The 72,089-nt window shown below is 41.1% G+C and overlaps 4 protein-coding genes across 5 annotated transcripts; 2 read left to right on the top strand and 2 right to left on the bottom strand.

Moving 5' to 3' along the window:
* Window positions 1–4,030: 4,030 nt before the first annotated feature.
* On the top strand, window positions 4,031–5,331 carry LOC149067849 (HAUS augmin-like complex subunit 4). The gene has a single exon (XM_089252250.1). The coding sequence runs from the start codon at window positions 4,158–4,160 to the stop codon at window positions 5,175–5,177; it is 1,020 nt and encodes a 339-aa protein (XP_089108376.1). The 5' UTR covers window positions 4,031–4,157; the 3' UTR covers window positions 5,178–5,331.
* Window positions 5,332–14,023: 8,692 nt separating this feature from the next.
* Window positions 14,024–24,843, top strand: LOC149067850 (uncharacterized). Of its 2 annotated transcripts, none has more exons than XM_089252187.1 (2): window positions 14,024–14,153; window positions 23,926–24,843. In XM_089252187.1, exon 2 carries the CDS (start codon window positions 24,015–24,017, stop codon window positions 24,699–24,701), a length of 687 nt encoding a protein of 228 aa, XP_089108313.1. In that variant the 5' UTR covers window positions 14,024–14,153; window positions 23,926–24,014; the 3' UTR covers window positions 24,702–24,843. The 2 variants fall into 2 exon arrangements, with proteins under 2 accessions (XP_089108313.1, XP_089108314.1); XM_089252188.1 differs by lacking the exon at window positions 14,024–14,153 and adding an exon at window positions 19,033–19,146.
* A 7,733-nt stretch (window positions 24,844–32,576) lies between these two features.
* LOC149067851 (uncharacterized) lies at window positions 32,577–33,446 on the bottom strand. Its single transcript, XM_089252383.1, has one exon. It carries the CDS (start codon window positions 33,444–33,446, stop codon window positions 32,577–32,579), a length of 870 nt encoding a protein of 289 aa, XP_089108509.1.
* A 232-nt stretch (window positions 33,447–33,678) lies between these two features.
* On the bottom strand, window positions 33,679–38,540 carry LOC149067852 (uncharacterized). The gene is made up of 5 exons (XM_089252384.1): window positions 38,424–38,540; window positions 36,111–36,409; window positions 35,682–35,806; window positions 34,734–35,357; window positions 33,679–34,496 (listed from the first exon to the last, which is right to left on the bottom strand). The coding sequence occupies exons 1-5, from the start codon at window positions 38,538–38,540 to the stop codon at window positions 33,679–33,681; spliced, it is 1,983 nt and encodes a 660-aa protein (XP_089108510.1).
* Between the last annotated feature and the right edge of the window lie 33,549 nt (window positions 38,541–72,089).

A 72,089-nucleotide genomic window follows, 5' to 3' on the forward strand; every position in this document is an offset into this window, starting at 1 on the left:
GGGGTTCGTGTCCCCGTGGCGGCAGTGATGAATTTTCTTCCTTGTAATCTTCATCTCCACAAATAACCAGTCTTTCGATGAACCTTGTATTTCTTGCCTTTCAACACAAAAACCAATTTTTGCAGTTCAAATGATTTTATAGCTTAACTGAAGGAATTATTTTGTTTGAAAATTCTTTATGTTATCAACCGTGTAATAAAGACATTTTTTCTCTGGTTACTTTTAATATGCTTAATTAGGAAACTATCTTTGCAAAAATTGTGATAAAAACTAAAATAAAATGTGCTTAATGAAGCATAATTAATGCAGGTCAATTAGTGATGATTTACAATATACAGAGTGATAACTAAAGTTTCAATTTTACTAAAATAAAAGCTGCTGGTCAGAATGACTTGAAAATTTGCACGGATATTCCTGAAGCTATAGAATTTATTATGGCAAAGGGAAAAAAATACTTAAAAATGTAAAATAGACGATGCTGTACTCACCCAACACGGAAATGTGCTCGCAGAATGGAAACGATAGCCAGTCAGGGCAAAAGGGTAATAATTAGCATTGCGCAATTTCATAATTCATGGAAACATCACAATAATGAAGTCATTAAACAACTAAAACTACAACTTACACGAGAAATGGTAAATTTGTTGTTCACTGTTGTGGCAGGTGGAAGAATAACTGAACGTAATGTGTCACTTTAATGCTGTGGACAATGCACTTTCCATTCTCCAAAGTTTACAATCTGACCACAGTACATGACATTTTGAGGTAACACCCCCCCCCCCCCAAAGCCAAAAGTTGCAAGGATTAAGATCAGGTCATTCTGTTATTGTCAAAATGGTTCTTCAGCAGAGTTGCTTTGCTAGTGTTGCAATGGACATCTTGATATAAGTTGTGCTATCCACACACTGATGATGTTAAAGTGTCAAAATGATGTGGTTTCACAAAGTAGTTTATTCCGCTGGCAAAGTACAGCATCATATTTACTTGTACATCTTCACTTTTTTTTTTTTCTTATGCCAAAGAAAATTCCATTGCTTCAGGAGTATTCATGCAAATTTCCAAGTCATTCTGACCAGTAATTCTCATTGTACAGTGTTTTGGAATCAGAACTTTAATCATAGTCACCCTGTATATAGCTGATTATTTTTCACAAATCATGTACTACCTTGATTAACTGAAAGTAATGGTAGAAGTACTAAAAACTATTAAATATTAAGCCTAGTTGTGATATACGAAATGAGATATGCAGCTTCTTTTGGGGGAAAAAAATGAAAATTGTCTGTGAGGTCGTGTAACTACTATTACACTGGTCTTTGTCCTTTAGTAGAGTCACTACTGTTGCTGTTTCTTTTATGAAGAAAAAATAAACAAAAGCCTGTGAGACAATATACAGCACTACACTTAGATGTTTAACGCAATTCTTATTCATGAATTTGTTAAAGATAGAGCATCAGAATGTAGCCAAAGGTTAGAAAATGTGGTAATAATAAACCAATATGGTATTTTTAAGGGGGGGGGGAGAATAATATTTAGGACACGTTTGTGATTTTTTGAGAAAAAAAAACATATGGTGGAAACCTAACAACCCTGGTGCATAATACACTGCGCATAAAAAGTTAGGGTTGTCTTATGTAACTATGGATAGCTTCTCTATTTATCCCATTATGTCTGCCATACCTTTTAAGCGCATCAATTATGTTAGAATTCATAACCCCCAGAGGTAAGCTATTCTACTTATTGACAAACCTATTAGAGGAAAAACTCCATGTGACACCACAACCTGGAATTGTCCCCTTGTTGAAGCAGTTGATTGGTAGCGTTTTGATAACTCATGATCCATCCTATTCATCTTGTTGAAAATTTCGAACACTTTGATCATATACTCTCGACATCAGTGTTCCTCAGATGTAAACATTTTCAAGAAATCAAGTCTCTCTTCATAGCTTGTGTGCCAACAAGAGCAACCGTAGCTCTTCTCTGCACCCCAAACCAAGTCTTCGTCTCTCTGTAGGTACGGTCTCCAAAACCTTAACTCCAGTGCAGGACGAACTAAGCCTCCGAAAGGCAGAAGAATGGCTTTAGGAGAACACGAAGAGATTTTTTAGAATAAAACCATGCATTCTGTTCGTTTTTTTCCTACCACTAGAACAATATTAAAAAAATCTAAGCTGCTCATCAATGAGAACTTCAATCGGTAGTCTTAGTTGCATCCAGAATGGTATCACCATTCAACTTGAATGGGAAACGTGTGTGTTGCTTGAACCAAAATGAGTGGCCATGCACTTATCAAAGCTGAAGTTCCATTCAATAGCCCATGCAGCAATCATATTCAAGTTCACCTGGATCCATAGATGTCGGAACCTTGGGGGCTGAGGTCATTTGAGCCCCCCCCCCAATGTTTCCTTAAAGATTATAATTACTTAAAGTGTTAATTTATTTAAACGGTTAATTGTTTAAGCAAAGATTATTATATTTATTCAAAAAGCTGATTATTTAACAGATATTAATTAAGGGTTGGCATTGGGTAATTGCAAAGATGTGCACAAGTGACACAGGTTTTGAAAGATTAGTATGAAAAGACGATGGTGCCACTGGAAGCCATGAGGTAAGAATGTAATACAAGAATAATGGCTGTAAATAGAGGTCAATAGATTCTGGAATTCCACCGAAAAGAAAACAACTTGAACAGAAAAATAGGGTATTGTCATGTATAGGTTTTCCACTGGCAAAATCGTATGTGTGATCCGTCATCTTTCAATGTATGTGACAGGCCCAGGCGCTTGGTGATAGGCAAGGCCATCTTAATAGCAGTATGGGCTCCCGGGCCAAGTAATTTTTCTCAGGCCCTACCAGGCAAATTTTTGAAAAATTTAGTAGCCTGGGCACCTCAAGATCTCTTGAGGCCCATGCGTTAAGACAGTACTGGTGACAGGATAAAGGTTTTCCTTAAATACGTGAATAGGAGCTGTCACTGGGAATGAGATTCGATTCTGGAGGGGTAGGTGTGGAGCGAGGATAATGAAATTTTAGGATTAAGGAAAAGTAAGGATGGGCTCGCTTAAGAAATGTGCATATTATAAGAAAGGTGATCTACATCGGCAGAGCAGATCTTAAATGCTCTACTGCTCATGCAATCAGCAGTTATTTTACGAGGGGGGAGGAGTGCCGAGTTATTGCGTAGTGTAATGGCTCGCACCAATCGAGGTCTATTGTAGAAAGATACATTATAAAGGAAGGAGGGAAAGAAAAAGCAATTTCAGTAAATAAGGGGCCGTTCAAGTATTACGTCGTCATCGATGGGGGGGGGGGTTGGATAATGCTTACGTCATCAACCACCCTTTATGAAAATATGAGTTAAAATTCAGAGGGGCAGAGTTGAAGTTTTGCTGACAAGGGGTGGGGGTCAAAAATAGCTAAAACTTTGCTTACATAATATTTTAACGACCCCTAATAGAGTTGCTATAGATGTTGAAGAGAAGGAAAATAAAACTTGTTTGGACGTAATATTACGGCCGCGATCGTAAAGAGGCTCATCCACTGCTATTTTCAGTAGTGCTCCATTTGCCGCCATTGGCAATTTTTCAGTGATTTCATCAAACTTTGCTTACCATCATTGCATTGTCATCATTTTTGGCGATAATCAGTGATGTCCCGTATTTAGTGTTTCAATTCTCGAGGGAAAATATGGTCAGTTTAATTTTCAGTCATCGTAATAACTAGGGCTCGAATTTTTATGGCCAAAGATGAAACGTCGTTACCGATAGGTTAAAGAAAACGAATTCCAGGTTTTTTAACCGATCAGCAACGACGTTTCATCTTTGGGTCATAAAAATCCGAGCCCTGGTAATAACGAATTTCATCCTCATTAGTTGGAATTTTTTCAGAGTTCATACTTTAATGAATTAAATTTCAAAATTTTACGGTGGAAATGTTCGGGTGTTTTTGTTTCGCTTAATCAGAGTATAACGAAGTTAGCAGTGCAGCCTCTAATGTATAATAAAATATTAATCCCAGACGAAGTAACAACAACTACTACTAATCATAGCTCCGATTCAAAACATTGCCAATGAGCGGGAATCGGGCCTCCTTGCAAGTATCAGCCGCACTCATGTATTTGTTTGTGGATGGAGGATAAACTTTATGATTAACGTCTGCTAATGATGGAGGACGCGCTCCTTGTTCGCAATGCTGCCGAGAGATGGCGTATCGTCTCGTTACCCGAAGATTATTCTATCCGGTGGCCAGTTTTCAGCAAAGTCCTGGAGGACATCGGTGACCGCAGCGACGCCAACAGCAAAGACGTAGAACTTGCAAAGGCTAAGCTCTCGGCGATGAGGACTCGTTACATGCACCTTAGCATCCTCCATTCGACACTGGTGACATCTTTGAACAAAGATGCCAATTGCAGGTTCAACAAGAGCGTCCCTTGCCCCTGTGACCAGAGCCACCTGTCGTTGAGGAAGTACCTCCTCGTTGGACTCGAACTGGACCCCAGTAGGGAATGGATGAAATCCTTTGGGATGACCAGAGAGTTCTTCGCCAGCCATTTCCAGCTGCCTGACAGGAAACCGGTGAGAAGCGCCATCGATGCGGAACTCTGTATCGGCATCAGTAAGCTCTGTAGGTCCGTGCTGAGCTTCTACGGGCAAGACTTCACAGATAAATTGCTGGTACCAAAGATATGTAAGTTGCCTGACATCTTGGGCGAAGACTATCGGGATCTCTTGGCCCAAGAATCTAGCATCGAAAAGGATAAGAAGACCTTCCTCCGACACGTCGATTACTATTTCGAGTCCATGATGAAAGGCATCACGCTCATGTGCGACAAGTACGATCTTCAAGAAAACAGCCAATCTTTCTTCTCGTCCATTGCCCATTTCTACGCCGTCAAAGCGGACGCTTTGTCGCTGAAAGTGAAGCTCCTCCAATTGCAGATACTTAGCGAAACATATGACAAGGAGACTGTTCTGGCCCTCAGATCCATCAAGAACCGTTTAAAAGTCGACCAAGATCGATTAGAAAGAGAGATGAATGAGAAATCGTCCCTGCTGGAAAGTTACGAGAGAGTCGGAGGAATCTTCCAGGACCTGGTCAAGGAATATGCAGCTCTCTGTATCGCCATCAAGAATGAGAAATGGGCATTTCAAGAACTGCAAAAGTCTGAAGAAAGGGAATGATCTTTGTTTTTGTTGTGTCGTTCAATGAGAATTTCATTATTGATTGTCCCGTTTTTTATTTTTAAGAGGCTAACAACTTTGATTTCAATTAGTTCAAAGTAATGTAACAGGAAGAACCGATGCGGAATCCAAAAATTAAAAAAGAAGTTTTGTATTTGTGTCTATGATGTTAAATTTCTTATGGTCGGGACCAATATTTATATCCATGACCTTTACTACCTAGGGAAGGGAGATGAGCAAACGTCTTTCTTTGACGTGAAAGGTTTGCTTAGCGACACTGTGATTGAGAATCGGTTTGTTTGCCCGACCAAGCATAGAGATGTTCATGACTATCTGATGTATGCCTGGCAGTTCCCAAGCATTAAAGGATGTTAACATAACTTGATGACCACGAATCACCATCCACAGTGTATGCTCGAAGCGCTTCAGCCTTTAAATTCGCAGCCCACGGGCCAGATATGACCTTAGGCAGTCATCTGATGTGGTCTATGACCTCAAACGTAATTTTGCAAAAATGAACTAAGTGACATCTTTCCAGATCACTGAAGTCGAGGGGGACAAAAACACCATTATAAAATCAAATTTTTTTCAGTGGTTGGAGGGTAGCAAAATAATCTGCCGACCCACAAAAATCATAGTTACGGCCTTTCTTATGTGACCAGCGTTGCAGTTTCACATAATTTAAGTGCCCATAGTACATTCTCAGATCGCTTAAGCGACCCAGATCCTAATTCCAGAATACTTAAGTGGCCCATTGCACATTTTTAAGATCACTTAAATAATCCACAGCATATTTGCAGATCACCACAGGATGGGACTAATTCCCGATATACGGTATACCTTTCGTCACCAAACACCATTCTTTTTCTCTCTGGCATATTTTTAACACCTAGAATGATACCTACATAAGCATCATTCTAGAATTAAATATTAAGCCAGGTTTTTGTAGGAGCAGGTTATCTGTGCAACGTGAGTCACAGTGTCTGCTCACCAATAAGAAAAACGATACAAATGTTTTCCTACAGAGTATAATGCATCTCAAGCCAGTGCTGTACATTAGGCGTGATTGATTTCTGGAGTAGTCAAATGCATCATACCATGGCCCCCACAAGGGGTGGGCTGACAAGGCTCCAGCCCGGGGGGCCCAGGACGACTTTCACCATTTTTTTGCTTTTTCACGATATAAATTCATCATAAACGGGCCCGTGAAAGTGTGGTCGGGGGGCCCCCGCAAAAGATCCCAGCCTAGGGCCCTGCGTCATACATTTCCCCAGATCTTCGTCTCCCTCTTTTATTGTGAAATTAAATGGGTGGATGTGCAGACAGAACAGATGATGCGCTACTCTAGAAAAACACAAACTTGTAGCATGATAGTTGCATGTTTCTGCCCACGTGCCACAGAAAAACCTGCTCCTAGGATGACCCAACTTCATGGCGTTCTTATTGTTCTACCAGTAATGCGGCACCAAATCCAGTCTGGCGATAAAAAAAATGTAGTCGCCAAGCAGTTCCATACCATAAAAGTTGGGCATTTATCCACTGCGGGCACAGTTCCAGAACACTTAAAAGACTCGCAGCATATTCTTAGACAACATGAAGGACCTGCAGCGTATTTACAGATCATTTAATTGACCTGCGACGCTGTTCTAGATCAATAGTGACTCTCCTAAAGGTTAGACACCCTTTGGCTAGAGGGTGGTACTTGTGTGTGTTTTGGACGACGATTATATCAGCAACTGCCCTAGAGAGTGGTTACCAACAATGACGTGGCTTCACATGATCATTGTTGTGACTGCCATAGGTCTGTAAAAACACATGCAGGATGACGTCACTCTCCGCTAGCATACAAATGTTTTTTAACAACTGGCTGTTGCGAAGATATATTTTGGAAAGAGAAAAGTATGGTAGCAAATAGTGACGTCATCCTTGTATAAGTCACCATCTGGTGGCAGCGTCAGCAGTTGTGAGCTTGGCCTGAGTCTGGTCCAGCCGTCCATGTACAGTTCCTTTCAGTGTACACGAGCTCCAAGGAAAGATTGAGAAATTCTGTGCCTCTGTAGTCTAGTGCATTCACCCGGAAAGTGAAAGGACGTGGGTCCGATTCCCCGCAGGGGCCGCTGAATTTTCTCTCTTTCCAAAATATATCTTAGCAACAGCCAGTTGTTAAAAAAAAAAAAACCTTCATAATAAGAATTTTCAACAAGTTGGTGCATGTTCAAGGTTTTCTAATGGGTTGTACACAAGACATCGGCCTGCCCTCTCATCGCCGCAAACTCTTCCTATATCTCTAAACGGTATAAAACCTAATATTGTAAGCATACATCTATTGTGCACAGCTTCCTACTTAAACCACAGCAGTTGCGAACAGGGAAGTGAACCCGCGCAATTCTAGCTGGTGGCAGTTATAGTGCACTGCTCGCGGGAGTGTCTGCCTGCGTGATCAGTTGGCATCATGCGAGAGTCTTATGTTGGCACCTTATATTTGTGATAAAATTAAATATAAAAGAATGACGAACATCCATGAAATGAATAGGACATGAATAGCATTCGAAAATGGGATACGATTTCAAGCATGGAATGTATAAATGACTGACCATATAAGTGGATAAATGATTGCGATTCAACGACCAAATGACAGTAATTAAAAATATTATATGCATTTAGAGAGAGATGGCTTTTTCTCGGCCCAAGATATCAAGGAAACAGTTATTTCCCGGGTATTATGCTGAGGTGAACTCGGAAAGAAAAGTCATCTTGTCTCGGCCAGGACTCAAACCCAGTCCCTCTTGCATATCGGGCAAGCATGCTACCATCTACACCACTGGAGACATGACACTGCCTTCCTTATTTCACGCACTGGTGTGAGGTGCTGAAGTAGACACTAGTGGCCTCTCTTAACTTCAGGAAACGGCTCCCGGGTGGGATGGTTTAAAGAGGGAGAGATGGCTTTTCTTTCCGAGTTCACCTCAGCATAATATCTGGAAAATAACTATTTCCTTGATTATATGCATTGTACCAATTTTTATATATTCACACAAATGGTGAAATATCTGGTGTTGAATGTGTCCAATTCATTTAGTCGCTCACTTGGTGACTCATATGGTCATCATTTTAAAATTACTTGTTTTATAAAAACAAGAATGGGCAACGTGCACAGCCGGAAGATGACAGCGAACTCGTAGGGCGTGTTGAGCGGTTCAAACAAGAAATAATTTATTCTGGTTAAAGCGGTTCAAACAAGAAATAATTTATTCTGGTTAAAGCGGTTCAAACAAGAAATAATTTATTCTGGTTAAAGCGGTTCAAACAAGAAATAATTTATTCTGGTTAAAGCGGTTCAAACAAGAAATAATTTACTCTGGTTAAAGCAGGTAAACACAGGCGCACTATGACCATCCAAATGTTCACATGGGAAATAGAAAAGGCAAGTTCAAAACCTTCAAGAATTTCCACCAATGGTTGCTCTCCATTTCTTTCTTTGCGAAGCTGTGGTGGTCGAGTGGTTATAGTGACGGACTCGCGGTGCGAGGATCCGGGTTCGAACCCCACAGTGGTGGTCGGCTGAAGTTGGTTTTCTGTGGTTCCCAACTTCAAGGCGCAAATGCGAGCCGATCTCCCCGTTAAAAAGTCTCGCCACAGAGAGCAACAGTCCTACAACGATAAACCATTCAATCATAACACTTCACTCATAGTTAGAAAAACTGGTGGCAGATGGCAGAACTACACATAACAAGCATTACAGAGAAACGAAAAAACTTCACGTCAGGTTTCACTACACGCACATTCCCGCATGTACCGATTCATTGGGGGTTCCGGGGGGGGGGTGTGGGCGGGGTGCATGTGTGGTGTAGCAGTAGTAGGTAGGGCTCTGGGATCCATGATGTTCTTGAGTCAGCCACCTCGTTGGGCAATTTGCCTGTTGTGGCGTTGTATTTGTATAATGAAAAAGTCAAGCGGGTGCTAGAACTCCCAATGCTGCCGCAATATTTGCACATGTGAACTGGGTTAATCAGTTTTCACCCGCTGCGATGAAGTGAGAAGCCATTCACTATGGACATGACTAGGGCCAGGCTTACACTATAAAAGTTTGATAGAAGATCGTTTACAAAACTTGTAAAAAAAACACAATCAATAAGCCTATCGGTTACATTCTCGTAACAGCTGCACTTGTTGATTGAATTTTTCGATTTTGTAAAGTATTGTTATCTCGCCTTAAGGAGTTATATTTTTAGAGATCCTCTGCAAACAAAAAACAGCGATATTTTAACTTCTCAAATAATGTTGGTGTAACAAGTTTCAAAGTCTGCAAAAATTATTTATTCAAATTCAACAAGTACATAGAAAAATTTTGATCTCTAAAGGCTTGTTCTGGTAAAGGAAGAATCATCTATCTTCAGAACGGCGAGGATTACACGCAACAAAAGTGTTAGTAATTGTGCATCTCTTGATATTTCAGGAATTCAAACTGAAGGGGGGAAGAGCAAAAAAAAAAAAAAAACAAAGTCAAGAGATCAAGCTAAGATTTTTGTAAGCGAGATTGCGGCAAATTAGCGATTTCAAATTTTGGCAAAATTAGAATGGATTCAAGATGGTTGTCAAACGTCATCGTAATTTCACAATGAACACGAAATACTGAATTGAAAAATTTGAAATAACCAAAGCACCAATGTAATCTATTGGCAATAAAAAATTGCCAACCTCACTTACAGAATCTTAGAGAAGCCCAATCTCAGGAGCATTGTTGGCAGCAAGTCGTTGCTTTACAGTGGGCGTGATCTTAACAGTAAACAGCGAACTCACTGAGTTTGGCAAATTGATTTCCCATCAATTTTCCTTTTATACTAGAATCGCAAGGGGCAAGTTCCCAATACACGGTATACCGTTTCGTCGCTAAATTTTTATATGCGCCAAAACAGTGATATGTCGCCAACATAAAACTTCCATGCCCTAAAATGTAGATGGCGCCACTGCTCCAGATTTTCTTTTCCAGCTTATTGTTGCCATTCCATTTTGCTCAAAGTTGGTTTTTTTTCATGCCCTTTTATCATGCTATTTCCTGTTTCTTTCCCCGATTTAAAGCTGATTGCGTAGATTTAATATATCTGCACTAGCTACAATTTGAAGGGCCGAGAAGGGTTATCGACTTCTTTATGATGATGGGCCTGTGATAATGAGCCTTTTCAATAATTTTTGGGTGTTCAAGCAGTAACCCTAGTATATTGTACCTTGCCATAGTCTTTCTGGTGGTCCGAGGTTAATATTTTCAGGTCTGGGAGCAAGGATCCTCTTTATCGGCATGAAGATTGAAGAACAGTTATTATTATATTTAATGTGTATAATTTCTTTTATTTTTATTTCCACATGTTTTTAATCATTTTTGGGTATTCGGGCAGTAACCCTAGCGCTAAATCGGGTTTGGCAATAAAAAAAGTTGCAAAATCGTGGTATACCTTATATTGTGACTTGCAGAGTGTTGTGGTCGCAAATACACTTACACAGTGTGCATTTTTTAGTGTTGCTACCAGTCAGTTTTCTGTCAAACTATTTTCAAAAATCTAAAGCAACGATGTGTCCCGGACGTAACACACTTGCAATATAGCACCAATTAGCTTATATTTCTGCAGCATTTTTTTCTCCTCAGGGAGTTTCTTCATCATGGGAGAATTCGCTAGGTGTATCGACATCACTCTGATCTAGTTCCTTGTGTGTACTTTTATGTAGCATCAAATCAGATTTTCTTGAAAACCTTTTCTTGCACTGGGAGGAATTGTGCGATTCCTTGTGGTCGCGTAAGGTACTAGAAGAATATAACTTTTTCCCGCACACATCACACTCAAGGCACTTTTTCTTAGAATGCATTTTCCTGAAATGACGAGACAAGTACTTTATATCGGCAAAAGACTTGTGACAGAAATCACACTTATGTACTTTCCCGTTGTGCAAGCCTTTGTGACGACCAAGATAGTGGGCATTTGCAAGCATTATGCCGCACACGTCACACTTGAAAGGTTTTTTGACATTGTGAATTTTGACGTGCTTGGCAAAATCCCCAAGAGTGAAATATTTCTCCTCGCAAAACTCGCATTCAAAAAGTTCAGTGGGTGTGTTGCTGCCATCAGGTCCTTCGTGTGTTCTTCTATGGTCTATCAAATCAGATTCTTTGTTGAACCTTCTGGCACAAATCTCACACTGATAGCGATTGCCAGCAGTGTGTGATTTCCTGTGAGCGGAAAGGGTACTACAATGACCATATGTTTTTCCGCATGTGTCACACTTGTACGGCTTCTCCCCAGTGTGGACCCTCTTGTGACTGATCAGGTACCTGACATCAGCGAAACCTCTACTGCAGATGTCGCAATTGTATGTCCTCCCTTTGTGCAACTCTTTGTGGCGCGATAGATCCCAGGCATACGTATACACTTTGCCACAGATGTCACACCTGTTTTCGGACTTCTCTTCGCCATGAACTTGTTTGACATGCTTGTCAAGATCGCCTGAGCGGGAATACTTCTTGCCGCACATCCTGCACCTTAACTTCTTTCCCGTGCCGGTGTGAACGTGCATGTGTCGCTTGAGGTAGTACAGCTGCGTGTAGGTCTTCAAGCACAGCTCGCACTTGTACTCCTTACTCTCCGCGTGCAGCAACTCGTGCCTCTTGAGAGATTTGCGGTGCTTGAAATCCAATTTACACAAGGGACACGAGATCTTCCCACCTTCAGGAGGGTTCTCCTTGGCTGCTTTCAAGCGCACAATGATCGCCTCGTTGGGGCCATTCTTCGTGGCTTCTTCTTCTTCAGACATGGTGTTGCCAAAACTTCATTAATTGAATGACAAGAGAGTTTAAGCCACCTATAAATTTGTAATGGCCAATTCACTTTTTTTCAACCCACCTCCGGATGGGATGCCAGGAAAGACGCCAAGGAGTGCACTGTTAAATGAGTAGGCTTTTTGATAACTGACAGGAAATAAAAATAATATTCGGTAAATTAGGACGCGAAAAATAACACCAAATTACGGTAAATCATTACATTCGCGTCCTTAACATGAGTAAAACAGACGCATTTATCTTTAGTCAGACACTCATAGGTTTGTCTGGCAAGACTAGGACGTTCAAAAGCTAAAGATAAGCAATAATTGCTATATTCCCACCATGTGACTAATGTCCGGACGGCTTTGACATGTGAGTGCAAGAAATTGTTGTCATGTTGCATTTCTTTTAATACAGTCGACTCCCGTTTTAACGAATACCGTTATAGCAAAAATTTCGTTTTAACGAACACTTTTCTAATCCCTCAAATAAGCTTATATCGGAACAAAGTAAGAACCTGGAATTCCTTTATAACGAAGTGATATCTCAGGTGTCTTGGAGTCCGTTAAAACGGGATTCGACTATACTTAAACTTGTCACATTTTTTCCGCCATCTTGGAAAAAGAAAAATAATCATGCCTTCCGGAATTCTCGGTGAGGCCCATTTCAATCAATAATAACTACAGTTGCAGGGTCTGGTGCCCTGGGCGCAGGACCAAAAGGGGCGCAAATTTCACTCTTTTAGTCCCCCCCCCCCTTCAACAACAAAGGGAACGCCAAAATGTGTGCGTATCCCAAATCTAGTCGCGCCCAGCAACCCCTCTAGTGAGGTGGTGTTTGAATTCCTTATCTAAACGAAATATGTTATGACCATTTCACGAGAATCAATAATCTGACTATAAGCATGCAGTAAAAGTGTCCCGGTTTTTCCCATATTTTACACGAATCCTACTTGAATGTTTATTCTTTATTGAAGTCAAAGATTAAAATTATTTTTCAACTCATAAATTATATTGTGATGATTACGACTATAAATGAGAACATAAATCTCCCGCATTTGTCTTTTAGAACGTTTTGTTTTTCGTAAAAATTAAAATTTTTATCCACTGCAATTTGCGGTAATGCTTCATTTTCTGGCATTGGGATTTTTCCGTAATTTCAACAATATTTGGCAACTTTGTTCGTATTTGGCGTCATTTTTGGCTATGATTAGCGATGTCCCATATTTTCCCGTATTTGGAATCACAATTTCCCGTATTTTTCTCGAGGAAATATGGTCACCCTAATCTGCTTGAGCCGTGAAAAATGGTGTGATCATTTTTTGTGATATAGGCAGGAACTGTGATTGAATCGAGTTGAATATCATTTTTTCACTCTGTCGAATCAACACTTACGATCACCGTCTTTGCTATTACAATTCTGAAAAAAATTGAAAAAAACAAAACTAACTTTATCATCACCATGTGTGAGCACATATTTATTTTTTATACTTAATGGCAGCACCATCAGTTAAATAAAAAAAATGGAATTTTCTCCTCACCTGTCGTCTGCTTCTGCCAAGGTCTTTTGTTTTTAGCATCTCCTCATGTACCTAAAAAATAACTGAACTGCGAATTGCAACATTCAGTTCAGTTCTTTGGCCCCGTCTATAAGGACCCAGACTGAATGAGGTTGTCTGCTTTTCTTTTAATGAGCTTTACCTTATAAATAGTTATTATTTATTGTGCAAGATGGCAGCAGCAGTAGTAGAATAAAAAAGAGTGTAAACTTACTTTTCACGTGTCGTCTGCTTCTACCAAAGGTATTTGTCTTGAGCGCCTCCTTATGCCCCAAAAAATAACTGAACCGTGTATTACAACATTCAGTTCAGTTCTTCGCTTTCTTTCACGAGGAACTGGACCGAATGAAGTATTTTGCTTTTTTTCAAAAAATAGGTTTCACCTGCTAAATAGTTATTTTTTCCATGATAAGATGGCAGCAGCAGTAGTACAATTAAAATTTTTTTTCTAAGAGCATGGTTTACAGTTGTTCAATTTAGGGAGAATATTGGTGGCAATGGTAATGTCATTGAGATAACAGTTGTTCCTTTGTAAAATTATGCTGATATTGCATTGTTTGTTCAGATTATTAGGATCAAGTTTGTGCCAGATTTTTGAATGACCTTAACGGTACGTATGAGTGAACATTTCTTCTGCAATGCTGTTGAGATATTTTACTGTATTTGTTAACCGATTTTACTGCTGTCTTTGTTCATTCGCCACTGAACTTGAAAATGACCCATTTCACCTCGAGCCCAGTATAAGCAAATTAAATTGTTACAACTTTTTAGTTACAAGCTGTACAGCTGTAAACAAACATGAGAGGACATTTATGACATGGTCAATTCTAACTTTCTTAACACGGGTTAACCCATGATGTTTGATGATCGGTATGGAAAATGAAAAATTCCGCCAGGGACGGCCATATCATCCACATATTGGGAGAAAAACAGTAAACAATGGTGAGAAGGGGGGGGTGTCGTTTAGGACCCTGTAGGTGCTCAGTTCGAGCTTTACGCTAGAGCCGCTGATCCAAACTGCAAAGAAACGGTGTTCCGTGGCCGAAACTGGAATTTTTTTTCGATTCTCATAGGCGGAGATAGACTTGGAAGTCTGGAGGGGGAAGGGGGCACGATGATGATGTCAATTCATATATATGACATGAATGTCGCTCTCCACTTGTTAATACAAGATATATCTTGTATTACCAAGTGGAGAGCGATATTCATGTCATATATATAGCCCTCTGGTGGCTCGTCGTCCATGAGCTATTAGCTGATCGGTTTCACCGTCCATTGCACGGTTCCGTTCGGCATATATACGCTCTAGCGAAGGAAAATCTCTATCTCCTCTGTAGCTTAGTGGTCAGAGCACTCGTCCGGCAATCGAGGGACCCTGGTTCGACTCCCGGTAGAGGCAGAGATGAGTTTTTTCCTTCCTTAAAAAATTAACATCTCAAATACTAAATATCTTCACAACATCCAGTCTTCTGTATATCTTGAATTCATATATACATTGGATCAGTCGACTCCACCTTTGACGCTGGAGGGGAAATGCCTCCGTATCTCCGCCCATGGTTTTTCCCTACTCTTATTCAGCGTTGTTTAACTGTGTATTCAATAACGGAAAAATATGTATGTTTACGAATATGAAATAGGCTTCAAAATTAGCTAAAAAGGATGTAACTCAGTAAGAAGATGTATACAATACACCATTCAATACAAAAACTTTTCTTTGGTAATTCGATAATATGACAGAAAAGATGTAAAACGAGCGTGTCAAATCAAGTCTATAATATGACCCTGTAAAAATAAATGGTTTAATCATTTATGATGAGGAGTTTGGAGCAAATTACTTTTATTATTATTCCTGCACATTCACTGCATGTTGAAGCTGCGCAACCCCTGCTAAAAATTAACAGATTTGTTTCCACATTTTGATGTTTCTTAAAAAAAGACTCGTTTCTTTTTTTTTCTTCTTTGTTTTGATGGTTAACGAAGTTACGAGATCAAAAGCGCACAAACGTGTATTCTTGCGTAAGGGTGACACGTATGATGAACGCATCTCTTCAGTAACATTTTAGGGGAACTGCTTTCGAAAAATAGTTTCGCCGTTCTGTACTGTTCTATACAAAATCCAGGAACTTATTGTAGTGAGAACCAGGATGTTGTAGAAAATGTGCACAGAAGCCACCTCCGTGAGACTACCTTCACAGATTTTTTCGGTCATTTTATCGGTACATCTACTGCAAATTTTGTTGAATTTTAGTATGAAATAGCTTCTGGGGAAGCTTTTTAGGGCTGATACTGTCGATATCGACTGTTAGATGAAGAGTGCTGACTGATAAAAAGTTTTTTTTTCCCTTGATAAATTTTCATTGACTACGTTGTATTCCAGTAGTGATGTTTCGTGCAACTGGAGTTTCATCATCTTTATTGTGTGAGGTACTTCTCTTCGATTTCGTCTCACCGTCCCTACGAAGCTCGTATTTTTTTGGTTTTTAGCATTTCAGCTAGCTTCAGTGTAGTGAAAAAAAAGTTGCCATCAGTGATATATTTCTGTCCTTGTTGTCAAATGGATTGATCAGTTGGTGGGTGACTACGTGCTCTGAAAGAGAGAGACTCATCATTGGACGCTGGTTCTTACTTAGATTTGGAAATCAATTCAAAATGTATTTGGTGTCCACCTGAACTGCAAGCCAGAATTCTATTGCCTTTCTGAATGATTTGAAATAGGAGCGACCCAGTCTTATTTCAATGAATTTTATGTTGTGAACCGGAATAAATATATTAACGGTAAAAAAAAACTATTATTTTTTTTTTTGCCCCAGTCTTTTACTTCATTTACACTCATGTCCATAAATTAAGGATAATTCAGAATCGCACGGAAATCGAAATCTAAAGTAAAAATTTCACCTGTAGAATTATCACACACATCTGCAAGAATGATATGCAAATTTCAGGAAGCCACCAGATGATGCCGATAGTACGTCACAATGACGAGAGTGTAAGATGGGGGTATATAAGAAAAGGTGGCAAAGATGTAAAATTGTTCACAAGAGTTCTGTAAGGCGCTCAGTGCCATAAGCGAATAGTTATGACACAGAGGACGCATGTGGATGATTTTTTACGTGGTAGAATTATCGGCCGCCTGGAATGTGGGCGTACTCAGATGGAAGTATCCGAGGAACTTGGCAATGCCCAAAGTAGGGCTTTGGCAACGATTCCAAGATAACGGAAATGTCAGTAGACGTTACAGTACAGGTCGCCCCCGAGTTACAATGCCAAATGAAGACCAGTATTTGGCAGTAACTGCCAAAAGAAGCAGACGGAGCAAAGCATCCGACCTGTCTCGTCAGCTATGGGCAGTCACGGGTACCACAGTTTCAAGGCAAACCGTGTACAGACGTTTGGGAGATATTGGTCTATATGCTCGCAGGCCTGTCAGATGTGTTCCGCTCACGGCAACTCCCTGTCGGCAGCGATTAGCGTGGAGTAGAGAACATGCAATGTGGACATCGTCACAGTGGGCTTGTGTGATGTTTTCCGACGAGTCCAGGTTTAGCTGGCAGTCTGATTCACGTCGGACTTTCATATGGAGAACGCCAGGTACCCGTTACCACCAAGACAACATCATTGAACAACACTGTTACGGTGGTGCAGCATTGCTCGTTTGGGGTGGAATTATACTGGGTTCCAGAACAGATCTGCATGTTCAAACCGGAACCATGAAAGCTCAAATTTATCGGGACATCATTCTGGAACAACATGTACGTTTGTTTAGGGGTGCCATGGGCGCCGAATTTGTGTTTATGGATGACAACGCTCGTCCTCACCGAGCAAACATTTGTAAACGAATGCCTTGAATCTGAGGATATAACCCGTATGGAATGGCCAGCATTCTCACCTGATTTGAATCCGATAGAGCATGTGTGGGACATGCTTGGCCGACGAGTTGCAGCTCGTCAACCACCTCCTACATGTGTACCGGAACTTCGGAGAGCATTGCCTGCTGAGTAGAGTGATCTTCCCCTATAATTTGATACTCAGCATGCCTAGGCGTTGTACGGACTGTATTTCATCGCATGGGAGACATAGAATGTATTAACCATCATACTAACCATGTAATAGTAAGTTTTTGTAAAGGAGATATTTTTTACAATTGCTCCAGGGAGCAAAAATCGTAGTTTTTATGAATGGTATTATACATACACCATCGTTTTTGTTCTTTATCTATTGTTTAATAAATGGGCTTTATGAATAAGTAACGTTTGTTTTGTTTCTGAACCTTTATTTGCTGGAGCTGGCATTATCCTTAATTTATGGACATGAGTGTATTTAGGAGAAATTTAAAATAAAAGTTGTTTTGGCAACTGCTGTACGTCTGGTCCAAAAATACGTTGGAAAAATTGTATTTTTTCTCTCGAAAAATTCCACAAAAAATAGTTTACATAATTTTTTTGCATATAAATTTCGAATGTAAGTGTATGAATTATGTTTATTGATATTTTGTATATTTTTGTGAATATTTTCATGAAAAATTCACTTGAATATATTGAAAATTGAAAAAGTTACGATTTATTTTCTCAAACAATGCCTCTTAAAAATCGAGCCTCGGAAATGTCATCTTCGTCATTTTTTGATAAATTCTAACGTTTTTTTTTCTCAAAAGGTTTTATACATATGCAAATAATATTAGTAAGGATGGTGAAAGCGACAAATATTTAAAAAAAAAAAATCAAAATCTGTGACCATGGGTGTCATTTTGACATTTTGCTAGGTGATTTTAAATGGAATGACCCTCTCGGATTGTCGAGAAGATCCAGCCATTCAGGATTGTATACCTTCTTCATCAGCACCATTATTTTCGTCATCACCCATACAGTAAGCTTGTTTTATTTTAGATTTATAGGAGATTATTTTCTTCATCAGATGCATTAGACTCCATATCAGAGGGAAGCTCCGAAATTAGTATGATATTGCTTCCTCTGCACTAAAGGAATTTTTTAGGCATTTCACCACCAATACAAATAATAAATACACAATATACGGGGGTGGGGGAGACCTTAAGGCAAAAGATAAATTCCAGAAAATAAAATTAAAACAGTAAATAGAACATATAGAAAGTAGTCGTCAGCAGTCACTATAAAACCACTAGAATGAAAGAATCTTCCATTCTAACCCCGAAACTCCTCTATATATATGCATCTGAGATGTTCCAACACCATTGCTGCTGTCACTCATTTTCCAGTAAACAATAGAAAAAGAGGAGGAAATGAAGAAAAACGAGGGCGATTCGTCTCAGAGTGGTGATTTCATACTGACGACACCAGGGGTATCTCATTGTTCTAGATGTAGGGTGTCCTCAGTATGGAACCACCTTTTTAAAACTTCCATAATTTGATTTTGAACTATTCTTAAGTTTATTGAATGGCTTGATTTCACCAAATAAGGCGAAAACTATAAAAAAAAAAAACATCTGCAGTTTTTGAAAAAAAATGTTTTTATTAGGAAATCAGGAAATAAATTTTGAAACAACTAAAGTTGAATCCCATTATAACGAACTCCGAGAGACCAAAGAAATCACTTCATTATAACAAAATTTTGTTATAAAGGAATTCCAGGTATTTGCATTTTGTTCTTACGTAAACTTATCTGGGGGGATTTGAAACGTGTTCGTTAAAATGAAATTTTTGCTATAATGGTATTCGTTAAAACGAGACTCTACTGTATCACACATAAAAACAGAGAAAATGGCGGATGTTTTTACCACTTGCTAAACAAAACCAGTATGATGCTGACATCTCTGATATAAAACTTGCTTAAGAAACGTGCTAATGTTGTTCTGATATTTAAAGAGGGTAGTAGAGAAACTGTTTCCAATTATCGTCCAGTGAGTTTGATGAATTCCATCTTGAAAATTTTGGAAATTATTGTCTAAAGGCAATTAGGGAAGTGGATAGACGAGAATAGTGTATTGTCAGATAATCAGCATGGGTCCAGGAAGAGAAAGTCATGTGTGACTGACCTCCTTTGCTTCCATGATCATGTGATGACAGCTTTGTGTAAGGGCAAAAATGTAGATGTTTACCTTGATTTCTAGATGGTATTTGATCGGTTCCAACATGGTAAACTCTTGAAGCGTTTACACAAGATTGGGATTGGGAGCAACTGGCTGAACTGGATAGAATCGTGGTCAAGAAATAGGTCACAACGAGTTATGGTGAAGAATTGAGAATTCTCTGGTTGGACAGGGGTCACAAGTGGAGTTCCTCAAGGAAGTGTCCTTGGCCCCATACTTTTTCACTTTTTATCGATAAACTCGATCAGGGTATTGATGGGATTGCTAGCAAATTTGCAGATGACATGAAGCTAAAGCTAATGGGGATAGTCAGGAATCAAAGCGATAGGCAGTTGCTCCATACCATAGTTTCCCAACCTTTTTTGTCCCATCGCTCTCTTCAGAATTTTTTTTCTCCCACCCATTGACCCCATGTATATAATATACATAATCTGTATTTTTATTTTGTAACATAAAGACTCACTGTAAAGGTGTTTTTCAAAATTCAACCCCTAAAAGGGGGGTTCAAAGATTATATGGAGCAATTGTCGCTGAGCCGAAATCGCTGAAGCTGTAAATATGAAATTTAGTCAGTTGTTTAATTTTATTATGTGAAGACTCACTAAGGAGGGACTTTTCAAATTTCAACCTGTAAGCGGGTCATAAGGCGGTTCAAAGGTGATATGGGGGCGATCATGACGCTGAGCTGAAACTGCTGAAGCTATAAATATGAAATTTGATTAAAATTATATTTCATAATGTAGACACAGACTTAGACAAGTTTCCAGAGTGGCCAAGGAGGAGTGACACATTCAGTGTCAAAAATTCATGAGTGTGCAATTTGGTGTCAAAAGTTAATTAAGAGTGTTTTTTGCTGTTATAAATGTAGCCTATAAAATAGTTATTTTGTGCCAAAAACAAGGGCACTGCCAGGCAAGAGGCCTATTTTTTACACATTCCCCTCCCAATTTGCTCCTGTAAAACAACGAATGATACACGAATGAAATTACATCATACAATCAGGGTTTAAGCTACGGTCGTATTTTTAGCAAAATGCGAAAGAAAAATCTTAGAATGCAAAAGAAGTAGTAGCCGCTTTCGCAAAAATGCGTTCAGGAGGTATGAAACGAGTAGACATCCAACCATCAATCATTAGCATTGCACCATTTTGCTAAAGCTCCCCTTCCCCATTTCTGCCTTTTTCGCTAAAGGTATTTTTTATCTAGCTTAAACCCTGCATACAATGTATAAATTTTCAAATGTTATCGAGAGAAAAAAAAAATCAAATGTGAACAAATTGTGGATTTAGCTGGCTTAAAGCCAGGTATTACTCTGAAGGGAGATACAAAAACATCAATAGCAACTCCGCACAATCTCTCCCCCCTCCCCTCCCCAATTTTAAATGCATAAACAGAGGCTGGCGCTTTTGAAAATTTTCTGTCTGAAAAGAAAATATACCGCAGTGTGTTGTGTAGAGGAAAATTATCTTCAATCGTCATTGCGATGATACAGCGGATCGAGTTACTCTGCAACTTTCTGAAGATAGCAGAAGCACATGTCACCTATATATGCATTATATGAATTGACATCATCATTCCGCTTCCCCCCCCCCCCCCAGCCTTTCAAGTTTATCTCCATATGTGATTTGCAGTCGTGCATTAGGAGTTGGCGGAAGATGGTCTTCTCTGGTTTCCAAACAAGTGTGGGTATGAATCGGTTTTCCCTTAAACGAAAAAAGTTATCACAGCAAGCAGCTGGGGGGTACAAGTGACAATGGTAAGATGCTTGTCTACCATCATCATCTATGTTGGTTTGATCTCGGGGAAGAACATAGATTATAAGTTTGTTCCCTACTGAACCTGAGGCAACCGTCGATAGGTGGTGCCTCAATATGCTTTCGTTGGAAGTCTCCCTCCCTCTATTCAACACGAGGACAGAAACATGACTTTCTCCAGAAGAGAAAAATCCCGACCCGACTCGATCGGAGGTAAATTGCTGTTGTTGTAAATATTACCAAACTTGGTGTGCGGTTTAGTAGTAGTAGTATCAAGCAGCTGGAACAATTAGGTTTCTAATGTGGATTGTCATAGCATTACATTTCGACGAAATGTTTTGTTTTAGTTTCACAAGCAAAATAGCTATTCGGTCAAATTACCAGTGTGAAATGGACAAAGTAACGGGTGTTAATATGTAATGAATTGGTATGTTGCAGGTACTCCGTCATAGTTGGCGATCGCTGATGCAAAGCGACGGCCAACTTTAAGTTGCAAGAGACAATCACATTTTTGGGAAATTTCTTATGATGGGCAAACAAGCTGACGGTTGTTCGTTACAGTGGTAATTCAATAATGCAGTGCCATCTGTTGGATAAATATTTATGAGTGTTCATGATGTGTGTCACACTGTACGTCAGGGCAGGTTATATATACACTGCTGGCCACCCAAATTGCAACACCAAGAAAGACAAGAGATATCGCAACAATATTTATTTTGTAGATAACATGTTGACCAAGCATCAAATGATTAAATTTATAGACTTCTGTGAAGTGTGGTTCCTGCCAAAATCAGTAGCCAGAGTAGCCGCCATTGTTGGAGATCACCGCTGCCACACGCCTCGGCATTGATTCAAAGAGACTTTGGATGTATTCTTGGGGTACAGCAGACCAAGCGGCTTCCACGCATTGCCAAAGTTGATCTGGTGTGGCAGCTGGGGATGCAATCTGGGTCAATCGTTGAGCAACCATGGACCACATGTTTTCTATCGGCGAAAGATCCGGAGAGCGAGCTGGCCAGGGAAGCAATTCAATCTGGCGATTGACGAAGAACCTTTGGATAATGCGTGCCACGTGTGGTCGCGCATTATCCTGTTGAAATATGGCTGTGGGCAAGCCCTGAAGGTTAGGAAGGACAACTGGCTCCAACACCTCGGAGATGTAGTGCTGGCTTTTTAAAGTGCCGGCAATGCGTACTAGAGGAGTGCGAGAGTGATATCCAATACCGCCCTATACCATAATACCCGGTGCAGGACCAGTGTGGCGGTGCATAACGCAGCTGTTCAGCATCCTCTCTCCACGGTGTCTCCAGACTCGAATCCGACCATTGTGGTGTTGCAGACAGAAGCGTGACTCGTCAGTAAAGACAATTTCATTCCATTGTGCCGCCCACATCCTTCTTTCATCGCACCATTGGTGGCGGAGACGTCTGTGGTTCTGTGTCAAGGGTAGCGAAGCAATGGACGTCTTGCGGACAGACCACTCTGCTGTAAATGGCGTCGAATGGTACGCGCAGACACTGGATGATGCAGTACAGACTGAATGTGCTGTGCTATGGTTCGTGATGTGGCTGAGCGATCCGTCACTGCCATACGCACAATACGCCTGTCATCACGTGAAGTGGTGCACTGAGATGCGTGCGATCGAACACGTCGGTCCGTCATACCCTCCTGCATCCAACGATCACATATCCGCATTACAGTTGTTTGGTTTCGTCCAACACGACTACCGATTTCCCTGAAAGATAATCCACAATCTTGGTAGGCCACTATCCTTCCTCTGTCGAACTCAGATACTTGATCAAAAGATGATCGCTGTTTTCTACGAGGCATAATTGATCGTTTTTTTGAAAAAAACACAATTGCCGTACTTCAAATCGTCGAAATCTCCAAGCCTTAAATAGCGCTTTGAAGTGGCGCCACAGGCGCGTGTGATGTGCGTCTGCGCTGAAATTCTAATCATTTGCATATCTTACCTCCGCTAATGCATGTTGTAAATTTCATATTATTTGCATGCTTTCTTCAGGGTGTTACATTTACGGTGGTCAGCAGTGTATGTCATTTTGGGTTTGGGACTGAACACCCTGGTCTTACCACAACCTTTCATTGGAGGGGGATCTTCAATGCACGGCCCACAGGACTAAAGGGTAACATGTGTTTGCAATATAGCTGAGTGCACCCCGGACAAATCAATTTTTCTGAAGCCATCTATCTGCTAAACATATTTGCTTACCAATTCAAATGCTTAATCTTGAAAATCGTAACCAGATCTAATTATCATGAGGCCCCTGGATGAGCGCATGTATTATGACGGTGCTGGTTTCAATAAAATGTAAAATTTTGCCCCACATATCATGTCGATGATTGAAGAAGTCTGTTGCAATCCTTATGTACAATCCATGGCTGAACTGCCGCAGACTCATTGTGTCTGCCTCAAAGCTAGTGGATAGTGAATGTTTCTATTTCCATACTCCTGATTTTCCTTTTCAGTGGAATTTCAGGCCAACCTGCACTCATATATAATTATTGTAATTAGTATTACATTGAATGGTTCCATTCTATTTTTCTCAGGTCTTGTAATGGAGTCGATATGACAGGAATCAGCAGTTAAGTATATCATCTCTGACAATCTTACGCCCTTCCTTGATTTTCTGCGAACAATGGCGTATTATTTCAGTGACATCATCGTTAAAGTTGAAGATGACGACGAAGAGGAACAACAGAATTCTTGTAGCCGTGCCGTCTTCAACCAAAAAATTCCCACTGTGCCTCCCAAGAAGAAATTCAAAAAGTTCATGTGTGAGGTATGCAATAAATCGTTCACGTACGGGACCGACCTGGAAAGACATTCCGTAGTCCACACGGGAGAGAAGCCGTATCAGTGTGACGTGTGCAATAAAAGGCTATCGACTTATTACTACATGCTCCAACACAAAAAAGCTCATTCGGGTGAGCGTCCCTACTCGTGCCCGGATTGTGACAAAACGTTCGCTCTGAGAGCTCTTTTGAGCTCTCACAAGAAAAGGTGCAAGAAAGGCGATGCAGAGCAGCAACCAGAAACTAAACTACCAAGGATAAAAATCCAGAAACAGGATACAGAATTCACCTGCAAGATCTGTGGGAAGACATACAAGCACCGGGGAAACCTTATATATCATACGAGGGCTGAACACACAGGAGAGAAGCGATACAGTTGCGAGTACTGCGGAAGATGTTTCACGGCGGGTCACACGCTTGCAGTCCATAGGAGGGTGCATACGGATGAAAGACCTTATCCTTGCAAACTCTGCGACAAAGAGTTTTCCAGCAACAGCGCATTGAATACTCACACAAAAAAGAAACATTGAGCGGATCGTTTCTTGGTCCTGGGAAATTTGGTGCCGGAGGCAGTTAGTATACTAATATGTTCCCCCATACATGATGATAAACTGTTATCTGTTATGTATGATGATAAACTGAAATTAAACCTTTGTAAATTTGGAACCGAAACCAATAGTCAACATTCTCTGACTTATGCCTACTGTGTGTTGTAAAACTATAAGGAATCTGATGATTCCTTCGTTATGAATTTAGATCATAATGTACTAATTGTAGTTAGTAATACCTAATTGGACCACACATCCCGTTTTTGGCCCAAAATGTTTTGCTTGACATAACTTTGCCTTGATTACAAAGTTGCGTGCTGATTTACTTGGCAATTCACTTCATTCTCCATGAAATATATTCAGCAATTTGTGTTCACACGTTAATTGTTCAGAATCTAAGTAACCTAACTAATGTATGTTCGGCCCAACAGTTGAATTTGATCACTCGTTTCGGCTTTAAAAGTTTCCAAAATATTTGCTCACTTCAACTGAATGAGGTGGAATTCTTTGGTTATGTCCACTTGCGAATATTCCAAGTTACGAGCTTCACACAAATGAGCTAGAAACTCGTTAAAAACACATGAAAGCTTGAAGGGGTTCAAATGGGTCAAAGCTGACCGCGATTGTTGGCATTCTTATTATTTTGGATCTATTGATATAGGCCTATCCTTACTAATGAGATTAGTGTAAGTAATTATAACCAGAATATTCAATTGAACAGTGACACATATTTTATAGAGATTTGAACACTTAAAGTGAGAGACAACATCTGTTGCTGTTCAGACTTGAGCAGCCATGTTTTTTGTACTGTTGCCAAACCCTGAAACTAAATACTTGACTAATAATGTGTTGCCAGATACCAAAAACAAATAAATAAATAAATAAATTGTTTGTTCATTAACATAATATTCTAACAGGCACTGCCAATGATGTTTTGGTGGCTGAGGCAGTGCCATCTTAACGCATGGGCCTGTCCGTGGCCGTGCCTGGCTGGGTCTCACAAAAATGAGAACTGGTTGAAATTTTTGAGAAGTTTCCAGGTGAGGCATCAGTCTTGTCTACCACCGTGAAGGTTGCCATCACAGTAACAGGTTCAAACCCGAGGGAGGATATAGGTAAGGTATTCTCCCCAATGAGCTTGAGGCTACCACCGATAGGCAGGGCCTTCACTTAGCACACAAAAAACCTGTAAATACAGGACACAATACGAGAATATCTGTCATCAAAAAAGATGCCAAAGGTGAGTGAAGCCGAGGCGTACACATAACACAAATTTATTAAACATTTTAACACAAATATAAGACACCTAAGAATCAGACAAACTGAACGTGAACATGCTTCTCTGTGTGAGCCAGCGAGTGATACAGTATATATGAAAGATCTTCGTCAGGAGTTGGGGGGAGGAGAGTTTAGTTTTAGTTCCAGTCTCAAAGTCAAACCAAAACCAAAGATGTTCTTCGTTTTGCGGTGTCCGCCTCAGTACCCCCCTTCCAGTGACTAACGACACAGTCTGACAACATTATTGAATCTGACAGGATAGCGAACCTGTCTTCCGGAACGCGTGAAGCGGTCTGGTGGTTTCGGAAGCACATTAATTTTGGGACACACTGTATTCGAAATTGTAGTTGTAGCATCCTCATTCACTGTGAATGCAGGTTTGATTCGATCGATACATACATTTGTTGGTTTTCCATCTATCAGAACTTTAAAGTTCTTTTCTTTTCTGCTGATCACCGGAAACGGTCCAGAGTAGGGTGCTTGAAGCGATGTTCTCAACCTGTCATGTCGGATAAATACATGAGAACAGGTGTTTAATGCTTTATGTACGAACACATTATTTTTGTTATGAGAGCTTGTTGGTTTCGGTTTTAATGCTCTCATGTGTTGCCTGAGGTTTTCGATGAACATGGACGGATCTTGAATTTTGTCACTCGAATCGTAAAAATCGCCAGGAAGACGCAAGGAAGCACCGTAGACAAGCTCAGCTGGTGTTGCACCTATATCTTCTTTCAGTGCTGAACGAAAACCGAGAAGAATGGTTGGGAGGACTTCTGTCCACTTGGTGGTGTGGTGAGCCATAATTGCAGCTTTTAATGGACGGTGAAAATTTTCGATCAGCCCATTTGCTTTTGGGTTGTACGGTGATGTTCGCCACTTTTCCACACCTAGAAGAGCAGCGAGCTGAGACATTAGTCTTGACTCGAACTGTCTGCCTTGATCAGTTGTTATGCGGTCTGGTGTGCCGAATCGGGCAATCCACTCAGAGTAGATTGTCTTTGCGACTGTTTCAGCGGTAATATCTGAAATCGCATATGCTTCCGGCCAACGTGTTACGCGGTCAATTAAAGTTAAACAATAAGTTTTCCCGTTTGATTCCGGCAAGGGTCCCACAAGATCGCAATGAATATGTTGGAATCGTGCAGTTGGCAGTGAAAATTTTCCTAATTCTGATTTCGTGTGTTTGTGAATTTTAGAACGTTGGCAATCAATGCATTGGCGTGCCCACTCACGAACATCTTTATTCATAGACTGCCAAACGAAACGGTTACGTATAAGGTCAACAGTACTTCTAATACCTGGATGAGAAAGGCAATGTAAGTTTAGGAAAACTTGTTTCCGAAATTTAGCAGTGACATAAGGTCTTACTTTTCCAGTTGAAAGATCGCAATATATTTGAGAATTTGAATTGGGCAATTGAATTAATTTCAATTGCAACCCAGTATTAGTGTCTGAAATGAGTTGTTTCAGTTGTTCGTTTGATTTTTGATCATTACTGAGTTCATCATAATTAAGTGGCTGGGGGACAATAACCTCACTTATGCGCGATAGTGCATCGGCAGCTTCATTTCGCTCACCTTTTAGATACTCGATATCAGTAGTGAATTCTGATATGTAAGAAATCCACCGTGTTTGCTTATTCGAGTAAGTGTCCGTTGCCTTACGAAAAACGTATGTTAATGGGCGATGATCTGTAACAATTTTACAGTTTCTAGCCTCTAGCATGTGTTTAAAAAATTTAACAGACTCGTATATAGCTAATAGTTCACGGTCAAAACTTGAATATTTCATTTGTGTAGGTGTAAGACGTCTTGAAAAGAATCCCAGGGGTTTATATTCTAAATTCTGCATTACACTTAAGGTAGCTCCAATTGAAATTTCGCTAGCATCACAATGAAGTATTAACTTATCTTCATTTTCTGGAAACACTAGCGAAGTAGCGTTTAGCAAAGCTTCTTTTGATTTTTCGAATGATTCTAACAAATTTTTAGACCATGTAATGCGAGATTGATCATTTTTCTTTTTAGACCCTTTTAATAGGTCAGTTAATGGTGCTAGTACTTCAGCAGCATGTGAAATGAATTTCCTATAGAAATTTAGTAACCCCAAGTATTTTCTGATTTGCACCAGATTTTCTGGACGTGGATAGTTCATTATAGCTTTTACTTTGTCGTCCAAAGGTCGAACACCACCTGCTGATATTTCGTGACCCAGAAAGGAAATTTGTTGTTGGCCAAAAACACATTTGGAAGCATTTATGTTTAGTCCGTACCTACTAAACCTTTCCAAAACAAGTTCCACGTGCTTAATATGATCATTTTCGTTTTCAGAAAAAATTAAGACATCGTCTAAATAACTGACAGTAAAATCGAGACCTTTCAGTACCTCATTCATAAATCTTTGAAATGTCATTGGTGCACATTTCAGACCAAATGGGAGATATAAAAATTCAAAACTACCAATGGGAGTAGTAACGGCAGTTTTTGGTACATCGGATTCATTTATCGGAATATGATAGTATGCCCTTACTATATCAATTTTGGAAAATATTTTCTTTCCGTGCAGAACATTAGTTATGTCATGTATATGAGGTAATGGGTACCTATCTGGGACAGTTATAGCATTCAAGCGACGATAATCACCACAAATTCGGTACGTTCCATTTGATTTCGGAACTACATGAATTGGAGAAGCCCAAGGTGACTTTGATGGGCGACAAATTCCATTATCAATCAAATATTCAAATTCTTGTTTAACTGCTTGTAATATTTTTGGATGCAGCCTTCTAGGTTTACAGAAAATTGGACTTCCGTTTGTTTCAATAAAATGCTGAGTGTTATGTTTTGGAGGACGGGAAAACTGCGGTATTGGATTTGCCAAAATTGGAAATTGTTCAAAAATTTTATGATATGGTGATTCACCAACAATCAATTTCACTGTGGGTACTGCAGCATTGGACAGTACACCTTTTGTTTGCATGTTAGTGATAGAGTCAATTAATGCTCTATTTTTTAAATCCAACACGAGTCCGAAATGTGTTAAAAAATCAGCACCAATAATAGCAGTATTGACTTTTGCAATGAGGAAAGTCCAACGAAAATTTCGACGAAGCCCTAAATTTAGCTCTAAATGTTTTTTTCCGTATGTTGGAATTTTCGTGTTGTTGGCTGCATAGAGAAAATGTGAAGAATTGTCCTTCACATTGGGTGACACAGGAATGCAAGAGATGTCACTACCCGAATCGATTAAAAAATTACAATTTGTCGCTTTATCATATACGTAAAGTCTACATTTAGTAGGACCTGCTGCTGCACCGGAAAAAGTGTGCTGTAACGATGCAGCAGCGTGCTTTAGTTTTTTGATTTGTATGTGCACGGCTGGTAACACTTTGTTGCTTTCTCACCAAATTTATTATGATAGAAACATAGTGTTTGTGTACTATTGAAGTTACGATTTCTAAAATTACGGCTGTTGCTTCGGTAGCGAGAATGAGTACGCCCTCTTGAATAATTTTCATTTTTAATTTTCGTTGACAAATCTGCAATTTGAATTTTTAATTGCGATATTTCACTACGCAATTGTGCAATATCAGATTTCACAGAATCTGATGAAGGGCCTGACTGTGAAGAAAGCGCAGAAATACTCGGTATTGGTCGTATTTCGGAAATTTTATCGGCTAGTGTGGCCAACTCAGTTAAATCTGCAGTTGACACTGATAAAATGGCCTGAGAGTTCAAAGGTAACCTTTCCATCCAAATAGTTTTTAGAAAATCTTCAGTTACTGAATTTCCTGCCAGCTCTTTCATTTGTCTCAGTAGAGAGGATGGTTTCTTATCCCCAAGAGTCAATTCAGACAACAGTTTGCGGATTTGTATCGATTTAGAATCTGTAAATTCAGCGATAAGCCTTTTTTTAAGTGCTTCGTATTTGTTTTCGGCTGGTGGATTAAGCACCAAGTCTGAAACCGAATGAAGCGAGTCGGCATCTACAGCTGCTAAAACAGTGTTATATTTCGTTATATCGGAAGTTATTTGTGCTACTGCGAAATTAGCTTCCACTTGCACGAACCATAAAGCAATATTATTTATCCACATTGGAGGTAATTTACAAGATACCCTTGCGACCACCGTGGGATCCGTACCGTCATCCATCTCGTAATAACAATAACGAAATAGATGGGGGAAAACGAGGATAAAATTCCAACTAAAATTATTTTATGCGTATAATATTAGAATTTTACAAGAAAAAAAATATATATAAAGGCCGGAAGATTAGCGAAAACAGTAGCTCACCGTGAGAAGATCCCATCATGCCAATGGAAACAGAGGGAAAATAATCCAGAGCTTGGAGATACGACCAAAAAGGTTATTCAGAAGGTTCTGTTCATTTGAGAGTCACCACTGAAGCTGAGGCGTACACATAACACAAATTTATTAAACATTTTAACACAAATATAAGACACCTAAGAATCAGACAAACTGAACGTGAACATGCTTCTCTGTGTGAGCCAGCGAGTGATACAGTATATATGAAAGATCTTCGTCAGGAGTTGGGGGGAGGAGAGTTTAGTTTTAGTTCCAGTCTCAAAGTCAAACCAAAACCAAAGATGTTCTTCGTTTTGCGGTGTCCGCCTCAGTGAGCAAAGTTGTTTATTATTGCTTGCTGAAATGGTATCAGTAAAGTTAGGAATAGATAGTATTGTGTGGGAGTCTTCAACCCAAGACGTAATGAGATGGGGTCTGCCCCCCCCCCCCAGAATGATAGAAAATGACTGAAAAAAGGGGAAAAGATGGCGGCGAGATGTATTGCTCTATCACCCCCCCCCCCACCGAAATGCAAGTGGTCCCTGGTCCCCCTCCAAACTATGTTTCTGGCTATACTGGCCTACATCAATCTTTCTTGGGTCACTAGCTCTGCCTATACTCATCATCAAACGAAGATCACCCCTTACAGCAACTATGGCACACTTATGTCTGAAATCTGCATTATACAATTCTTATCTCCCCCCCCCCCTCGCATGAAATTACTACAGGGTGTTTAATTGAAGCATTGGTCAAGTGCTAGCGAGCACGAAATCGAACATAATCATTGAGTACTCTTGGTTCTTTGAGGAGCACTTTGGTGCTTGCGAGCAACAGGTTGAAGAATTTTTGCAGTTATTTTAATTCTGAGCGCCATCTAGTAGCTATAATGGGGATTAGGTAAAGTAAGCCGACCTCTCTGTGATCTTAGATCACGACCCCTCTGAGATCACATGATATTTCACTCTTCCAAGTGAATGGTTTGAGAGACATAGAAACCAAGGTAACCAACATGGTGACTTCCTCAGTGTCTTATGAAAGATAGATACAAATATTGATTGAACAAATGTAAAAAAACACGAATCTAATTTTTCCCCCTTTGCAATGGGTGCTAAATATTTTGGAATTGTTTTTTTTTTTTTAACTATAAGTTATTGATCTTCCTGTTTTTGAAAAGAGAAGGTTGGTTTCACGGCCGGAGTATATAATAAATTTCATACCTTTCGAGCTGTTATGCCATGTTCCAAACTGCTTTGTAGCAGGAGTCTCGTCCACTACTGTGGTGGACATCTTCAGTGCTGTTTTTGGTGAGCGGGGAGACGAAACGACCTCTTAGGTCTCCTCGCTCACCAAAAACAGCACTGAAGATGTCATCCACAGTAGTGCAACAAAGTAGTTTGGAACATGGCATAACAGCCCGAAAGTATGAAATTTAAGATCCTCTAGCTATAGTGGCAACCCACTCCTTATCTCCCTCTGTGTAATACAGAGTGAAAATGCTGCTTGTTCATGGGGCTGGTATGAAAATTTCCCTTTTCTTTATGAACAGCGCAGATTATCCATATTTCTCGGATTATTCTTTACAAGCATGGGGTGGTGAGGTCCCCTGAATATGATGAGGAACTTCATTTCTAAACGCTTTTATATAGTTATTAATACGTCATTGAGAATTTGAAAATTTTACTGTTTAAGAAATTGTTGGTTGTTCTGCAATAACTATTTCAATAAAGTAATGAGGACTGTGAGAGATGTCGTTGCTTCTAACTTGCCTGTTGGCGCACAATAAGTAGTGGACTGTATTTGAATGGTTTCAGCTCATGAAAGCAGAACAGGCTCACTTAGAAATTCAACATTTAATTATAAAGAGAACTTAATGTGAAATGGTTCCCGCAGGAACGCTACAGACAGGTGCACACACCTGTATTCACACAGAAAAGACTAAAAAACACAAGCAAAAAAAAAGGGAAAAACACCGACAAGCAACTACATCGATGCTAACGAGATGCTGCCATCTATGAAACAAAACACAAGAACAACCTGGGCTCTAACATCCTGCCCGACATCGAAATATTAATTTCAATATCACAACACATGAATGAGATGAATAGGATAGGTACAAATCAGTTATACATTTTAAAAATTCAACATCACTGCATCCTGAACATTGTGTAAACAAGAGAAGCTTTTTTTTTACATCAGGGATATTGCTCTTGGAATGGAAGGGGACAAATTTTAGAGACGCTTCTCTTTATGACACTATTCTTTGTCTTGACCAGCACTACTCGCACCTTTTGATCCCACCTTGAATGCGACCCAGTTGCCAACTACAAGGGGGACAATGATCTTCCTTAAGAAGGACATCATCACCTTGTTTCACATTGTCTTTGTCGAAGCACCACTTGTTTCGCTGCTGCGATGTGTTCGAGTAGTTCCTATGCCATCTCTTCCAGATGTTCTGCACAAACTTAGTTGTGCGTTGCCAATGATTCAGACGATTTTCATTCACATCAATCAGGTCTGGCTCTGGAACAGTTCTGATGGGACGACCGACCAGAAAATGACCCGGTGTTAGAGCCTCCAGATCTGCAGGATCAGATGACATTGGTGAAATAGGTCTAGAGTTGAGCATTCCTTCAATCTGGGCTGACTCTGTCAGGAATTCTTTCAGTGTCAGATTTGCACTGCCAATTGACCTCTTGAAGTGGTATTTGAATGCCTTCACTCCTGCCTCCCACAATCCTCCAAAATTTGGAGAGCTAGGAGGAATGAACTTCCAGTTCACAGATCCTGACGACAGAAAATCAGCCACACATTCGTCAGGTCTTGCAACCAACTGACAGAGGTTCTTCAACTCCCTTTGAGCACCTACGAAATTTGTTGCATTATCATCAGAAAATATTACTGAACTCCTTCCTCTTCTTGCGAAAAACCGCTTCAAGCATACGATGAAAGATTCAGAAGTCAGATCTCCAGCCATCTTTATGTGAGCAGCTTTTGTCACAAAGCAGATGAAAATAGCAACGTAAATTTTCTTCACAGCTCCCTTCCTCTGATTAGAGATCTTCACGTGGAAAGGACCACAGAAGTCAACACCACAGATATTAAATGGCGGGTTCGGAGTAACTCTGTCCTTTGGAAGTTCACCCATAATTTAACACACATTTTTGGGATGAACACGGAAGCAAGTCACACAATTATATACAACCTTTCTTGCCAGATTTCTTCCACCAAGTGGCAAAAAGACTGCACGAAAAAGGTTCAGCAAGGCTTGTGGACCAACATGAAAATTCTTGTTATGGTAATGCTCAAATATGAGATGATAGAGCCTGTGACTTGCAGGGATCCCTGCTTGATGTTTACTCTCAAAGGCAATTTCAGCATCAGCAAAAGGGGTTGAGGCATCTGAGCTTACTCTTAACAGATACAGATCTACCTTCAATTAGATCTGACAGTTCCTTCTTTTGAACTTCTTTCACAAGATACATTTCTGCTGCCTTTAACTCTTGAACAGTTAGTGGACCATGACATCTAACTTGAGGATTTCTCGAATTATGTATGAATCTAGACACATAACTCAATATTCTGATAATCTTCATATAGCTGTTGCTGATACGTAACATCTGAGACAGCAGAGCATTATCCTTGATGATGGCTAACACATTGCTTTGAATTTCCTTCAATGCTTGTTGATATTCCTCTTCAGAAGGGTGTGGACAATTGTCACTACGCTGCACCTTGTCTTCATGAACGAAGGATGGGCCTCTCCACCACAGTGAAGCGTCACAAATTTTTGATGGATCGAAAGCCCTGGAGACTAAATCTGCGGGATTTTCCTCTGTCCTTGCATGAGACCAGTGAGCATTACAAGGAAGTTTTTGAATTCTGGAAACTCTGTTTGCCATAAATGTTTTCAATAGATGAGGAGATGTCTGAATCCAACTCAGTGCAATAGTGGAATCAGTCCACAAATACGTACACTGAATTTCCAGCTTCAATGAATACAAGACCTTATTTATAAGTTTGGATAACAATTCAGCTGCACATAACTCTAGACGAGGTATTGTGATGGTTTTGATTGGAGCCACTCTGGATTTGCTGCACACCAAATGCACCTTGATGATGCCAGATGACGTCATGCATCTCAGATAAACTGCAGCACCATATGCAAGCTTCGATGCATCACAGAAGCCATGAAGTTCTGAATGAATCACATTATCAACATGAATGTAATGAGGCACTCATACATATTTAAGATCGAGCGAAGAAATCACAAAGGTCTGCCATTCTCTAGTGATTTTCTCAGGAAGTGGTTGATCCCAATTAACCTTGAGAAGCCACAGCTTCTGCATGAATATCTTTGCCCTCGCAATGACTGGACCTAAAAGCCCCAACGGGTCGAACAATCGAGAGATGTATGACAACAATGATCTTTTACTAAGCACTGAACATGTATTTTCAAACGAAGATACAGTGAACTCAAACGTATCATGCACTGGATTCCATAGAACACCTAATGTTTTGACACAATGTCCATCACTTGAGACATCAAACCCATAACCTTGATTTTCACATGGCACATTTTGCATCAGCTGTTTTTCGTTCGAACACCACTTCCGTAGATTCATTCCACCAGCTTGTAGCATGTTCACCATTTGAGTCTGCATTTCAATGGCCGAGCTGACATCGTCGGTACCAGATACAAGATCGTCGACATAAAAGTCGGACTTTGCAACTGAAGCTGCTAACGGAAACTGCATCTCTTCATCAATCACAAGTTGCTTAAGGGCTCTTGTAGCCAGATATGGAGCACTAGTCGTTCCATACGTCACCGTGTCCAGCTGGTAAATTTTCATTGGACCATCAGCGCTATCCTTCCACAAGATTCTCTGCAAGTCCCTTTGACCAGGATCGATCTCAATCATCCGATACATCTTCTCTATATCAGCAGTGAAGGCAACGCGATGCTTTCTGAACCTTGCCATGATTGAGAACAGGTCTTCTTGGACCAGTCCACCATTCCTCTGCAAGTCATTCAGAGAAAGTCCATTTGAAGTAGGGGCTGATGCGTTGAACACGACTCAACTTAGTTGTACTTTTTTCAGGGCGTTACGCAGGGTGGTAAGGCACGTAATGTACCACATTAGCACAGTCTACCTTCACTTCATTCATATGGCCCAGACTTTCATATTCCAATATGAAATTTTGATGAGTGAGTCTCCAATATGAGTGAATTTTGATTAAGTGACCTGAGGTGTGAATCTTTGGACAGTCGTTTCCACAGCGAATTCAGCCTCCGAAGAGCAGCTTCCTTCGATTGGCCTAAGCACTCAGGGTCATCTTTTAATGGCATCTCTTTTGTGAGTCTTTTGGAAATGCTCCTCACGAAAGACTTCATCATCCGACTGAATTTTCGGAAGCACATCATCTTTCTCAATTTCCCAAAACCGCTGGATAGATTGTTCCAAGCCCTCATCTTGAGAAAGGAAGCACAACTGTTTACTATGAGTACTGGGGATACAACCACAAACTATGTAGCCAAAAACTGAGCCCTGCAACACAATCTTGTCACTGATCCGAAGTTTCGAATTTCGCAACAAGTCGAAGAATATATCCGCGCCAATCAGCAGCTGAACCCTTCCTGGATTGCAAAACAGGGGATCAGCAAGTTTTGCAGTATACCACTGGGGAATTCAATGTCCGACAAATTCAGAGGTGTCGATGGAGTGAATCCAGTCAACTTCAGAACAACCAAGAAATCCAAATTGCTTGAGAAATCACCTATTGCGTTGGAAATCTTAGCTGAGATTTTTACCTTGATGGTCTGAGTAACACCAAAGCTTCGGCACAGCTGGCCGATATCAAATTCACTTGACTGCCGTTATCTAAGACAGCTCGAACATCCCTAACGTTTCCCGAAACATCTTCGATTCGCAAAACGACAGTGCTCAGCAACGCGGTCGAACCTTTGTTTATATTACTCAGGCTCCGAAGAGAAAAAGATCGCTCGTCAGCTGTTTCTGCTGCGACTTCCGGTGATGTAACAAATCCACCAGTTGATGGCGCCGTGTTGTCCCTGTGGGTTTTGCAGCCGTGCAACAGGGAATGGTGTTTCTTTTTGGACATAGAACACACATTTTTTGATTTACACTGAAAAACACCATGGGCAGCTGATCTCATGCAATTGAAACACAATCGACTTTTTTTTACGATATCGTGACGTTGAAATACGTCCATTTTTTGAAACTGCACACACTTGTCTAATGAATGAGAACCCTCACACAAAACACAAACACTAATATCATTGGAGCTTTTTACCATAAGATTTTTCACACCCACTCTTGGTTTATATTTCGCAGCACCACTGACACTGGTGCAATCAAGTACAAAACTGCGCTTTTCCAGAAACTAAAGAAATTCAGGAAGTTTCACTATATCCGTCGTGGATAGTGTTGATTCGAACTGGTGCCTTGTATGCACATCCAGTTTCTTCATGTCATATAACTTATTTTAGATTAGTTGTTAAAGTTTACTATATAACTTATTTAGAAATTTAACGAGGGTGGGCCGTGAAGAGAGGGGAGGGGTATTATTCATTGCACCCAGGTTCGTTGTAGCTGAAAAACTTACAAAAAAAACACAATCTCAACCAACAATTGACACCAGGAGTCCAAGTAATGTGATTTAAATATTGAAAATTTTAATGTACAATGAGCAAAAACCAATAACACTTGGTATGAAACTTAGGTTCCCCCTATGGAATTATACAGACAAAAAAATTGAACACCTTTTACAGTTTCTTTACCACTCACATGATAGTGTAGCTGTCGGGATGGGGGAGGGTAATGACATTACTTGGGCGGAAAATATGTTTTGTCAGAGGATTAGAGTTAATTTACTTACGGTCCAGGATAAGAGCATGATCGACGGCGGAAGATCTGGTTGACCGTCATAATTCATCGGGGTTCATCATCATGGACGCGGCATATCGGAGGAGGACAGTTCTAGTCGCGATGAGGTGGAAGCTGCGTAACCGAGGAAGACAGTGTTGTATTCATTATGGAAGTTGACCAGCGTGGTATTTATGATATCGGAGACGTAGCATTCTGGAGGCGGCTGACATCGCAATGGTACTCGGGTAGCGGTTGACCAGCGTGGTGGTTTATGATATCGGAGACGTAGCATTCTCGAGGCGGCTGACATCGCAATGGTACTCGGGTAGCGGTTGACCAGCGTGGTGTTTATGATATCGGAGACGTAGCATTCTGGAGGCAGCTGACGTCGCAATGGTGCTTAGGTTGCGGCTGACCAGCGTCATACGAAGAAGTCGTAGCACCATGGAAAGTCCTGAGGATCTTTTATTCAGGAAACGGGATCCCCCTTGCCTTGATAGACAACGGGAGTTCAAGGGGGGAGTGGGGGGAGGGCGAGAGACCCACGGAGACAGAGGAGAGTGTGACCGAACTGCATCATCTCATCGAGCAAAAAGCCTCGTTTTTCTCTACTTTTCTCCAGATCTTGAACCTTGTCTGACTTCCGATCGGACGCGGAGGGATCACGGGATGACCACGTCATGCTCCTCTCGATGAAAACGCGCGAAAATGGTGACTCACCCCTGGGGGGGGGGGGGAGAAGAGGAGGAGGGACTAGGGAAGGGAGAGTAAGCAAAGTTTCATGTCGAAACACGATCATGATAGAATTCTGGAATTTGATGAAATTTGAATTTCTGCTGAAATTATGAGTTGAGAGTTCTGAGATCTTGAATTCGATTTCTTGATTTTATTCCCCGTCGAACGAGACCAATCGCTGCGTCGACGAACAGGGTTAAGTGGGACAAAAGAGGGATTTAACAATTTTAAAATATGTAAAAAATAATACAATTTTTAGCCTCGCTGAAACATATAATAATTAATAAGAGTAATTAGTGACTGTTTAGTGTTTGTTTTTACGTGTGGGCCACATATGAATAGGGAGTATTTACGTGTGTCTGTGTATATGAATGAGTATAATAAATAATAATCACAAAAATAATAACACTACACCTTCCATTTTTCCCATTCTCCATAACATTCAGCAGCACACTGGTGAGTAGAATATCGGTCAAGTCATTTCTCTCGAACCCCAGGACCTTGAGCGCTCTGAGATTTCGTTTCACGCTGTCCAGAAGGTGTCGAAGCTCCTTTGCAGATTCTTGTTGAATGGTCTTGCAGTTGATGATGGCTTGGATATGAGAGTCGACTACCATTCTCTTGTTTTCGAATCGCTCTTCTAGGGCTTTGAACAAGGACTCGTAGCTATCGTCAGCAGACTCGACATTCTTGGCATCACCCTTCAATGACGCGCGTAAATAATGGGAGTTTCTGCACTCTTGTTAGATGTATATTTGCTTCTATCAGTTCAATGAACTGCACCTTGAATAAATCCCAGTCTTCGTATTGCCGCTGCGGTGGTTGAGTGGTCATAATGACGGACTCGCGTCGCGAGGATCCGGGTTCGAACCCCACCGTCACCGCAGTGGTGGTCGGCTGAAGTTGGTTTCCTGTGGTTCCCAACTTCGAGTCGCAAATGCGAGCCGATCTCCCCATTAAAAAGTCGCGCCACAGAAAGCAACAGGCCTACGACGATTAATTATTCAATCATTACACTTCACTGATAGTTCGAAAAACTGGTGGAAGATGGCAGCACTACACATGACAAGCGTTACACAGAAACAAACTTCACATCAGGTTCCACTACACGTACACACACATTCCCTCATGTACCAATTCGTTAGAGGTTCCGCAAAGGAATATGGACGAGGTGCATGTCTGGGTTTAGTAGTAGTAGTAGTCTTCGTATTTGTCGGTGAAGAGCGGGATCTCTGGAAGTTTAATTTTTCCAGACTCTTTTGGCTTTGACGGCTCATTCAAATACAAATACAACGCCACAACAGGCAAAATGCCCAACGATGTGGCTGAGAAAAGGATGCCCATAAAAATATGGATGTCATATATTTCAAAAATATAGCAACCCAATTAAAAATTCAATTAACAAAAATTATAAACAATATATATACACATGATAAACTATTATACAATGCCCATAACCATAAAGAATACAATCATTCGATGTTTATTACTTTCGATGTTTCCTCTTGGCAAATATTCTGAAGAGCTGTCAATTTTATCTGGATATCGTCTAATCGTTCTTCAATGGCATAAAGTTCACCGTCGAAAACCTCGACGTTCACATAGAGAGAGTATTTCGTAACTTCTCCAACAGTTCTCTGGTTGCAGTGACTGACATCAACTTCACATTTATAGCGACAATAGAATCACTGGAGCGTTGAAACTCGCTGATGAACTTTTCCATTGCCGTCACCTTCGCTTTAAGTGAATCTCTCTGCCGTATCAACTTGGTATCCATTTTGTCACTGGGTCGTCTCCGGATCGCTAGGATCAATAATGTTGGCGCACAATAAGTAGTGGACTGTATTTGAATGGTTTCAGCTCACATGAAAGCAGAACAGGCTCACTTAGAAATTCACCATTTAATTATAAAGAGAACTTAATGTGAAACGGTTCCCGCAGGAACGCTACAGACAGGTGCACACACCTGTACTCACACAGAAAAGACTAAAAAACACCAACAAGCAACTACATCGATGCTAACGAGATGCTGCCATCTATGAAACAAAACACAACAAGCTGGGCTCTAACACTGCCATTGTATGTTATCCAGAGGCGGGGCACAGTTGGAAATTGTAACATCTGGGGGCCCCATAGCTCCAAAATGATCATGTGCATGTTCCGGTGTTATGAAATGTTGTATTTTTAAGAAATGGTGGAGCCGGAAACGGATCAGCATATTGTAGGAAAATAGCATACTTTAATGTGACAAAAAAACTATTATATAACATGATTAAATGTGGTTATACAGAGCGGCAAAACATCGTGGCCTGGGAAGTAGAAAAGGTAAACAACAGAAAAAAGGACGGCATTGACCAGTTTTTAGTTCGTAGTTGTTGTAGTTTTCACAACATGAAATATCAAATGGTTTGCTCTAGCAAAGTCCAAGAGCATCCATCCTCTGTTGTTATTGTCTCGATATAAGAATTGGGGAATTATTCCCAGCCTTTCCACAAATAAGATTAAATTTTTGGATGGTATGTTCAATTCTCTGATATGGTGATGAGTACGCTGACACCAGTATGATTTCTTGAGCTTGTGTGTTAATTTTGATTGCAATGCAGTTTGACATCGAGGCGAAGGTAGCTTTGGAGATATCTTTGTTAGCCAAAACAATAGCTGCTTTGTGGTTCAAAGAAGTCCATCTTGGCCGGCATGCTGGAAGTTCCTGAAGCTTGTTTTTATTGAAGAACGGTTCCTGCAACATCAGAATATCTAAATTATTTTTTGCAGCCTGTAACGGTAAAAGTGCCATAGCTTGTCTGCACTTATTTGGATTAAATTTAAGAATTTTAAGATTTGACATTATTGACAATGAAAATGTGGAATGAGTTTAGGCGCTATATATTCTAAATTTTAATTGAAGTCGGTGATTAATTGATTAGGCTAAGTAGATGATGTATTTTAATTTGAAGTTATTAGTAATTTCTTACGAAATCTGGCGGCGAAATTATGCTGTTGATCCAGATATAATCCCAGTGGAATGAAGTTTGTCCGATATAGTTCCCTTAGCCTCAGGAGAAACTATGTTGGAATACAAGAGTTGCTCCATTAAATGGCCAAAAATCACTATTATTTCCTTGTTTTGGAGAATAAAACCATACATGTAAATACCATGGCTGGTGATTTTGACCTATATTTCTTTTACATTTGGTTACTTCCGCATATGAATGATGTTCCGTAGTGCAGAATCGTTACTCTTTTTTCTAAAAGTCGCGGAGGCAGATTGCTTTCCCGTCAGAGAGGCGTTAGGTTTGGTTGATGAGATTTCTTAAAAATAAACCACAACGAAATTGTTCACGCCAACTATATATTTTCTGTCTCTTGGTCTGGATTGCACTCTTGTGTGAGACTGGAGACGTCTTCCAATTAAAGGTGTTTTAGGATGTATGTTCCAGCCGCCGCCTGGCAGTCGAGTGGTTAGGGAACTAGCTTCTCGCTGTGCAGGTCTGGGTTCGAATTCCGGTTCGGGCATGGATGTTTACTAACACTAACAAATTTCCTGGACGGATCATACGTGAGGATCACATATATATATGTTGGTTGGGTTATGAAGCTTTTTGATGGTTTCCACTTATTGCTTTCTGTCATCTGGTTGGCCGGTCGCTTACGTTTCCGATGTCGCACAGGAGTGTTATAGAGTTGTTTTTAATTTATATTTAGCCGATTCCACAATTTATTTTATTTAAGACTTTGTTCTAGGGGCGGCCGTGAAGAGAAGAGGAAAATTCCCTACCAAAGAACCCAGGATGGTACACCCCAGAGTCAGACATTTATCATTATACCATGGATCTCAATAAAACTAGACACAAAGAGTCAAGGCAACACTGAGAAATTTAAATCCAAACATTTTTATAACAGCAAAACATTAGGGAATTTTATGGAGCCCCCCCCGTGATAATGCTAATACCATTTACTGTGTAGAACAACACCCTCACCTTTGTCAACATGGAACATTTGGGGCGTGAGCAGTTAAATATGACATGGGGGGAAGGCCTCGATTTGTAATCCATTATGCCGTGAGAGAGACCTTAAGATAACGGGAAGTGTCTTCGGGGTGTAGGCTCCAGTGTAGGGCACCGGTGTGTAGGCGCCTATTTGTAGGACCGGTTGTTGAGCTCCATTATTAATGATAATAACAATCAGAAGGTTTTAAATGAATAAATATGATTTATTTGGTACGGACACATAGAAATGAAGGACATCACATAACAATGGTTGCTTGCCGACTGCGAAGAAAAACATTCGATTTTTTGTCGCAACTAGCGTTGCTAGGTAACAATCATTCGCACCAGAAAATTGCGAAGTGCGACGTCATTATTTTTCCGCAATCGGTAAAAGTTCAAGTAGAGGTCGCTACAGGGGAATGATAGAAAAGGGATCTCTGAATACATCATAGGAGCTACTTACGCTTACGACGGTGTCAGTCTCTGGAATCCGGATGTCGGGAGATGTTACTTCATCAGGCAGGTGGCACTGACGGAGTAGTCTGCCGGATGAAACTACGTTGGCATGTGGGGTGTAATGTGACGCCACCGACAATGCATCATTTATAGCGACTCTCTCAGCGCATTGCAAGCACTGTGTTCCTTCAGTTTTCACACTCATCCTTTCATTCATGCCATTTTTCATGAATTACATTACCTGATCCATCATGGTACCACAGTAAAATTTTACTGGGTACCAGGTCATGTAGAAATACCGGGCAACGAAAAAGCAGACACCGCAGCTCGAACACAACTAACATTGACAATAGCCTTTTGGTTCCTCCCAGTGACCACTTCTCAACCCTCCGAGAAAGTGATGCATCGCCGCTGGCAGGAGTTTTTTTCCAATTCCTCATTGATGGTTTTACGATGGTCATCTAAATGCGATCCAAAATGATCATGAGGCAGAATTAGACCGGCAAGATCACGGCTTAGTGGAGCCATCCTGCGCTCTACTCTATTGAATGCACTTCCGGGAGCATTGGTAGCAATGAATAGTGCATCCAGATCATGTCGCTTGAAGTGCTTCACAGCAAACGCAATAACCTCCTTGTACCTGGGATTTTCATCTGGTCCTCCGTCAACCGTGATAATCACCACAGACAGGCCTGATACACTCGTGGTCAGTTTTTGCAAGTTACTGGAATTCTTCAAGGCCAAGGATCGTTTCCAAGTCCTGAGCATGGGTATTTGCTGATGACATGCTATGTCTCCCACTTCTGATAGCGATGAATGTCGGTCCCGAATATCCAACAGCCTGAGGAGTTCCAAGCATAGTGGGTTCGATTTTGATCCCAGCTTAAACTGAGGGAATCAGTTTATGCCGTTCGGCAATGACCCAGTCATGGTCAGGCTATTCAACTCTACTCCAGGTGCATCAGCAGGGGTGCTTCTTTATTTGCTGCTGTCAATCCGATAGGGACCCGAGCCTTATCTTGCGAGAGAAAAAGTACTTGATGTGGTCCGAGTACAAACGCTAGGCTCTCTAGATATCGAATTGATGCAGTGGCAAAATGGCTGTCGATATGGTTCCGGTGTTGCTCCGTCTGTGCTCGAGTGAGCTTCACGGGAACCGTCGATACATGCCTTCTATGCTGTTACATTTCCTCGGTAGCAAATGAAGATAGGTCCCACTGCGACTGATGTTAAATCCGATTTTATGTAACTTAAGTGAGATCGTCAAGAGTTTTTACACTACGAATAGTGCACGATCTCCTATCGTCTGCTGCACTCCCAAACGGAGCTATATCGACAATGGTTTTTAATAATAATGGTTGATCACTTATGAGACTAGGTTGTCCAACTGAATCTCTGAGAGATAATTTATTTTTTATATTTTGATCGTAGTTGCAAATTTCTTCCAGTTTTCTTTTCATAGTATCTTCTCTGTTTCTTTTGTGACAACGCATTTCGAATTTTTCTTTTTAATGCTTTTTTCTCCAATTCAATTTCCTTGCGAGTTTTGGGAATTCATTGTTTGGCATTGTATTCCTAACAGACTTGAATGCGTCGAGACTTTTCTGCAGGTGGAAAATTTTCTTTTCTGAAGCCGCCCGTGAAGGCTTTAAATGTAACTGCTTTTCCTGCTTTTTGACATGTTCTGATTTGAGCCCCACTTCCATTTCATTCACAGAATCTTCAGTCGCAATTGTAGCAGGCTGAATAGTTTCTTCATTGTTGGGAGCTTTAGGTGGGGAGGATGCCTGAAAAAAAAAAGTATAGTAAGACTTTTGACGAGAATCTTCAATAAATATTGTCATGAAGGGGGGGGGGGTCGATGATCGTATGGGAAAAACACATTTACGTGAAACCAAATGATTGACATGAGAATGTTCAGAGTTTGAGTTGTTTCTACTGTTTCACATATTAAAACACGTGATACAATCAGACATACAAAAATGATTCTTACATTCGAAATAGAAAGCCCCCCCCCCCCCGAATTTCTTTAAATCAATGAGGATGGAAACTTAACCCATCAGAGGGGAAATTACAATTAACTCAGGCGGATACGTGGTTATCATTCACGGTGCTTTTGTCCATCTTTACCTCATCTGGACGACACACAGGATAATCAAGTCCTCAGAGTCCTTTACAACTTTATTAGGGGACGTCCGGCTGAATACAGGTATGTAAACATTCATTCGAACCGAGAACAACTTCGGTCTATCGCCATAGGCAATTTACTACCGATTTTGTGCCGGAAGTATCAGTGTGTGTGTGTGTCCCCCAAATACCCCGGGCCACGAAAGCGACTGTATACTAAGTGTACAACACACAGAATGCATTCAACTGCCTGACACCTGGCCAGCCGCTCATCTGGCATGGTTTCAAGGGAGCTGCCTCGCGACCTTTGCCTACAAGGAACAGCTTTCGCCCTTATTTAATTAAAGACTAATTCGTGCCTTCCTCGCCTTGTCCTTATTGGAAGTCGGAGTCGGGATCGTCTGCCTCTTGATCGTCGTTTTCCTCCTCAGTCCATTCTTTTTCTCCCGACTCCTTCTGGGTGCAGATGGGCTCGTCGTTCGATCTGCCGCTCCCGTCCGCTTATTATGGAGCCACTTCATGTTCTTTTCCATAAAGTCGACCAGTTCCTTGATTTACCTGAGTGTTTTATCATCCTTTGCCATTCTCTTAAACCACTCGTTCAGCGTTGTCAATTTCTTTGAAAGTTGATGCCCGTGGTTCTTGTTGGTTTTTAGCTATCTCCAAATGTTTATTCTGTTTTTCCGGATTACGAGGAGAGCATTGATCTTTAACGAGATTTCCGATATGTGTTTGTACATTGGTCGTCAAAAACGACTCCTAGAATCTTGATGTGTGAACTTCTCTTGATGAATTGTTCACCAAGTCTAATGGACGGAGGTCGTTTCGGGGAGATCCACATGAATCTAGTTTTCTCCATAGCCATCTCCAGCTTATGTTCCCCAGGTGGGCTCACCTGAGCCAACAAGCCAAGGAGGGTAGACGCGTGGTGCAGGACCTGGCCACGGCGGAGGGCTCACCCACCAAACCAAACATGGCCAAGAACACCCATGCTCTGCCCCTTGCGGAATATAAGCAAATTTCCTTGCGGCTGGGCCATGTTGGAAAAACACTCCCGGTATCCAGGCCCGGCGAGCATTTTGATTCAAGAGCCGCAGGGTCCAACCTCGCAGATGACCCCCGCCGTTCCCAAGACAGCGACAACCACGCTCGCGGAAGCGCCCAGAGGCCAACGAGCAGCAATGACGGAACACCCACCAGCACTGCGCCTCCGACCCACGCAACCAACCAGCGAAAACACCCACGAACCCAAGACCTCACCATGTCCACGAAGAATGCCACCATTCGGCGGCGCTCTCCAGTCCATTGAACCAACGGGACAGAACGATGGGCCGTCCTCATCCAGCGACACACGTCCTTCCGTTCCCATCATCGCACCCTGTCCCTGACCACCCATCAGTAGAGGCGATTTTGGCGGTTCTGCCCCACCGCAGCCGCCGCATCTTCCCCCCCCCCCATTCCGCAGCCATCCCTCAAAGAGCAGCCAGCACCTGAGTTATTTTCTTGTGTGATCTTGAGGGGTCTTTCCTAAATTAAACTTTAGTGTCTGACATCAAGTCAACGCAGGTGTAATGACGTCACCCTAGAGAGTTATCAAACTAGATATTTAAATTTCTACTTTTTTTCAACCACCTCGTTAGGGATCTTTCCCAAATTATCGTTTGTATTTTCTTTTTTTTTTCATTCGTCACAAACCATCATTTCTATCAAAAGATTTCAACGCCATCTTTTTCCAAACTGAAATTAATGTTTCCAACGCTAAGAGGGATCTTTCTTAAATTAAACTTTTTTTTTTTTTCTTTTGTAATATCCTAAATATTCCTTTTCTCAATTACGAGTTGAACATACACATAACTCAAAGAATGACAGAAACTTTGATTAAGACGAACTAAAAACTTTATTCATGGAAAAATAATATATATATACATGAAGCATTGAATATTTACACAATTTATATATTTAATACGTGAAAAAAAAAATTAACCCCCCCCCCCAAAAAAAAGAAAAAAAAATGTGTATATAAAACCAACACCATAAAATATATACAAAAAAAAATTATTTACACAGTGTCCATCACTTATACCACGAATTCACTTTGACCAGAGGGAGAGGAGACATCTTTTCATTTGAGGAGTGCAAAAAAATATATTGAAAACAAATAAATCACCGAAAATGTAAAAATAAATAGCTATGAGGAAAAAAAAAATGTGGCTATGAAAAATCACCGGAATATAAAAACAAATAAATGACTATGAAAAAAAAAATCACTGAATTTTGTGATGGCCATAAGCAAAAGGGCTTATGCCATCGTCTAAAATATATCTGTTATTGTCATGTGCCGACAAACTGATTTGCCGCTGTGGAATTGTTTGCAGCACATGTGACCGGGATTGAATTTTAGGCATCTCGTGCCTCATAAAAGAATTTTAACGCAGACAATGATTGATTTACTTCTTGACGACTGAGCGCACGACACCCTTTGCAGTCTTTTTCTCAGTCACCGGTTATAAAACTGTACATCTTTGGACGTAGTCCCACAAATTCGACTATTGGGTTTACTGCTGTCTCATCCTTCATCACCCCGATGACCTTCTTGTTTCTCTCGCTGTACAATTTGTGGTCACCGGGATAGTTAGATGCGTCGAATTTGTGGGAATCTCTCAGCATATTTTCATAAATGTCATCGGTATAAATTCCATAGCACAACGAATCCGTGTCGGTGAACAATAAGGTCGCATCCTGGCCGTACTTTTCCTTGACGTAATTATAGTGGAAGTCCGCCATCGGGTGCTTTGATAAATCTAAAATAGTGACACCGGTGTATGTCGGACGATCCAACCTGATGGCAGTCTTCTTCATTTTTAGCACGACCAGGTCTCTGTTGCCTTTCCCCGTATGCTTGGTAGCCAGTTCCCATTAATACATTTAAGCCAGTAATCTTAACCTATTCCCATCGCGTTGTGTAACTTCCTACTGAGATTGAGGTCTCCTTCTATAGTGAAGAGCAACCTACAATTCCAGTATTAACACAGGTTTAAACATATTCTAAACTAATTAGAAGTTATTGAGAGACTTGAAAATAATTACGTATACTCCCATTTAAATTTACATTGAATTTATTTACATTATTATGATGATTCATTACAGATTACACAGGTACATGCACATTGTAAAAGTTAATTGTTAGAGATGTGGAGGAACTTATTCTAAAAACATGACAATACATATTGAGCATCACTTACCCCATCAAAGCTCCTAGACCACAATTTCTTCGACTTCATCCTTCTGTCTAAGATTCCGACTCCCTATCCCTCTGATCTAACTCAAAAACTCTCTCTCACTCTGCGGAATGCTCTTTTCTCTCCGTTAAAATCTCTTTATATTTTGATTGATAATTTCAACTCCACCTTTTTGCGCTATTTCAAGACTTTCCATTCGCTCATCTTGAAATTCTCTTTTCCCGTCTGAACCACTTTTTAGTATTAAACATAATTTCATTGGCCCTTCTCTGGGAAAATCTCACATTCCCATAACCTTTGACCCTACCATTTAATTTAGATCCGCTCCACGTCCATAGAAACCGTCTAGACGCACATTCCTTCGTTAATCAATGCATTTGACCAGCGACAAAGATTAGCCTTATCTTATTTTTCATAAGATTTCCAGTGCCACGGTCTTCAGCTTGACACGAATATTATTTTACCCACCTAACATTCTCAACTAGGGTCCCGTTTTATTACATTTTTTTCATTATCTCCGACTACATACAACTGCATTCCAAAATATAGCTTTTCCCATAAATTCAACAGTCTGTCTCCTAGGATTAAACTTTCCCATCACATGCGATTCCCTATTACCCAAAATTTTGCCTCCTGACCTACATTCTTATACTATCGTAGGTTTCTTTTACCTTCACTGTAACTTCTTACTTTTCTTTCTTTTCTGCTCGTTTTCCCATGGATCACTACTACTATTATATAATATCCATAAACTATTTCGATTTTCCCTAACTACCATCAATTAACTCATCTCGTTAAGATTAACTATCTTTAATTAACTCATCAAGTTAACATTCCTCCCCTTGACGGAAAAATTTGCTCACAGCAAATTTTCAATCCTCTCAGCCTGGGACTAGTTAACTACTGAATCATTCCTCCTCTTCCATTTACCCTTTCATCATATTGTTGATTTGAATTGAAACAACAATACTGTATACTATACTAGGCTGGGTTGGGGCAAGTCATACTCAAAACACATAACTGTTTCATGATAAACACAATCATACTTATTCATTTTACAACACCATATAATGCAATTCTTTCTATAACATTTCAAATACTGCAGCTAGAATGATTATTACTTTCTACCTTCACCACATATCGATTATGTTCATGCAAGTACTAAAATTATTTGACTTCAAGGTCCACAAATACTTAAGGGTTACATAAGTAATAACATATATTCTTTCAAAACATTAAAATATTAAATTTACTAGCACATGAATAAATATCCCTCAACTAAAGCTTGTAATTAAACATAAATGATAAACAGAAAATCCATTTGAAAAATAGAATATGTGATAGGGCAACAGATCTCGCTAGCATCATCTTCCAATGGGAGAATCATAAGGTGAGTCTGCTTGTACCTAAATAAATCATATATACAATGACCTTCTCCATTTCTTCTTATCGTCTACATAGAGAAACAAGAGTAGAACAACTGAAAATAAAAATAAATATCGTTAGAAATGTCATTAAGATAATTCTTGAAAAGTGCGACAGGAATGTATTGGGAAGTCCATTCCAACCGGAAAACCAACGATCAGGAGATACTTGTCCTGCGTAAAACTGCAATGTAATTAAATTCGGATGCAACAGTTCAATGTCTGCAGCTTCTAAGCAAAACGACAGCGGCTGGCAGGTATGTACGGTACAGCCATAGAGACATAACTTGTCGGAAATGCACCTGGTTTCCGCCTTAAATTCAATCATCTGCTTAGTGGGTGTAGATTGTAGTCTCAAAGTACTAGTAGCGACCTCGATTCGTTCAAACTTGACAGTCACCATGCCCTCAGCACACGTCGAATACGCCATGAACGTCATTCTGGCGAGTGGCGCACAGGCATAACAGCCAGTTGTCGTGATTTCCTCACTTTGAAATTTAGGACACACTGTTCTTCTTTCAACTACAATGTTATAGTTGTCAAAGATGAGTTGCACATTCACAGGTTTGGTGAAAAGCAGCTCCGATTTCAACTGCTCGTTTTCATCAATGAAATAATAATGATAGCCTATGGTGCGAGGAAGCGCAGCGACTTTGCTATCAATCATACGGTTGAGCGCGGAATTCTTCATGTCACAACGAAGCAACTCCTCATATGCACTACACACGATGCTACTTTCCGCGAAAATGAAAGTTTTTGTTAGTGATGCATTTGCTTGAACCTGCCCGATTGCGTTATCTTGAGGCACCCCTGCTGGCGAAACATATTCCATATATGCTTCACGTTGTTTCCCGACACGCCTAATGAGCGACTTCTGTATAAGTTGAGTCGGTTGATCATAAGCTCCTAGAACTTTTATTTTTATGCCGTTCGTTGTAGGCATCGCGTAATTCATCACAGTGGCTTGTGATGTTCCGTTCATACTTTCCTCCATTTCGAGATCGTATGAGCAAGTATACCCTGTAATCGCCCTGATTTCGTAGGTACGGAGATAGTCTGGAACCAGAAAAGCTCTGTAAAATAAACAAGGTTGCGAGTCTATTATATGACACGACGATGAACCTCCATCAATCGCAATACATCTGTTAATTCCCGGAAACTGTTTAGATTCCGTTGTTTCGGCTGAGAACCTTTTACCAGAAACACAGTGTTCTCCCCAACCGCACATAACATTTTGAGGACACGCTACCTGTGCTACCGCTTTCAATTCCGTGGGAAATGTAAAGTACATCCTCTGAGTATTCCATGAGCATCTAACTTTATTCAGTTTGATACTCAATGAAAATAAATTATTTTTATTTTCGTCCTGAAACCATAAACAGTGAGTGTAATGTAAATTTTCTAGTGTCACCGTCGCTTGAGTGGTCATTTTACATGATTGCGCATCGTGAACATCTTCACACTCTGCCGAAGTCGATTGCACGATTAAATGATTATTGCATAGGGTTGATGAGGGTTGCACCATAGCAAATAATGCTATTAGTACCAGCATGTTCACTGCATGCTCTGGCATCCCTACACGATTAAGATACTCTTGCGTTTGTTGTACTGAATTTCGCAAACGATTTCCCGCATGAGCACCTCCTATCATCGTAATTCGAGCCGTTCCTTTAATCAATCGAAATATCTGGTAAACAACCACCACTGTTGTTTTTACCACTTGGAAAATCGCCACCAATGCGGATTTTAAGTAAATTATTGTTATTGAAGCTAACAATATACACAGGGTGTAGACGAAATATGCTGCCGTTGCTGGAAGACATTTCAAATGCTGAAATGCTGCTATACAAAAGAAACACGGTAACTTTCTGCATATCGTACGACCATTGACGTGCAGCTCCTCTCGTATCGTGTGACCGCCTTTCTCGGCTACGAAAATAAATCGCAATGTCCCTGGAAAACGAAGAAAGTTTTCTGGAACTACGGCTTGAGTAGATGTGGGATTAAAGTGAATTATTGTTTCCAGGCCCTCTTTACGCACGATCAACAGTCCTGGAGATGACACTGCCACAATAGGATCATGAAATTCCAAAGTTTCACCATTCAAGGTGAATATGTCCTCCTCTTCATCAAGTAGCGACCTTCTATGACGTTGATGTGTTTGTGAGTATTCTAATGGGTGCTCACAAAACGCCAAAGATATAACGCGGGGTTCATCAATTCTTTTAACACCGTCATAATGAAAAATATTGGACCGACCAACCTTAATGTGGCAAAAGCATGCTGATTCCCTACTGCAATTTATTTCTTGGCAATACTCGGCAGTTCCATTACAAGGCAACTGAGTAGTGCACGCACAAGGAAATCCATCCTTATCACATTCGAAGATTCGTGACGTTCCAGTTAATGATGCATTTTGTGATATTGCGAACGGGCGACATGTAATGAATTTCTCCTCCGTTAGTGGTGACCAAATGTAACTAATCCACTTTTTCTGGTCACACTGGCTACATAGCTTTGAGATAGCACAACTATTTCGTGGGAAATACTCGAGGTATTCTTTGGGGACCGCATGGGAACACTTCTTAGTTCCTTCATTAAACAAACAATATTCTGCGTTGTGTTTGAGCGCCACCACTGGTAATAGCGCCAGCACCAAAATCTGAAATTAATTGAATGCGTTTAAGGTATAATTCTTATGTTTTGATTTTTTTTTTTTTTTTTTAATGGATAAGTCATACTCAACAAATCTTGCCATGTTTCCTTAGTCCCTCCACATCACTGCATTAAGTCAATTTAATATTACTATTCATTAAATTAATATGATTTACTTTAAATTTTCTTTGGATTTTTTTTTTTCAATTCCTCACCTCAATGACATTTAAGAGTTTACTCGCCAATTTATCAGCTAATCGGTCCAGCACCGTTTTTTCCGACTCTTGTGATGCACTAGGTTGTGCCATCCAAGCAAATAATTTATCAGCAATATTCATATTATTGCTACTCGCATCATAACTAGTTCCACCTTCCAACTCTCCATCTCCAGCAGGATTGGTACTTTCTGCCATCCTGTCAATAGAATTCAATTTTTGCACTCTATCATACACATTGCGCGCACGTAAATTGTAACGTGTTGCCTCAGAATTTGACTGAGTATCAGCCACATTCGCGGCAGTTAAGCTGCTTTCGGTTTCATTTACACTACACGCGTCATCAGTAAAAGATAACTGTTGGGGGTCTACGTGAAAACTTTCTGGAGAGACATGGTTTCCCAGCTGGTTTCGGTTTCCCCCTTTTGCATTCGGAAGCAACTGAGTCTCTCTTCTGGGGATTATGTACGAATGCCATAACTCAGGCAGTTGTAACTCCCCCCCATTGGCTTCATTTTCTTTTTCCTCTTCGTCGTCTGAATTCCCCCCTGCACTTACGATTTCTACTTCTGACCTGTCCTCTACTTGCGACTCATTTCAGGAAATGGGTCATATGGCCTATGTAATGATACTTTTGTGAGTCTATCCGAATGGACCAGTTGAATATCTTTTGGTTTATGTACGTTTTTTATTCTAAATAACACTGGAGATTTTTGTTCAATGATTCTATATGGTTCTGTGGATAGCCTACATAATTTATGAGACACCCCTCTTTTGGGTTTCCCCGGGGTAAATAAATATACGGAGTCACCTAATTTTAACTTCTTGTCAACAGCCGTTCTGTCGCGATACTGCTCTAGACGTTCTGCTGCTTGCAGCATGCTAGAACGTACAAAATCATGCTCTTTCTGTAACTTTGGCAGCAGCTGCAATACATATTGTTCATGCGCATAATAATTAAAAACAGGTGGTTCTTTCAACAATTCCCCTGCCGTTACCATATCTCGTCCAAAGAGAACAAAATATGGTGTTTCCTTTAACACCGCATGAACAGCACTTCTATACGACATTAAAACATGGGGTAACATATCATCCCATTCTTCGGTTTCCGTTATCATGCACGCTAAGGTATGCGTAATTGTCGCATGACTCCTTTCATTACTGCTATTTGTCTGGGGGTGCAATGCTGAGGTAGCTAAAGGTTTGATCTTCAACTTCTCAAGCATGGCACGAAAAACTGACTTATGCAAGTTTGCACCTCTGTCTGTTGACAGACAAAATTGAGGCCGTCCATATCGTGCAATAATTTCGGAATAAAATGTCTTCGCCAACGTTTCAGATTTCGTATCTGGCAATGCTATGGCTTCAATAAACTTAGAAAAATTGTCCATCATGAACAAAACATATTTATTACCCGACATAGTTACATTGAATGGTCCCATAATATCTACCGAAACTAGCTCAAACGGTTCGGTTGGAATAAAGTTCCGTTGTAATGGTGCTTTCTTATTTGGATTATGACTTCGTCTTTCTAAACAAATGCGACAAGTGTTAACGTGAATTTGACAATCTCTATAGTATCCCGGCCAAAAATAATGACTACGCAGTCTTTCAAATGTTTTGTCGAAACCCATGTGACTACTCAAATTATCATGAATTTCTTCCAATATTTCTTTTCGCATTAAAGTCGGTATTACAATTTGTTCAATATACTCTTCTCTGACAGGCCTAATGTCTTTTGAAGCATAATGGCATAACAAACCATTCTTCATAAAATATGCTTCAACCATCTTTTTGACTGGCTCTGCATTAGCCGAAGTTAACATGTCTATAATTGGTTTTAAACGTGGGTCCAGTTTTTGCGCTTCGCGTATTCGATTTTCTAACGAAGTCGAGTGAGTTTCGACAGTATTTATCTGTCGACTTAGACAATCGGCGACGACATTGTCACGACCCGGTTTATGAACAATTTCAAAATCGTATTCTGACAAATTCAAACACCATCTCGTCAATCGCGGATTATGTGTTTTAAGGTTAAGCAAGTATTTCAATGGTTTGTGGTCACTTTCCACAGTAAACCGTCTACCTAATAAATAAGGTCTGAAATAATTGATACCCTCCATAATGGCAAGTAATTCTTGTTCAATTGCTGGATATTTCTGCTCAGCCGGTTTAAATTTTCGGGACATGTATGCAATAGGATGATTTCCCTGTTCATACCGTTGATATAGACAGCATCCGATTCCTATCTTACTGGCATCCGCCGACATTATAAAGTCCATATTAAAGTTAGGATATGCTAATACCGGTGGATTTCGTAATGCTTTCTTTAAATACTGAAAAGCTTCTTCTTGACTCCGACCCCATGTAAATGTGATATTTTTCTTAGTCAATAGGTTTTGCATAATCCGAATAAAATGGTATAAATTTCTTAAAGAAATTACACATTCCGAGGAAACGTCTACAGTCCTTCACTGTGCGTGGTTGTGGAAATTCATCGATTGCTTTTACATTATCGGTATGTGGACGCACACCGTTTTCGGAAATGACATGTCCTAGATATTTAATTTCTTTCTTCAAGAAATCACACTTTTTCGGTGCTAATTTTAAGTTATACTTTTCAAGCAATTGGAAGACTCGCTCTAATTTCTGGATATGGGTTTCTATATCAGGACTAGCTATCAAAAGATCATCGATGAAACAATGAATATGTTCATCATGTAATTCCGACAATAAACTGTCAGCTAGACGCTGAAATGCTGCCGGTGCTGTTTTTAACCCCATTGGTACAACATTGTATTGATAACACCCTTCTTCATTGCTGAAAGACAGATGTTTTCTATCATTTTCATCAATTTCGACCTGATAATATGCACTACAAAGATCAAGACTACTAAAGTATTTAGCGCCATTTAATTGTGCCGAAATATCCTGAATTAACGGAAGAGCATATTCATCCGATTGAATTGCTTCATTTGTCTTACGAAGGTCAACACACAATCGATACCCGCCATTTTTCTTTCGTACCATAAGAGTGGGAGCTGGATGACTACTGACACATGGTGAAATAATTTCACTCTCTAACATATCGTTTATTTGCTCCCTTAATTCCGCTCTTAAATGATACGGAGTTCTGTATCGGCGTTCCATTCCACGGTATTTTATGCTTTGCCAAAGTAGTTCGCCCCGATTTCCGTAACATCTCTGGCAAATACATGTGTATATTTCAAGAGCAATGGTAATAATTTTCTTTTTATTGCCGGTGGTAAATTATTTAGGTCAAAATCCTGTTCCGACAGTCTAGGCAACGTCTTTTTCCTTAATGGAATTGGAGCCTCTCTAACATCATCTTGTTCCGAAATCGTTCCAGTTCCCAATTTTGTACCCTTATTCACATGCCTGGGCTGTTCAGACATATTGGAAATTAATATTTGAATTTTCCCAGTCTCGTCAATTTTTCCCACTGAGTTTGCTACCCACAAATCACTCAGCTTATTGTTTCTTGGCGTAACCTCTATTTCACTTCCATATTCAAATCCTGGCACATTAACTGTAATCACTTTCTGAGTACGTGCGGGCACCCAAATTTTATTAGGCATTACTAAATTTACACATACATTTTCTGCCTGCGACACTGTAGCACACCCTGAATTCAATAGTTTTATTTCTGTAAACTTATTCTTTAACATGCCCCTTTTGACATCAAAAACAAAATCTCCCTTTTGGAGAAAATCATAACCTAAAATCATCTTATAATCCCTACTCAGCTCATACTCGGAGACATATACTTTGTGATTCACTTTGAATTCTCCCAAATTTATAGGTATGCTATAACACGCTTCGTGTGGTAACGTCTGGCCAGTTACACCACGAATTTCAATATTTTGATTTCTTAATTGACGACACTTCACAGTACACATTATATTATTCATAATACTAGAATCAATTACACTAATACAAGCACCAGAATCAATAAGAGCACAAAATTCTATATCTCCGACTTTCACTGTCACAATCGGTAGAGGAAAACCCCTAAATTGATTTTGTTGAATCCTATATACAATGTTTTCTTTTCTATTTACATGTCTTCCCCTACCCCATGACCGTCACTTCCGAGGTCGGAAAACCTGCTGTTTACAAAACCCTGTCTCTCCCCTAGTGCCCCAGTTATTGGAAGAAACCTGTCCCCTACGAAAATCCTGCTGCTGACGGGGATTCCCTCTGCGAAAACAATTTCGCAATAGGTGGGTGGTTGACCCACATCCAAAACACGCGAGATTCCCTCTCGGCTGGGAGCCTCGACCCGAAAATCGCGGAGGCACCTCAAACCTCTGCATATTACGTTGAGCTGGAAGTGGGGTAGTAGACATTTGTGGTGGGACCCCTCTTCCCCTACGAGCAAGGAAATTTCCTTCTTTTACTTCTCGTAATTCTTGAGCCAATTTTTCCATTGATGTACGCTGGAGCATACTTTCTTTCGCTACTTCCGCTAACATAGACTGCAATGTGTTCAATTCAAAAGAATTTCCCGTTGCTTGCCTCTCTATGGTATTTACTGTACCATAGTTACGACTATTTCCCTCTACAAGGGCAGCAAATTTGATTGCGGTGGCCAAATCTTGGGGGTCATGGTTTAATACATGTTTTTGTATTTTAGAGTTCAGCCCCGCTAAAAATTGTGACAATTTAGTACGATCTGCCAATCGTTCAACGTCTGGACTATTGAAATTTGCTCCTTGCAGGAAACCGAAAGCAGCATTTTTTACACGCGAGGCAAATTCCTTGACCGATTCATTCGGTTTTTGTCTACATCCCGTAAAGTTCTGGAGATGGTAAGTTAAAGGAAATTCTGTCTTGAATCTCTCATAATTTCTTTCCTCTCTTAGTTCCGGACTGTTTGCCAGAAATTCAGCGGCTCTTCCCTTCAATTTTGCTTTAAGCACAATCAACTTTTCTGTATCTGCCCATTCCGCAATTCTACCAATTTCCTCTATAGATTGGAGGAAATATTCCGCCGGATAAGATGGCTCTGAACCGGAGAAACTATTAAGGAGGCCTAAATAACCCGCAATTGTATTTATTTTGACAGCTGCTCTGTCACCGGATGATTCTACTTCATTACTGTGGCTCATTTTGTTTAGTGTTTAATTGAGTGCAAGTACCAGATTCAATTAATTAACTTATTTGAAAACAAAATTATAAACATTTAAAAATTATTTTCGGTCTCCAAAATCATTTATATTTAACGTTACTTTCACGGCACCATTGTTGCCTTTCCCCGTATGCTTGGTAGCCAGTTCCCATTAATACATTTAAGCCAGTAATCTTAACCTATTCCCATCGCGTTGTGTAACTTCCTACTGAGATTGAGGTCTCCTTCTATAGTGAAGAGCAACCTACAATTCCAGTATTAACACAGGTTTAAACATATTCTAAACTAATTAGAAATTATTGAGAGACTTGAAAATAATTACGTATACTCCCATTTAAATTTACATTGAATTTATTTACATTATTATGATGATTCATTACAGATTACACATGTACATGCACATTAACAATTAACTTTTACAGAGATGTGGAGGAACTTATTCTAAAAACATGACAATACATATTGAGCATCACTTACCCCATCAAAGCTCCTAGACCACAATTTCTTCGACTTCATCCTTCTGTCCTAAGATTCCGACTCCCTATCCCTCTGATCTAACTCAAAAACTCTCTCTCACTCTGCGGAATGCTCTTTTCTCTCCGTTAAAATCTCTTTATATTTTGATTGATAATTTCAACTCCACCTTTTTGCGCTATTTCAAGACTTTCCATTCGCTCATCTTGAAATTCTCTTTTCCCGTCTGAACCACTTTTTAGTATTAAACATAATTTCATTGGCCCATCTCCTTCTCTGGGAAAATCTCACATTCCCATAACCTTTGACCCTATCATTTAATTTAGATCCGCTCCACGTCCATAGAAACCGTCTAGACGCACATTCCTTCGTAAATCAATGCATTTGACCAGCGACAAAGATTACCTTATCTTATTTTTCATAAGATTTCCAGTGCCACGGTCTTCAGCTTGACACGAATATTATTTTACCCACCTAACATTCTCAACTAGGGTCCCGTTTTATTACATTTTTTTCATTATCTCCGACTACATACAACTGCATTCCAAAATATAGCTTTTCCCATAAATTCAACAGTCTGTCTCCTAGGATTAAACTTTCCCATCACATGCGATTCCCTATTACCCAAAATTTTGCCTCCTGACCTACATTCTTATACTATCGTAGGTTTCTTTTACCTTCACTGTAACTTCTTACTTTTCTTTCTTTTCTGCTCGTTTTCCCATGGATCACTACTACTATTATATAATATCCATAAACTATTTCGATTTTCCCTAACTACCATCAATTAACTCATCTCGTTAAGATTAACTATCTTTAATTAACTCATCAAGTTAACATTCCTCCCCTTGACGGAAAAATTTGCTCACAGCAAATTTTCAATCCTCTCAGCCTGGGACATCTTGAGACATGCTTGCGAGTAGGTGTGAGCACAATCAATCTTGTAATTCTTCAAGCAGAACCTTCGAAAATTTTCAAAGACGTCTGCCAGAAGTAAAACGTCTGTCTCCACATACAGATCGTGGTAGTCACCCATGGTCTGCATGTGGAACGTGTCCTACACCAGTTTGGCATGATTGTAATCTTCACTGGAGATAGTTTCGTCCCCCAAAGAGGTGTAAAAGGCCTCTATGGGGGGGGGGGAAGCACCGGTTCCTCAAACTTCTCCATGGGCACCATGTATTCATATGGGTATACACCCTTCCGTAGGAGAAGTGCTGTGTTATTCCCGAAAGCTCTTGTCATATTTACAAAATCACTGGTATTCATTGATTTCACCAGGGTGTCCAGAGAAGCGGATAGAAACTGGAACGAATCCAGAAACCTCAGATAGCCCAGACTGAAAGAGATAAACTTCTCCATGTTTTTTTTCCGATGACGTCTATCCGCTTCTCCTTGATCCGACCGAGACCTTCCATGATGAAGTGGGCGTCATAATTTTGCAAATTATGAAAAATCACCGCGATGTATTTCGCCATCTTCAACTGCAAGTTGCAACTGGAGTGCAACGCCGATCTGTATTCACCAGTAACGTGGCAATGGTCTCTAACCCGATCACTGCCAAGAGGCTTGTTGCAGATGGTGCAAGATTGCTGGCTGTGAAAACTCCTTTCTTCATCAACGCTCATCTTCAGGGGCACCGGGTTGTTGAGTGTTTCTGAAATGAGCTTTTCCTCTTCCAACATGCATTGTAGAAAAACGTGGACGCTGTCTTCTCCCCTGTAAACTGTTGGTTTCCTGACAGCCAGTCCATCGGGACCAACGACGACGCAAAAAAAAACCACACGGACGGTGGAGTGTCGTTGGTATGGTGTATGAGGTGGCAGGATCGGGCGAGCATGCTTCGACCTTTGGCAATATAGCCTCGAAATCGGCGTAAATGATAAACGGCACCGGTAACTGGAATGAAATGTTTTGAAAGTCACCCATTTCTCGTGTTCACTGGGGTACACTTTCTGCGGGCCGTGTTCTCTACACTGGGAAACATGATTTGCGAGAATGTCCGCCGACGAGAACCGCTGCAAACAATAGTCACAAAAGTGACTAGCTCCTTTATGCGCCGTAGTTCCGGAGAAAAGCCGGCTCGTGTTTCGAATCAGACAATAATGTGACGTTTCCTCGTTCTTGATCATCAGCAGGTTCACGTGGCGGTTCATTCTCGCTGTCGTTATCCTCACCGGGAAAACTTCTCTCTCATCAACGGCGAAAACGTTGATGCTGATGTTTTTTTCTTCGGTTCAATGACACCGGAAAAGTCAAGTCACTGGTATTTAACTCATTCTCGTACATGACATACTTCTCAACTTTTTCAGCATGCTCTTTTCGAGAGAGTGGATGCAGTGCAGCTAGAACGGCCCAGAGAAAGCACTTCTGGTCCACGTTCTTGATGTTGAGAGCCGCTTTCTTGTCCGCTATCCACTTTGGTAGAGGTACGTAGCTTGCGGGAGCCTGCGGTTGGTAACGAGCGATGTTCAGCTCGATGTAATGGATTCGGTCGAGAACCCAACCGCTGCCACTTCCCTCAAAATCCTCGGTGGATTTCTCCACTGTCTCGAATGCTGCTCTTAATTGAGCCTCAAGAAGCTCAGCCGTAAGAGAAGTTGTCATCTTACTCCTCAAGTAGGCGGCCGTGTACTCCTCTCCCCCATCTGCAGCTCTTCGTGAAAATGTCGCGTGACCACAACATCCCACTTAATGCTTCTCTGTCTTGAAATAGCTTCTCTCAATAGGGAGAGAAGTTTATCTCGCACACTATCGAGAAAAACATGCATGTCGTGTGCGTTGTCTTCTTCGGGTGGGATGTTATGTGTCACGAAGACGTTGTTCAGTGCTCCGTTGGGTGCTGGTGGTCCGCCCTCCACGGCTCCTCCAACTTGAGCATGCTTCTTGTGCATATGACGTTTCCAGTCGTTACTCCTGGTAAATGCAGCCGGGCAGTGCTCGCATTTGAATGGCCTTTGTTGGTTGAGGTTTTTTCTCAACCCAAAACATTTCCCACAGTGCTCGCAGAGATGGCGATTGTCCTATAACACAAAAAAAATATATATAAGCATTACATATATAAATGTCAATCATTCATGGATAAGTTTTATCGTATTAGCTCGATACATCGTGTTACAAAACAATCAAGAAAACAAATTCGGGAATGGTTAGAAGGACAGAAGAGCTACACTATATATATACACACACACAGGAACAGAAATAAAAAGTTCCCGCGCAACAGAACAATAGTAGCTGGTATAGATACACAGTTTCAGGCCGATCTCGTTGACATGAGAAGTCTCGCTCGTTATAATAACGGTAATCAATATTTACTGACGTGCATAGATGTGTTTTCAAAGTATGCTTGGGCAATCCCGCTCAGAGATAAGACCGGAAAAAGTATTGTCACTGCATTCGCACATATTTGCTCTGAGCGAAAACCCGACGTGCTTCAGACAGATAAGGAAAAAGAATTTCTCAATAAAGTGTTTCAAGACTTTTTGAAGGAAAATGGTGTTGGATTTCTCACTTCTCAAAACGATGACGTGAAAGCAGCCGTTATCGAACGTTTTAATAGATCGCTTAAAGCACGAATGTGGAAATACTTTACTGCCAAGAACACATGCAAGTATGTGGACGTCATCGAGGACTTTTTATTTAGTTACAACAGAACTTATCACAGAAGCATCAAGATCGAACCCGTTCAGGTCGGTAAACATAACAAGGACCTAGTTTGGAGAACGCTGTACGTTGAAAACACCGAAAAAAACATCGATAAAATTTCAAGTGGGTGACCAGGTCCGCATCGCTCGCTCGAAATATCTGTTTCAAAAATGATACGAATCAAACTTCTCTCACGAAATCTTTGTGGTTGGCGAGAGAAATACCGGTCTCTCGCCAACCTTGATTGAATGATTTGATGAACGAGAAAATCAAGGGTGCACTTTACGTAGAAGAAATGGTTAAAGTGAAACCCGAAGAGACTTATCCCATCGAGAAAGTGCTCAGAAAGAGAAAGAATAAAGGAAAGACGGAATTCTTGGTGAAGTGGCAAAATTATAGCGATAAATTTAATTCGTGGGTCGAGCTATAAATATCGGAACTCAAGCGAAAGCAACTCATTATGTGAAAGACGTCTTCCTTCTACGTTATCAATCCATGATAACGTGATAACGTTTCGAAGGGATAACAGATGCTCTACTGATATTCGATGACCTTTTAAGCGAACTTTCGGGAGAACAGAGGATGGCCAAGTATAGTCATCACAGAAATCTATCGGTATTTTTCATTACGAAAAAAATTCTTCCATAAGGGATTGCGTGAGATTACACTCAACGCCCACTATATATTTCTGTTTAAGAACAGGAGAGATCTGAACCAAGTGTGTCATTTAGATCGCCAATCGAAGTTGAAGTTCTTTTTAGAGGCCTATAACGATGCCACGAAGGATTCGTATTCTTATCTATTGATAGATTTGCGTCAGGAGACAGAAGAGAAAATGCGACTGCGCACTAAAGTGTTACGAACACAAACGCAATACGTATATCAACCCCGTCGATAAAGAATCGAGACTCATTATCACGATGACGGCCGTAATAGACGTTGAGGGTTACCGACTCTCTGACGGAACATTTGTGATAAAGGAGTTGGCCTATTGTAATTTGAACTGCAGCGAGACTTTTCACGGAATTTATCGAGCACCGTACGAGTTCTCGCAACTGAATGCAAGAGACAGACAGTAAGAGTGAAATGGCTCTCGCATAATTTATCGTGGGAGAGAGGTGATCTACCTTTTCGTACCCTCGAAACCACGCTGAAAGATTTTGTTAAAAAGTTTAATGCTGTTTACGCTAAGGGTTACAGCAAGTGTCAAATGCTCGAAAAACAATACGGATTGGAAGTAATCGATTTAGATTGCATTTTATGTTCTAACATGACCGATCTGCCTGAAACGAGTCAACTATGGAATGCGCAAGCATTGTGCTCCAGCAAAAGCTCAAGCTTATGCAAAGTGGTTAAAAGACTGAACTTGTCGTTTCGATCGACTATTTCACGAGATGTCTTTGCGGAGGCAAAAACTCTTAAAATCACTCTGCGAATGCCCAAGAAAACAGCTGCTAAAGAAACTAACGCATGAGAAGTTGAAAATCGTGTGCGCTCAATCTGCTACGCGGGAACATTCCAGTAACAAAGTCACAAAAAGCTAAGCTTCAAAAACACAAAGCCGCTCTGAGAAAACTTGCTTCAAAAAAATTACAAGAAAAAGCGCGTCTTGCTACAAAAAGGAAGCGGTTTCCTTGGAATATTACTTCCGACTGCGCTTAGTTTATTGTCTAGCATTACCGGGAAATAATGGAGTTTGCAAAAAAAGTGGTCCTCGCCTTCTAAAGCATCACGAATTTCTTCTGCTGTAAATTCATCTGCAGCTGAATACTCGTATTTGCATGGCTTAAGAGCGTTCAAAATTTCAGACTCGGTGAACTCACCAACATCGCTGTACACAAATGAGCTGGTCATAGCTACACACTGCTAAACTAGAAGATGTGATCAACACGATGGTCAGTTGAAAAGTAAGAAGACTCTAATGAAATCACGCGTACATAAGTAGAGATAAGACGAGGGACTGTATCAGATGCTGGGTGACGCATGTGTCACGGGGCCTGCTATCATACTAAGATGAGCACGAGGGACTCTACTGACGCACAGGGTATGATAAGAGTATCGTCAACTTCCTACAGATATCTGATAATAAACTAAAGTTTTAATTAAGTCGATTTATGTTGAAATAGAAAAATAAATTAATTGAAAAAAAAGAAGAAAATGATGATGCAATTAAGTCAGTGAATTTACGAAAAAATCACTGTTTTAAAATTTCGATTTCTTTTCTAAGAAAGAAAAAAAGTGTTTCCATATAAAAATAGGGGACGTAGCTTTGGACGCCACTCCAAATTTCCGAACTCAGATATATATACGGGGTGATTATAAAAAAACTATTACGACATATGGGCCCCTAACTATCATACCATTCACAGAAACTGAATGAAATTTTGGCATAAGGTATTTTGATGTATGCGTTCAAGAATGATATGGAAAACAACAGTGTCACTCTAACAGTTACGGTTACAGTGAGAAAATTTCGAAAATATCAAATGGCAACACCAAGTTTTTTGTATTGGAATGTGATCTCCATTGTGAAAAACCCTAAATAGCGTTCGAACGGCAACTGTTGCATGAAAATCACCGGCGGTAGATAGGCTAAAAGTAAGGACAACCAATAAGGACAGAGAAGCAGCATAAAATAAAGCATTTTATTGTGTTGCACAAATTTTCCACATGGACTTGTGGGGGACTAATCAGGCCTTGTGGGATCTCAAACGGTGTGACGAATGAAACGAACATTAATGCTCGGGTGCACGGCGTGGTCCTTTTTCCTTGCCTAGCTCCGGGGATTTTCGTGCTACAGGTGCCATTCCAACGCTATTTAGTGTTTTTTAGTATGGAGATCGCATTCCAATACAATAAACTTGGTGTTGCCATTTGATATTTTCGAAATTTTCTCACTGTAACCGTAACTGTTAGAGTGACACTGTTGCTTTCCATATCATTCTTGAGCGCATACCTCAAAATACCTTATGCCAAAATTTCATTCAGTTTCTGTGAATGGTATGATAGTTAGGGGCCCATATGTCGGGATAGTTTTTTTATAATCACCCCGTAGTTCGCAAACCATGGCAGTTAAATTACGGTTGCGAATCTATATCGGACCTGTCCAAAGAGTTCATCGTCCATACAATCTTTCATTCATATATCATTCATACATGTATACGCAGAAACACCCTCAATTGATACTCAATCGGTGTGTCACTCTAGTCCTCATCCCCATGATTTGGGAATGGCTCCTGTGAGAAGAGAGGTTCTTCCACAAATCTTTGTTCACACTATATATGTATATAAAAAAAAAAAGAGCACGTAAATTTTAGAAAGAAGCGTGGCGTAATTACACTTGTCGAACGCCTTCGAGATGTCACAGAAGAGGGCTGCGACTGAGTCCTCGTAATTGAAGGCGTTCGTGATGTAATCCGTTACCCTGAGGAGCTGGGTGACACAGGAATGTTCCGGGCGGAACCCGTGTTGCTCGGGCCTAAGAATGTTGTGTTCGGCGGTGAAGCTGTTAAGCCTAAGGGCTACCACCTTTTCAAAAAGTTTACTGATCCCGGGGAGAAGGCTGATGATTGGGCGAAAGGAGGTGGGGAGAAGGGGGTCGGTACCACTTTTCGGAATCGCCTTAATAATGGCGTGCTTCCATGGCTTTGGAAAAATAGTTCGTGGACAGACAGCAATTAAAAATGTTTTTCAATGAGTGGATAATGGGGGGGGGGGGAAGGTACTTGAGGGCTCTGTTTCCAATGTCGTCGTAGCCCGGGGCTTTTTTGGGCTCAAGTTTACGAATGAAGTCGGCGATTTCAAAAATATTGGTGGGGGACATATGGTCTGGGCTATTCTGAAGAAAATGGTGAATGAAGGAGGAGCATCTACGACGGTTGTTTCGTGACGTAGTAAGCGGTTGCACCCGATTGGGTGAAAATTGAATTTCAAAAGCGTCGGCGAAGGTTTCAGCAATGACGTCATCGTCGAAAATAAAAGGGTATCATCTTTTTTGAGTTTGGTTACCCTGGGTACCCTGGGCTGGCAGATCCGCCAAGCCTTCCAGAGGTTACTATTTTCGGCGGTAGCAGTGCTGATAAATTCTGTGAATCTAGTGTTGACGAAATCATCGATATCTTTTTTGAGTTGCTTCTGTAATCGATTGAGGAGAAGCTTATCGGATCGGCGGCGTCGTATTTGCCAATTTTTCCTGATTTTATTTTTGAATTTAATTTTTTCGAGAATATCCCGGGGGAGCCCGTAACGAAGGTCATTACTAGGCAATTCAGTGGTGGCCTCATGAAGGGCGTGCTGAATACGGGCAGTTAGTTTGTCGACGGCGATGTCGATGGTGGTAGGAAGTGGGGGCGAGGGATCAACGGGTGCGTCGTCTCTGAGAATTTCTTGGAAGTGTTCCCAGTTTGTTTGTTTGATGATGCGACGTGCCCTGGGGACGTGGAGGTCAATTTCGAAGAAGACCGGGTTATGCGGGGGCGAAAGAAGTGGTTTCGTGTATGTAGTGATGTGAAAGTTTTTCGAGATGCCGAAGTCAAGGACGTCCGGGGAGTGACGGGGGTGGGAGGGAAAGTGAGTCTCGGTGGGGGTGGAATGGACGTCAAGAAATTTATTTAGGCAGAAGCGACGAAGTTGGGTTCCTGCGGCGTTCCTTTTTTTTGCTAAACCAGAGGTGACTTGGTGTTCCAGTCGCCCCCAGCAAGGACTGGAGTGGAACGGTCAAAGAGTGTATCGAGGAAAGCTTCGTCGATTGGCTGATTCGGTGGTTTGTACACGGCGCAAAGGATTATGGGTTGCTTGTTGACGTGCACCGTAATGGCGGTAGCTTCGATGTGAGGGGAGGAAGGAAGGGGAAGTGGGTGGCTGGGAAAGCAGTTGCGAAGAAAAATGGCGGTTCCCCCTCCACGATTATGGAGGCGATCGTTACGGACAATGGAGGACTAGGCTGGAGGGGGATTCAGTGGGTCCGGGGAACTTAATTTTTTTGCTCGGGAGGAGCCAAGTTTCACTGAGCATGATGGCATCCACTTGGTGGCGAGTTGCTTCGGAGTGAAGTTCTCTAATGCGGTCTTTAATACCGTTGCAATTCCAGGCCATTACAATAAATGGCCTGGGGGGGGGCGACCGTGGTATCAATTGTTTAAGAGGAGTGAAGAGAGGAGGGCGATTAGGGCAGTGATTGTTTCCTGCGATAGGGATGATAACTGTATCCCTAGGTTTTTGACGATGGATTCTGCTGGGGGCGACGATGTTGTGTTGGTTTTGGGAGAGGGGGGAGGGGAGGGTAGGCTGGAGGGGGACTCAGTGGGTGCGGTTGGGTTATCGGAGGTGTCATGGGCGGTAGAGTCGATGTCGCTTACGCCACTGATGTTGAGTCGCGGCGTCTGGTAGATTACCTCGTAGACACAGAGTGCGTATTTTCTACGGGTTTCTAGAATTTCGATTTTTTCTTTCATTTCTTCCAGTGAAAGGGTGGGTTTCCCCTTCGCCTGGGGGGGGGGGCGCCAGGGTGAACTTTGGCATGGAGTTCGGTTTATTTTCTGAGCAGTTCAGCCTCGTTTAGCGGGGGCAGCACAGAATTGGGGAGAGGCTGGCTTGCGGCGACTGGGTGAGAAGGGCGAATTTCAATGGGGGCGACTCCATGCTCGTATGTGTCGTCATCGAAATTGATGAGTGGGGCCGCTCTGGGAAGGGGGGGGGAGCTTGGGGAGAATCGTTCGACTGTTGCTGTTAAGGGCTGCGGGGCGGGCGGGACATCCAGGAAACGTGGCGGTGTGTTTGTCGCGGCAGAAGAAGCACTTCAAAAAATTATTGTTGCCCGTAAGGGTGCATCGGGCTGTTTCGTGCCGGCCCGCACAGAAGGCACATACGGGCAGGTTTCGGCAAAAGTGGGCTGAGTGCCCGGGGGCCATGCACCGCCTACATTGTATGGGCGAGGAGCCCCCTTGGAAGCGTTCTACCTCAATGGGGGCGCCCTCGATCTCCGTGACGTTGGCGAAATGTTTATTCTCGACAGAGACTTCGACTAAGAAGAGTGGTAAAAAGCGTCCAGTGGTGTAATTACGCATATTGGTAATCTTAAGGGCTTCTTCAATTTCGGTTGGCTTTACGTTAGCGGGTAGCCCCCGGATAACGAATTTCAACGACTTGTCATTTTGAAGTTGGTACGTATGGTAAGAAAATTTTTTGGAGTCAAAAAATTTTGTAGATGTTCGGTGATCATTTTCGGAGAAGGGCTGGAATACAATGGTATTCTGTGGGGTGCTCGTCGGTTGATGAAGAGGTACTGGAATCCTCTGAGCAAGAATTTGAGGGTTCTGTTACGCCACTGGACGATTGTGACGAGCTAGTTTCGGGCGACTGAGCACTATTACTGATGCCGGTTGAATTCTCTGTGAGTGAGAGATGAAGAGTGAAGTCGTTCGTCTCGTCAACACCGCTAGAGGACTCTTCTCCTGAGGGAGGGGGCGAGATATTTTGGGGGCGACTTTTCTTTTCTTTTTTTCCCTTTTTTTTGGGGGTTTCGGTTAATGAAGGGTGGTTTACTTCAGTTACGATTGGGGTAGAAGAGAAGCCCAGTTTGAACGCCCTGGCCGCTTTGTGACAGCAAGATGCATCTTGAAATTTGTCCAGGAAGTCGCGGGCTTCAGAAATAAATTTTTCAATTTGAATTTTTTCAATTTCATTGACGTCTTCGTCAAAAGTGACGATGCGATTGTTGGGGTGTAGGCGACTGGTTAGTTCTGTATAGCTTGTAGCTAGAGATTCGATGGCTGCGTCTAACTTGCAGCTTTTATGCGATTGGTAGGGGGACTCATTTAAGGAGTCCTCCTTACTTTTGGCCCAGGTGAGCAAAAGTTTGGCAAAGTCGATTCTTTGCTCTTTGGTGAGCTCATCGTAGGTGAACGATTGGCGCGTAAGTTGCGCATAGATTTTGTCCTCATCGGCACTGGCATAGGGGCAGAGAACACTCATGGCGAGAGAGAGAGCGCACAATGTAAGACCACTTACCTTGTTGGTATAATCCAATAATATGTGTTAATCCATTGCACTGGGGGGGGGGGGGAGAGAAAGTCACAAGGGGGGCGAGCGTAGCACAGTGGTGTAGGAAGATCTGTGGCCAGCGCACCGGAGAGCCTTGCGTACAAAGTCGCTGCGGCGGTCCCGAGCAGGTGACACCAGCCTTGTTTCTGGACGACCGTTGAGAGAGCGTCGATCTCTGCGGTGTCGATTTGTGATTACGAAGAATCAATTAGTGGGACCCGTCCGGCCTTACTGTGGCCTAGGTCCCCGGGTTTTACTCCCTTGGCCGGGCTGAGATTCCTTCTCACCCGGACCCCTACGGGAGAACGTGCGTCAGCGAAAGCAGTGTCCGTCGGAACGAGCTGAAAAGAAAGCGTGACCGTATCGTTCGGGTGTTAGCATGCGAATCGTGTTGAGTGTTGCCTATCTGATGGAGAATACCGATCTCCTTTTACCACGGCTTTTACCTTCGAGACCACGTCTTACACTGCTCTCCTGGTAACTACGGTATAGTGAATACGGCCGTAAGAAAACGAGATTTATTTTATTATCTTTATCGTAGCTTTAAAACACTCATAACTCATCAACCGAATCCCAAAAATAACACATTGAATCAATCATATTGCATTCGCCTCACTTCGATGCGGAATGCAAGGATTTCTACGCCGAGTCCTGCCCTCAGGGCTATTACAGTGGCTTACGAAAGGCCTGGCAGCTAAATGTCAATGGGCCAAGAAATAGATTTCCTGACCCAAGGGCCATGGTCAAAATAGGGTCGAATCCGCTTTAAATTTAAAATTTTCGTAATTTCTGCAGGTAGATTGCCAGCACAACCTTCGATGTTAGTCTTTTTAGTCGGTTAGAAGAGAGCTGTGAAGAGCCGTGATGTTCTTTCGTGGTCCGTATACAATGCGACAGGTTATCTGGAGTGAAGAGCGAGGCAGGTCCACGTCCGTTCATCAGCTACCTAGAAGAGAAAGTGAGTGTGTCTCTGGGAACGTTGAAGAAAGAAGAGAGTTGGTGTGTTTTTATTGGCCCGCTGTGGCAAGGCTTGTGATTGGTCAATTCTGGATCTGCAGGTTAGGATCGGAGACCTTCCTGGATGTTAGAGATTAGTGAAAGATAAAGTGTTAAAGACAGAATAGGGACTTTTTTTGTATTTTTCAAAATTTTTAAGTTTTTATTGATTTTCTTGTATATATGACTGAATATATGCATATATACGATTTTATATATATATATATATATTTTTTTTTTTTTTTTTTTCAGGGAAGAGAAGAAGGTAGAATTTATATACAATTGCTGCAGGAGCAGCCATAACCATAAGTCAACAAAGCATTCACAATATAAAGTGTCATGAGAGCGCCCTCTTTTGGTGGAGAAATATACTAGAGGTTCTGCTCCCAAGTGAGGGACAGAATATTTCTTGGTCTGGGGAAGTTCAGGATTTCTTCTGGTGGATATGTGATGAGGTCTCTTATGTGTGGATATTCTGAATTTTCCACTTGTTCGTAGAAATTTGTGGCTATTTTTAGTATGAAAGCATCGATTGTTTCAGTGAATTGGAGGTCCCTTCTAATATCAGAATTTCTAATATAGTAAGGAACTTGGGCAAATCTCCTGAGAGTTTTGTTTTCGAAGGTGAGCAGACCCTTTCTAGTGACCTTGTGGGCCGAGGCCCAGACCGGGGCTGAGTATGTGACGACAGGGCGGAGAACGGTTTTGTAGAGGAGAAGTTTGTTTTGGAGGGAAAGCTTTGCCTCAGGGAAGGTGATCTTATTAAGTGAATTAAGTGTTACGAAGGCTTTGATTTTGGCAGTTCTTATATGATTTTTAAAGAAGAGTCTTTTATCAAATGTAACTCCAAGATATTTAGTTTCGTCGACTGGTTCAAGTTCAAACTGACCAAGTTGTAATCTGTAATTAATACCTGTGGGAATATGCCTACTAGTGAACCACATGAAATTGGATTTATCGTAATTAAGGGTGACGTCATTTGATCTACACCAGGCCTCGACCTGATTGGTCGATTCCTGGAGGTTGGAAAGGGCTTTGGCCGGGTTCCTGTCGTCGGTGATGATGAGGCTATCGTCGCAGTAAAGTGCTAGGATACCTTTCTGTGGAGATGGGAAATCATTAATGTAAAAGTTAAAGAGCCATGGGCCGAGGATCGACCCCTGGGGGACCGAGGCCCTTATGGGTCTGGAGGAGGAGCGGGCTGTGTTAATTTTTACGTGAAAGGTGCGGTTGAGAAGATAATTCCGAAAAAAGAAGATGAATTGGGGTGGGAGATGCGAATCAATGAGTTTGGACAGTAGAATGGCATGATTGCATCTGTCAAAGGCTCGGGCTATATCCAGGAAAAGTGCACAGGAGAAATCTTTATGGAGAAAGGCATTTCGAATGTATTCGGTGACTCTAAGGAGTTGGGTGACGCACCCATGATTTTTGCGGAAACCGTGCTGTTCCGGTCTGATGAGGTTATTTTCGTCAGAGTAGGCGATAAGTTTGTTGTAGAAAAGTTTTTCAAAAAGCTTACTCTGGGTGCTCAAGAGGCTGATAGGCCTAAAATTTTGAGGAAAAAGTGGGTTCTTACCAGGCTTATGAATCGCCTTGATTGTCGCTTCTTTCCAAGACGTGGGAAAGAAAGTTGAGGCAAGAATAGAGTTGAAGAGAAGGAGAATGGCGTTTAAGAAGGTATCCGGAAGTTTTTTCAGTACTTGATTTGCAATCTGGTCATGCCCGGGGGCCTTGTGTAATTTAAGATTTGATATGGCAGTACGAAGCTCTTCAAGGGTGAAGGGAGCAAGGTAAGATGGGGGCTGGGCAGGAAAAGAGTTGAAATAATTGGAGATCTTTGAATTGATGGTTTCGGTTTCGATTTCATCGAGTAAGTTATTGCTGGTGAATTGTTGTTCGAAAGTGTCAGCGAAGGCCTCTGCGATGGTGTCATTCTCGTACACCATTCCCTGGTTGAGAGAATGAATTTTAGAGATTCTTTGCTGTTTAGGTTTGCATATTTTATACACATCCCAGATAGTGTTGTCCTGCGGCAGGGCGTTTTCAACAAAGTTTCTGACTTCTCGATAACTGTAAAATTTCAGTGAAATAGCGGAGCGCGCTTACACACACTTTTTGTCGGAAGCCATTTATAGGGGCGGCTCCTTTGAACCGAGAGGGTCTTGGATGTGATTGGTTGTTCGATCAAGGTCCTCTTTATTATTCGATGACTGGATTGTCCCCGTGATTGTTGGTAAAGATTGTTTAAATAGTTTCGAAAAGTTCTCTATTCTTCTTCTTGAGTTAGAAAAGGTTATTGTTGGATCGTGCATGATCTCGATAGAAATATATTTGTGAGGACTCAAGGAGACCTCATTTTCTGTGTGCCAGGAGATATTGTGCAATCCGTGGTGTCGACTAATGTCAGGGCTTCCGGATGCCTCCTTGAACTGGTATATAATATCCCCATCATTGAGGATAACTAGATTATGGGATTGGATGAAACCAACATTTTAACTCCACGATTATTAATGTCCTTGTAGCCAAACACCGTGTGGTGGCTGTTAACATCGGCCCCTAAGAGTAGCGGTGTGTCTTTGGCACAGGTAACGATTGAGTTGAATTCGGAAATCACAATGTACAAGTTGGAATGAATATACAAGTTGGATTAGAGACGAATAAGCCGACACTAACACCAGTTCTTTATCTCCCATTTTGATTTTGATGGACACAGAGTTTATGTTAGTGATGAAAGTGGAACCAAGAATTAACTT

This window comes from Pholcus phalangioides, unplaced genomic scaffold (genome assembly GCF_987345545.1).
Source record: "Pholcus phalangioides strain wild (caught in Gottingen) unplaced genomic scaffold, Ppha-v1.0 ptg000028l_1, whole genome shotgun sequence".
Lineage (NCBI taxonomy): Eukaryota > Metazoa > Arthropoda > Arachnida > Araneae > Pholcidae > Pholcus > Pholcus phalangioides.

Coding starts and splice junctions, on each gene's coding strand:
- LOC149067850 (XM_089252187.1), top strand. CDS start 24,015: ATGGCGTATTATTTCAGTGACATCATCGTTAAAGTTGAAGATGACGAC.
- LOC149067849 (XM_089252250.1), top strand. CDS start 4,158: ATGATGGAGGACGCGCTCCTTGTTCGCAATGCTGCCGAGAGATGGCGT.
- LOC149067852 (XM_089252384.1), bottom strand. CDS start 38,540: ATGGTAGTCGACTCTCATATCCAAGCCATCATCAACTGCAAGACCATT. Junction 35,807..36,110: donor GTGTTACTCAGACCATCAAG/GTAAAAATCTCA, acceptor TTGTATCCCCAG/TACTCATAGTAAACAGTTGT. Junction 35,358..35,681: donor GTCGGATGATGAAGTCTTTC/GTGAGGAGCATT, acceptor TCAACGCATCAG/CCCCTACTTCAAATGGACTT.
- LOC149067851 (XM_089252383.1), bottom strand. CDS start 33,446: ATGGGTGAACTTCCAAAGGACAGAGTTACTCCGAACCCGCCATTTAAT.